Here is a 71,364-nt window from a genome sequence, read left to right on the forward strand (position 1 = left end):
GCCAGCTTTCACGCCTTTTTGGGAGGATTGACGTCGGTAAGCTTTGCAATCAGGGAGCCGACCGCTACAGAGCCTAAAATCCGCGTTCAAGCACTTTAGGAAGGCTGGCCAGCTCAAAGGGCTACTCTTACTCTTGCTGACAAAGGGATAGGAGGGACCCTCTTTTACGCTGGACGTTAACTTCTGGCACCTATTGGTCGCGCCGCCTAGAGCGGGTGCGTTCACTTTCCCACCTGGTGCCCGGAAACAATAGCCAGGCGGTCGGCGTGGCTTTGGAAGCCTGGCAGGATCCCACCGGGACTGCTAGTATTGGCTGAGGAAGGGCTGCCAAAGGCAACCTGAGCCCAACAGCCTCTTCACGGTGGGGCGTCGGCATCGGCGCCATTGGTCGGGTTTTTTCTCTTCCATGTCGGCGTGAGCTTGGGCCTTTTGGGACATTCGAGGAGAGACGTCAAGAGGAGGGCGATTTTTTTGAGACTGTCTCGCCGGCAGCAGGGGAGGCCAAGGAAGGAATTTGGGTCCCGGCCCTGGCCCTGTGGGTGAACTAGAGCCGACGGTGAAATTTCCCAATGGCTTTTGTAAGCCTGCGAGAGGAACAGTTTTAGACGCGTTAGGATGCTTGGGAAAAGCACAGCTTATGTTTTACTGGGAGAGGAGCCGGTCTGCCTCGTGCAAATGACGCCAGGGCGTAACGCCAGCTTTCACGCCTTTTTGGGAGGATTGACGTCGGTAAGCTTTGCAATCAGGGAGCCGACCGCTACAGAGCCTAAAATCCGCGTTAAGGCACTTTAGGAAGGCTGGCCAGCTCAAAGGGCTACTCTTACTCTTGCTGACAAAGGGATAGGAGGGACCCTCTTTTACGCAGGACGTTAACTTCTGGCACCTATTGGTCGCGCCGCCTAGAGCGGGTGCGTTCACTTTCCCACCTGGTGCCCGGAAACAATAGCCAGGCGGTCGGCGTGGCTTTGGAAGCCTGGCAGGATCCCACCGGGACTGCTAGTATTGGCTGAGGAAGGGCTGCCAAAGGCAACCTGAGCCCAACAGCCTCTTCACGGTGGGGCGTCGGCATCGGCGCCATTGGTCGGGTTTTTTCTCTTCCATGTCGGCGTGAGCTTGGGCCTTTTGGGACATTCGAGGAGAGACGTCAAGAGGAGGGCGATTTTTTTGAGACTGTCTCGCCGGCAGCAGGGGAGGCCAAGGAAGGAATTTGGGTCCCGGCCCTGGCCCTGTGGGTGAACTAGAGCCGACGGTGAAATTTCCCATTGGCTTTTGTAAGCCTGCGAGAGGAACAGTTTTAGACGCGTCAGGATGCTTGGGAAAAGCACAGCTTATGTTTTACTGGGAGAGGAGCCGGTCTGCCTCGTGCAAATGACGCCAGGGCGTAACGCCAGCTTTCAGGCCTTTTTGGGAGGAATGACGTCGGTAAGCTTTGCAATCAGGGAGCCGACCGCTACAGAGCCTAAAATCCGCGTTAAAGCACTTTAGGAAGGCTGGCCAGCTCAAAGGGCTACTCTTACTCTTGCTGACAAAGGGATAGGAGGGACCCTCTTTTACGCAGGACGTTAACTTCTGGCACCTATTGGTCGCGCCGCCTAGAGCGGGTGCGTTCACTTTCCCACCTGGTGCCCGGAAACAATAGCCAGGCGGTCGGCGTGGCTTTGGAAGCCTGGCAGGATCCCACCGGGACTGCTACTATTGGCTGAGGAAGGGCTGCCAAAGGCAACCTGAGCCCAACAGCCTCTTCACGGTGGGGCGTCGGCATCGGCGCCATTGGTCGGGTTTTTTCTCTTCCATGTCGGCGTGAGCTTGGGCCTTTTGGGACATTCGAGGAGAGACGTCAAGAGGAGGGCGATTTTTTGAGACTGTCTCGCCGGCAGCAGGGGAGGCCAAGGAAGGAATTTGGGTCCCGGCCCTGGCCCTGTGGGTGAACTAGAGCCGACGGTGAAATTTCCCAATGGCTTTTGTAAGCCTGCGAGAGGAACAGTTTTAGACGCGTTAGGATGCTTGGGAAAAGCACAGCTTATGTTTTACTGGGAGAGGAGCCGGTCTGCCTCGTGCAAATGACGCCAGGGCGTAACGCCAGCTTTCACGCCTTTTTGGGAGGATTGACGTCGGTAAGCTTTGCAATCAGGGAGCCGACCGCTACAGAGCCTAAAATCCGCGTTAAGGCACTTTAGGAAGGCTGGCCAGCTCAAAGGGCTACTCTTACTCTTGCTGACAAAGGGATAGGAGGGACCCTCTTTTACGCTGGACGTTAACTTCTGGCACCTATTGGTCGCGCCGCCTAGAGCGGGTGCGTTCACTTTCCCACCTGGTGCCCGGAAACAATAGCCAGGCGGTCGGCGTGGCTTTGGAAGCCTGGCAGGATCCCACCGGGACTGCTAGTATTGGCTGAGGAAGGGCTGCCAAAGGCAACCTGAGCCCAACAGCCTCTTCACGGTGGGGCGTCGGCATCGGCGCCATTGGTCGGGTTTTTTCTCTTCCATGTCGGCGTGAGCTTGGGCCTTTTGGGACATTCGAGGAGAGACGTCAAGAGGAGCGCGATTTTTTGAGACTGTCTCGCCGGCAGCAGGGGAGGCCAAGGAAGGAATTTGGGTCCCGGCCCTGGCCCTGTGGGTGAACTAGAGCCGACGGTGAAATTCCCCATTGGCTTTTGTAAGCCTGCGAGAGGAACATTTTTAGATGCGTTAGGATGCTTGGGAAAAGCACAGCTTATGTTTTACTGGGAGAGGAGCCGGTCTGCCTCGTGCAAATGACGCCAGGGCGTAACGCCAGCTTTCACGCCTTTTTGGGAGGAATGACGTCGGTAAGCTTTGCAATCAGGGAGCCGACCGCTACAGAGCCTAAAATCCGCGTTAAAGCACTTTAGGAAGGCTGGCCAGCTCAAAGGGCTACTCTTACTCTTGCTGACAAAGGGATAGGAGGGACCCTCTTTTACGCAGGACGTTAACTTCTGGCACCTATTGGTCGCACCGCCTAGAGCGGGTGCGTTCACTTTCCCACCTGGTGCCCGGAAACAATAGCCAGGCGGTCGGCGTGGCTTTGGAAGCCTGGCAGGATCCCACCGGGACTGCTACTATTGGCTGAGGAAGGGCTGCCAAAGGCAACCTGAGCCCAACAGCCTCTTCACGGTGGGGCGTCGGCATCGGCGCCATTGGTCGGGTTTTTTCTCTTCCATGTCGGCGTGAGCTTGGGCCTTTTGGGACATTCGAGGAGAGACGTCAAGAGGAGCGCGATTTTTTGAGACTGTCTCGCCGGCAGCAGGGGAGGCCAAGGAAGGAATTTGGGTCCCGGCCCTGGCCCTGTGGGTGAACTAGAGCCGACGGTGAAATTCCCCATTGGCTTTTGTAAGCCTGCGAGAGGAACAGTTTTAGACGCGTTAGGATGCTTGGGAAAAGCACAGCTTATGTTTTACTGGGAGAGGAGCCGGTCTGCCTCGTGCAAATGACGCCAGGGCGTAACGCCAGCTTTCACGCCTTTTTGGGAGGAATGACGTCGGTAAGCTTTGCAATCAGGGAGCCGACCGCTACAGAGCCTAAAATCCGCGTTAAGGCACTTTAGGAAGGCTGGCCAGCTCAAAGGGCTACTCTTACTCTTGCTGACAAAGGGATAGGAGGGACCCTCTTTTACGCAGGACGTTAACTTCTGGCACCTATTGGTCGCGCCGCCTAGAGCGGGTGCGTTCACTTTCCCACCTGGTGCCCGGAAACAATAGCCAGGCGGTCGGCGTGGCTTTGGAAGCCTGGCAGGATCCCACCGGGACTGCTAGTATTGGCTGAGGAAGGGCTGCCAAAGGCAACCTGAGCCCAACAGCCTCTTCACGGTGGGGCGTCGGCATCGGCGCCATTGGTCGGGTTTTTTCTCTTCCATGTCGGCGTGAGCTTGGGCCTTTTGGGACATTCGAGGAGAGACGTCAAGAGGAGCGCGATTTTTTGAGACTGTCTCGCCGGCAGCAGGGGAGGCCAAGGAAGGAATTTGGGTCCCGGCCCTGGCCCTGTGGGTGAACTAGAGCCGACGGTGAAATTTCCCATTGGCTTTTGTAAGCCTGCGAGAGGAACAGTTTTAGACGCGTTAGGATGCTTGGGAAAAGCACAGCTTATGTTTTACTGGGAGAGGAGCTGGTCTGCCTCGTGCAAATGACGCCAGGGCGTAACGCCAGCTTTCACGCCTTTTTGGGAGGATTGACGTCGGTAAGCTTTGCAATCAGGGAGCCGACCGCTACAGAGCCTAAAATCCGCGTTCAAGCACTTTAGGAAGGCTGGCCAGCTCAAAGGGCTACTCTTACTCTTGCTGACAAAGGGATAGGAGGGACCCTCTTTTACGCTGGACGTTAACTTCTGGCACCTATTGGTCGCGCCGCCTAGAGCGGGTGCGTTCACTTTCCCACCTGGTGCCCGGAAACAATAGCCAGGCGGTCGGCGTGGCTTTGGAAGCCTGGCAGGATCCCACCGGGACTGCTAGTATTGGCTGAGGAAGGGCTGCCAAAGGCAACCTGAGCCCAACAGCCTCTTCACGGTGGGGCGTCGGCATCGGCGCCATTGGTCGGGTTTTTTCTCTTCCATGTCGGCGTGAGCTTGGGCCTTTTGGGACATTCGAGGAGAGACGTCAAGAGGAGGGCGATTTTTTTGAGACTGTCTCGCCGGCAGCAGGGGAGGCCAAGGAAGGAATTTGGGTCCCGGCCCTGGCCCTGTGGGTGAACTAGAGCCGACGGTGAAATTTCCCAATGGCTTTTGTAAGCCTGCGAGAGGAACAGTTTTAGACGCGTTAGGATGCTTGGGAAAAGCACAGCTTATGTTTTACTGGGAGAGGAGCCGGTCTGCCTCGTGCAAATGACGCCAGGGCGTAACGCCAGCTTTCACGCCTTTTTGGGAGGATTGACGTCGGTAAGCTTTGCAATCAGGGAGCCGACCGCTACAGAGCCTAAAATCCGCGTTAAGGCACTTTAGGAAGGCTGGCCAGCTCAAAGGGCTACTCTTACTCTTGCTGACAAAGGGATAGGAGGGACCCTCTTTTACGCTGGACGTTAACTTCTGGCACCTATTGGTCGCGCCGCCTAGAGCGGGTGCGTTCACTTTCCCACCTGGTGCCCGGAAACAATAGCCAGGCGGTCGGCGTGGCTTTGGAAGCCTGGCAGGATCCCACCGGGACTGCTAGTATTGGCTGAGGAAGGGCTGCCAAAGGCAACCTGAGCCCAACAGCCTCTTCACGGTGGGGCGTCGGCATCGGCGCCATTGGTCGGGTTTTTTCTCTTCCATGTCGGCGTGAGCTTGGGCCTTTTGGGACATTCGAGGAGAGACGTCAAGAGGAGCGCGATTTTTTGAGACTGTCTCGCCGGCAGCAGGGGAGGCCAAGGAAGGAATTTGGGTCCCGGCCCTGGCCCTGTGGGTGAACTAGAGCCGACGGTGAAATTCCCCATTGGCTTTTGTAAGCCTGCGAGAGGAACATTTTTAGACGCGTTAGGATGCTTGGGAAAAGCACAGCTTATGTTTTACTGGGAGAGGAGCCGGTCTGCCTCGTGCAAATGACGCCAGGGCGTAACGCCAGCTTTCAGGCCTTTTTGGGAGGAATGACGTCGGTAAGCTTTGCAATCAGGGAGCCGACCGCTACAGAGCCTAAAATCCGCGTTAAAGCACTTTAGGAAGGCTGGCCAGCTCAAAGGGCTACTCTTACTCTTGCTGACAAAGGGATAGGAGGGACCCTCTTTTACGCAGGACGTTAACTTCTGGCACCTATTGGTCGCGCCGCCTAGAGCGGGTGCGTTCACTTTCCCACCTGGTGCCCGGAAACAATAGCCAGGCGGTCGGCGTGGCTTTGGAAGCCTGGCAGGATCCCACCGGGACTGCTAGTATTGGCTGAGGAAGGGCTGCCAAAGGCAACCTGAGCCCAACAGCCTCTTCACGGTGGGGCGTCGGCATCGGCGCCATTGGTCGGGTTTTTTCTCTTCCATGTCGGCGTGAGCTTGGGCCTTTTGGGACATTCGAGGAGAGACGTCAAGAGGAGGGCGATTTTTTTGAGACTGTCTCGCCGGCAGCAGGGGAGGCCAAGGAAGGAATTTGGGTCCCGGCCCTGGCCCTGTGGGTGAACTAGAGCCGACGGTGAAATTTCCCATTGGCTTTTGTAAGCCTGCGAGAGGAACAGTTTTAGACGCGTCAGGATGCTTGGGAAAAGCACAGCTTATGTTTTACTGGGAGAGGAGCCGGTCTGCCTCGTGCAAATGACGCCAGGGCGTAACGCCAGCTTTCAGGCCTTTTTGGGAGGAATGACGTCGGTAAGCTTTGCAATCAGGGAGCCGACCGCTACAGAGCCTAAAATCCGCGTTAAAGCACTTTAGGAAGGCTGGCCAGCTCAAAGGGCTACTCTTACTCTTGCTGACAAAGGGATAGGAGGGACCCTCTTTTACGCAGGACGTTAACTTCTGGCACCTATTGGTCGCGCCGCCTAGAGCGGGTGCGTTCACTTTCCCACCTGGTGCCCGGAAACAATAGCCAGGCGGTCGGCGTGGCTTTGGAAGCCTGGCAGGATCCCACCGGGACTGCTAGTATTGGCTGAGGAAGGGCTGCCAAAGGCAACCTGAGCCCAACAGCCTCTTCACGGTGGGGCGTCGGCATCGGCGCCATTGGTCGGGTTTTTTCTCTTCCATGTCGGCGTGAGCTTGGGCCTTTTGGGACATTCGAGGAGAGACATCAAGAGGAGGGCGATTTTTTTGAGACTGTCTCGCCGGCAGCAGGGGAGGCCAAGGAAGGAATTTGGGTCCCGGCCCTGGCCCTGTGGGTGAACTAGAGCCGACGGTGAAATTTCCCATTGGCTTTTATAAGCCTGCGAGAGGAACAGTTTTAGACGCGTCAGGATGCTTGGGAAAAGCACAGCTTATGTTTTACTGGGAGAGGAGCCGGTCTGCCTCGTGCAAATGACGCCAGGGCGTAACGCCAGCTTTCACGCCTTTTTGGGAGGAATGACGTCGGTAAGCTTTGCAATCAGGGAGCCGACCGCTACAGAGCCTAAAATCCGCGTTAAAGCACTTTAGGAAGGCTGGCCAGCTCAAAGGGCTACTCTTACTCTTGCTGACAAAGGGATAGGAGGGACCCTCTTTTACGCAGGACGTTAACTTCTGGCACCTATTGGTCGCGCCGCCTAGAGCGGGTGCGTTCACTTTCCCACCTGGTGCCCGGAAACAATAGCCAGGCGGTCGGCGTGGCTTTGGAAGCCTGGCAGGATCCCACCGGGACTGCTACTATTGGCTGAGGAAGGGCTGCCAAAGGCAACCTGAGCCCAACAGCCTCTTCACGGTGGGGCGTCGGCATCGGCGCCATTGGTCGGGTTTTTTCTCTTCCATGTCGGCGTGAGCTTGGGCCTTTTGGGACATTCGAGGAGAGACGTCAAGAGGAGGGCGATTTTTTGAGACTGTCTCGCCGGCAGCAGGGGAGGCCAAGGAAGGAATTTGGGTCCCGGCCCTGGCCCTGTGGGTGAACTAGAGCCGACGGTGAAATTTCCCAATGGCTTTTGTAAGCCTGCGAGAGGAACAGTTTTAGACGCGTTAGGATGCTTGGGAAAAGCACAGCTTATGTTTTACTGGGAGAGGAGCCGGTCTGCCTCGTGCAAATGACGCCAGGGCGTAACGCCAGCTTTCACGCCTTTTTGGGAGGATTGACGTCGGTAAGCTTTGCAATCAGGGAGCCGACCGCTACAGAGCCTAAAATCCGCGTTAAGGCACTTTAGGAAGGCTGGCCAGCTCAAAGGGCTACTCTTACTCTTGCTGACAAAGGGATAGGAGGGACCCTCTTTTACGCTGGACGTTAACTTCTGGCACCTATTGGTCGCGCCGCCTAGAGCGGGTGCGTTCACTTTCCCACCTGGTGCCCGGAAACAATAGCCAGGCGGTCGGCGTGGCTTTGGAAGCCTGGCAGGATCCCACCGGGACTGCTAGTATTGGCTGAGGAAGGGCTGCCAAAGGCAACCTGAGCCCAACAGCCTCTTCACGGTGGGGCGTCGGCATCGGCGCCATTGGTCGGGTTTTTTCTCTTCCATGTCGGCGTGAGCTTGGGCCTTTTGGGACATTCGAGGAGAGACGTCAAGAGGAGGGCGATTTTTTGAGACTGTCTCGCCGGCAGCAGGGGAGGCCAAGGAAGGAATTTGGGTCCCGGCCCTGGCCCTGTGGGTGAACTAGAGCCGACGGTGAAATTCCCCATTGGCTTTTGTAAGCCTGCGAGAGGAACATTTTTAGATGCGTTAGGATGCTTGGGAAAAGCACAGCTTATGTTTTACTGGGAGAGGAGCCGGTCTGCCTCGTGCAAATGACGCCAGGGCGTAACGCCAGCTTTCACGCCTTTTTGGGAGGAATGACGTCGGTAAGCTTTGCAATCAGGGAGCCGACCGCTACAGAGCCTAAAATCCGCGTTAAAGCACTTTAGGAAGGCTGGCCAGCTCAAAGGGCTACTCTTACTCTTGCTGACAAAGGGATAGGAGGGACCCTCTTTTACGCAGGACGTTAACTTCTGGCACCTATTGGTCGCACCGCCTAGAGCGGGTGCGTTCACTTTCCCACCTGGTGCCCGGAAACAATAGCCAGGCGGTCGGCGTGGCTTTGGAAGCCTGGCAGGATCCCACCGGGACTGCTACTATTGGCTGAGGAAGGGCTGCCAAAGGCAACCTGAGCCCAACAGCCTCTTCACGGTGGGGCGTCGGCATCGGCGCCATTGGTCGGGTTTTTTCTCTTCCATGTCGGCGTGAGCTTGGGCCTTTTGGGACATTCGAGGAGAGACGTCAAGAGGAGCGCGATTTTTTGAGACTGTCTCGCCGGCAGCAGGGGAGGCCAAGGAAGGAATTTGGGTCCCGGCCCTGGCCCTGTGGGTGAACTAGAGCCGACGGTGAAATTCCCCATTGGCTTTTGTAAGCCTGCGAGAGGAACAGTTTTAGACGCGTTAGGATGCTTGGGAAAAGCACAGCTTATGTTTTACTGGGAGAGGAGCTGGTCTGCCTCGTGCAAATGACGCCAGGGCGTAACGCCAGCTTTCACGCCTTTTTGGGAGGAATGACGTCGGTAAGCTTTGCAATCAGGGAGCCGACCGCTACAGAGCCTAAAATCCGCGTTAAGGCACTTTAGGAAGGCTGGCCAGCTCAAAGGGCTACTCTTACTCTTGCTGACAAAGGGATAGGAGGGACCCTCTTTTACGCTGGACGTTAACTTCTGGCACCTATTGGTCGCGCCGCCTAGAGCGGGTGCGTTCACTTTCCCACCTGGTGCCCGGAAACAATAGCCAGGCGGTCGGCGTGGCTTTGGAAGCCTGGCAGGATCCCACCGGGACTGCTAGTATTGGCTGAGGAAGGGCTGCCAAAGGCAACCTGAGCCCAACAGCCTCTTCACGGTGGGGCGTCGGCATCGGCGCCATTGGTCGGGTTTTTTCTCTTCCATGTCGGCGTGAGCTTGGGCCTTTTGGGACATTCGAGGAGAGACGTCAAGAGGAGGGCGATTTTTTTGAGACTGTCTCGCCGGCAGCAGGGGAGGCCAAGGAAGGAATTTGGGTCCCGGCCCTGGCCCTGTGGGTGAACTAGAGCCGACGGTGAAATTTCCCAATGGCTTTTGTAAGCCTGCGAGAGGAACAGTTTTAGACGCGTTAGGATGCTTGGGAAAAGCACAGCTTATGTTTTACTGGGAGAGGAGCCGGTCTGCCTCGTGCAAATGACGCCAGGGCGTAACGCCAGCTTTCACGCCTTTTTGGGAGGATTGACGTCGGTAAGCTTTGCAATCAGGGAGCCGACCGCTACAGAGCCTAAAATCCGCGTTAAGGCACTTTAGGAAGGCTGGCCAGCTCAAAGGGCTACTCTTACTCTTGCTGACAAAGGGATAGGAGGGACCCTCTTTTACGCTGGACGTTAACTTCTGGCACCTATTGGTCGCGCCGCCTAGAGCGGGTGCGTTCACTTTCCCACCTGGTGCCCGGAAACAATAGCCAGGCGGTCGGCGTGGCTTTGGAAGCCTGGCAGGATCCCACCGGGACTGCTAGTATTGGCTGAGGAAGGGCTGCCAAAGGCAACCTGAGCCCAACAGCCTCTTCACGGTGGGGCGTCGGCATCGGCGCCATTGGTCGGGTTTTTTCTCTTCCATGTCGGCGTGAGCTTGGGCCTTTTGGGACATTCGAGGAGAGACGTCAAGAGGAGCGCGATTTTTTGAGACTGTCTCGCCGGCAGCAGGGGAGGCCAAGGAAGGAATTTGGGTCCCGGCCCTGGCCCTGTGGGTGAACTAGAGCCGACGGTGAAATTCCCCATTGGCTTTTGTAAGCCTGCGAGAGGAACATTTTTAGACGCGTTAGGATGCTTGGGAAAAGCACAGCTTATGTTTTACTGGGAGAGGAGCCGGTCTGCCTCGTGCAAATGACGCCAGGGCGTAACGCCAGCTTTCAGGCCTTTTTGGGAGGAATGACGTCGGTAAGCTTTGCAATCAGGGAGCCGACCGCTACAGAGCCTAAAATCCGCGTTAAAGCACTTTAGGAAGGCTGGCCAGCTCAAAGGGCTACTCTTACTCTTGCTGACAAAGGGATAGGAGGGACCCTCTTTTACGCAGGACGTTAACTTCTGGCACCTATTGGTCGCGCCGCCTAGAGCGGGTGCGTTCACTTTCCCACCTGGTGCCCGGAAACAATAGCCAGGCGGTCGGCGTGGCTTTGGAAGCCTGGCAGGATCCCACCGGGACTGCTAGTATTGGCTGAGGAAGGGCTGCCAAAGGCAACCTGAGCCCAACAGCCTCTTCACGGTGGGGCGTCGGCATCGGCGCCATTGGTCGGGTTTTTTCTCTTCCATGTCGGCGTGAGCTTGGGCCTTTTGGGACATTCGAGGAGAGACGTCAAGAGGAGGGCGATTTTTTTGAGACTGTCTCGCCGGCAGCAGGGGAGGCCAAGGAAGGAATTTGGGTCCCGGCCCTGGCCCTGTGGGTGAACTAGAGCCGACGGTGAAATTTCCCATTGGCTTTTGTAAGCCTGCGAGAGGAACAGTTTTAGACGCGTCAGGATGCTTGGGAAAAGCACAGCTTATGTTTTACTGGGAGAGGAGCCGGTCTGCCTCGTGCAAATGACGCCAGGGCGTAACGCCAGCTTTCAGGCCTTTTTGGGAGGAATGACGTCGGTAAGCTTTGCAATCAGGGAGCCGACCGCTACAGAGCCTAAAATCCGCGTTAAAGCACTTTAGGAAGGCTGGCCAGCTCAAAGGGCTACTCTTACTCTTGCTGACAAAGGGATAGGAGGGACCCTCTTTTACGCAGGACGTTAACTTCTGGCACCTATTGGTCGCGCCGCCTAGAGCGGGTGCGTTCACTTTCCCACCTGGTGCCCGGAAACAATAGCCAGGCGGTCGGCGTGGCTTTGGAAGCCTGGCAGGATCCCACCGGGACTGCTAGTATTGGCTGAGGAAGGGCTGCCAAAGGCAACCTGAGCCCAACAGCCTCTTCACGGTGGGGCGTCGGCATCGGCGCCATTGGTCGGGTTTTTTCTCTTCCATGTCGGCGTGAGCTTGGGCCTTTTGGGACATTCGAGGAGAGACATCAAGAGGAGGGCGATTTTTTTGAGACTGTCTCGCCGGCAGCAGGGGAGGCCAAGGAAGGAATTTGGGTCCCGGCCCTGGCCCTGTGGGTGAACTAGAGCCGACGGTGAAATTTCCCATTGGCTTTTATAAGCCTGCGAGAGGAACAGTTTTAGACGCGTCAGGATGCTTGGGAAAAGCACAGCTTATGTTTTACTGGGAGAGGAGCGGTCTGCCTCGTGCAAATGACGCCAGGGCGTAACGCCAGCTTTCACGCCTTTTTGGGAGGAATGACGTCGGTAAGCTTTGCAATCAGGGAGCCGACCGCTACAGAGCCTAAAATCCGCGTTAAAGCACTTTAGGAAGGCTGGCCAGCTCAAAGGGCTACTCTTACTCTTGCTGACAAAGGGATAGGAGGGACCCTCTTTTACGCAGGACGTTAACTTCTGGCACCTATTGGTCGCGCCGCCTAGAGCGGGTGCGTTCACTTTCCCACCTGGTGCCCGGAAACAATAGCCAGGCGGTCGGCGTGGCTTTGGAAGCCTGGCAGGATCCCACCGGGACTGCTACTATTGGCTGAGGAAGGGCTGCCAAAGGCAACCTGAGCCCAACAGCCTCTTCACGGTGGGGCGTCGGCATCGGCGCCATTGGTCGGGTTTTTTCTCTTCCATGTCGGCGTGAGCTTGGGCCTTTTGGGACATTCGAGGAGAGACGTCAAGAGGAGGGCGATTTTTTGAGACTGTCTCGCCGGCAGCAGGGGAGGCCAAGGAAGGAATTTGGGTCCCGGCCCTGGCCCTGTGGGTGAACTAGAGCCGACGGTGAAATTTCCCAATGGCTTTTGTAAGCCTGCGAGAGGAACAGTTTTAGACGCGTTAGGATGCTTGGGAAAAGCACAGCTTATGTTTTACTGGGAGAGGAGCCGGTCTGCCTCGTGCAAATGACGCCAGGGCGTAACGCCAGCTTTCACGCCTTTTTGGGAGGATTGACGTCGGTAAGCTTTGCAATCAGGGAGCCGACCGCTACAGAGCCTAAAATCCGCGTTAAGGCACTTTAGGAAGGCTGGCCAGCTCAAAGGGCTACTCTTACTCTTGCTGACAAAGGGATAGGAGGGACCCTCTTTTACGCTGGACGTTAACTTCTGGCACCTATTGGTCGCGCCGCCTAGAGCGGGTGCGTTCACTTTCCCACCTGGTGCCCGGAAACAATAGCCAGGCGGTCGGCGTGGCTTTGGAAGCCTGGCAGGATCCCACCGGGACTGCTAGTATTGGCTGAGGAAGGGCTGCCAAAGGCAACCTGAGCCCAACAGCCTCTTCACGGTGGGGCGTCGGCATCGGCGCCATTGGTCGGGTTTTTTCTCTTCCATGTCGGCGTGAGCTTGGGCCTTTTGGGACATTCGAGGAGAGACGTCAAGAGGAGCGCGATTTTTTGAGACTGTCTCGCCGGCAGCAGGGGAGGCCAAGGAAGGAATTTGGGTCCCGGCCCTGGCCCTGTGGGTGAACTAGAGCCGACGGTGAAATTCCCCATTGGCTTTTGTAAGCCTGCGAGAGGAACATTTTTAGATGCGTTAGGATGCTTGGGAAAAGCACAGCTTATGTTTTACTGGGAGAGGAGCCGGTCTGCCTCGTGCAAATGACGCCAGGGCGTAACGCCAGCTTTCACGCCTTTTTGGGAGGAATGACGTCGGTAAGCTTTGCAATCAGGGAGCCGACCGCTACAGAGCCTAAAATCCGCGTTAAAGCACTTTAGGAAGGCTGGCCAGCTCAAAGGGCTACTCTTACTCTTGCTGACAAAGGGATAGGAGGGACCCTCTTTTACGCAGGACGTTAACTTCTGGCACCTATTGGTCGCACCGCCTAGAGCGGGTGCGTTCACTTTCCCACCTGGTGCCCGGAAACAATAGCCAGGCGGTCGGCGTGGCTTTGGAAGCCTGGCAGGATCCCACCGGGACTGCTACTATTGGCTGAGGAAGGGCTGCCAAAGGCAACCTGAGCCCAACAGCCTCTTCACGGTGGGGCGTCGGCATCGGCGCCATTGGTCGGGTTTTTTCTCTTCCATGTCGGCGTGAGCTTGGGCCTTTTGGGACATTCGAGGAGAGACGTCAAGAGGAGCGCGATTTTTTGAGACTGTCTCGCCGGCAGCAGGGGAGGCCAAGGAAGGAATTTGGGTCCCGGCCCTGGCCCTGTGGGTGAACTAGAGCCGACGGTGAAATTCCCCATTGGCTTTTGTAAGCCTGCGAGAGGAACAGTTTTAGACGCGTTAGGATGCTTGGGAAAAGCACAGCTTATGTTTTACTGGGAGAGGAGCTGGTCTGCCTCGTGCAAATGACGCCAGGGCGTAACGCCAGCTTTCACGCCTTTTTGGGAGGAATGACGTCGGTAAGCTTTGCAATCAGGGAGCCGACCGCTACAGAGCCTAAAATCCGCGTTAAGGCACTTTAGGAAGGCTGGCCAGCTCAAAGGGCTACTCTTACTCTTGCTGACAAAGGGATAGGAGGGACCCTCTTTTACGCTGGACGTTAACTTCTGGCACCTATTGGTCGCGCCGCCTAGAGCGGGTGCGTTCACTTTCCCACCTGGTGCCCGGAAACAATAGCCAGGCGGTCGGCGTGGCTTTGGAAGCCTGGCAGGATCCCACCGGGACTGCTAGTATTGGCTGAGGAAGGGCTGCCAAAGGCAACCTGAGCCCAACAGCCTCTTCACGGTGGGGCGTCGGCATCGGCGCCATTGGTCGGGTTTTTTCTCTTCCATGTCGGCGTGAGCTTGGGCCTTTTGGGACATTCGAGGAGAGACGTCAAGAGGAGGGCGATTTTTTTGAGACTGTCTCGCCGGCAGCAGGGGAGGCCAAGGAAGGAATTTGGGTCCCGGCCCTGGCCCTGTGGGTGAACTAGAGCCGACGGTGAAATTTCCCAATGGCTTTTGTAAGCCTGCGAGAGGAACAGTTTTAGACGCGTTAGGATGCTTGGGAAAAGCACAGCTTATGTTTTACTGGGAGAGGAGCCGGTCTGCCTCGTGCAAATGACGCCAGGGCGTAACGCCAGCTTTCACGCCTTTTTGGGAGGATTGACGTCGGTAAGCTTTGCAATCAGGGAGCCGACCGCTACAGAGCCTAAAATCCGCGTTAAGGCACTTTAGGAAGGCTGGCCAGCTCAAAGGGCTACTCTTACTCTTGCTGACAAAGGGATAGGAGGGACCCTCTTTTACGCTGGACGTTAACTTCTGGCACCTATTGGTCGCGCCGCCTAGAGCGGGTGCGTTCACTTTCCCACCTGGTGCCCGGAAACAATAGCCAGGCGGTCGGCGTGGCTTTGGAAGCCTGGCAGGATCCCACCGGGACTGCTAGTATTGGCTGAGGAAGGGCTGCCAAAGGCAACCTGAGCCCAACAGCCTCTTCACGGTGGGGCGTCGGCATCGGCGCCATTGGTCGGGTTTTTTCTCTTCCATGTCGGCGTGAGCTTGGGCCTTTTGGGACATTCGAGGAGAGACGTCAAGAGGAGCGCGATTTTTTGAGACTGTCTCGCCGGCAGCAGGGGAGGCCAAGGAAGGAATTTGGGTCCCGGCCCTGGCCCTGTGGGTGAACTAGAGCCGACGGTGAAATTCCCCATTGGCTTTTGTAAGCCTGCGAGAGGAACATTTTTAGACGCGTTAGGATGCTTGGGAAAAGCACAGCTTATGTTTTACTGGGAGAGGAGCCGGTCTGCCTCGTGCAAATGACGCCAGGGCGTAACGCCAGCTTTCAGGCCTTTTTGGGAGGAATGACGTCGGTAAGCTTTGCAATCAGGGAGCCGACCGCTACAGAGCCTAAAATCCGCGTTAAGGCACTTTAGGAAGGCTGGCCAGCTCAAAGGGCTACTCTTACTCTTGCTGACAAAGGGATAGGAGGGACCCTCTTTTACGCAGGACGTTAACTTCTGGCACCTATTGGTCGCGCCGCCTAGAGCGGGTGCGTTCACTTTCCCACCTGGTGCCCGGAAACAATAGCCAGGCGGTCGGCGTGGCTTTGGAAGCCTGGCAGGATCCCACCGGGACTGCTAGTATTGGCTGAGGAAGGGCTGCCAAAGGCAACCTGAGCCCAACAGCCTCTTCACGGTGGGGCGTCGGCATCGGCGCCATTGGTCGGGTTTTTTCTCTTCCATGTCGGCGTGAGCTTGGGCCTTTTGGGACATTCGAGGAGAGACGTCAAGAGGAGGGCGATTTTTTTGAGACTGTCTCGCCGGCAGCAGGGGAGGCCAAGGAAGGAATTTGGGTCCCGGCCCTGGCCCTGTGGGTGAACTAGAGCCGACGGTGAAATTTCCCATTGGCTTTTGTAAGCCTGCGAGAGGAACAGTTTTAGACGCGTCAGGATGCTTGGGAAAAGCACAGCTTATGTTTTACTGGGAGAGGAGCCGGTCTGCCTCGTGCAAATGACGCCAGGGCGTAACGCCAGCTTTCAGGCCTTTTTGGGAGGAATGACGTCGGTAAGCTTTGCAATCAGGGAGCCGACCGCTACAGAGCCTAAAATCCGCGTTAAAGCACTTTAGGAAGGCTGGCCAGCTCAAAGGGCTACTCTTACTCTTGCTGACAAAGGGATAGGAGGGACCCTCTTTTACGCAGGACGTTAACTTCTGGCACCTATTGGTCGCGCCGCCTAGAGCGGGTGCGTTCACTTTCCCACCTGGTGCCCGGAAACAATAGCCAGGCGGTCGGCGTGGCTTTGGAAGCCTGGCAGGATCCCACCGGGACTGCTAGTATTGGCTGAGGAAGGGCTGCCAAAGGCAACCTGAGCCCAACAGCCTCTTCACGGTGGGGCGTCGGCATCGGCGCCATTGGTCGGGTTTTTCTCTTCCATGTCGGCGTGAGCTTGGGCCTTTTGGGACATTCGAGGAGAGACGTCAAGAGGAGGGCGATTTTTTGAGACTGTCTCGCCGGCAGCAGGGGAGGCCAAGGAAGGAATTTGGGTCCCGGCCCTGGCCCTGTGGGTGAACTAGAGCCGACGGTGAAATTTCCCATTGGCTTTTATAAGCCTGCGAGAGGAACAGTTTTAGACGCGTCAGGATGCTTGGGAAAAGCACAGCTTATGTTTTACTGGGAGAGGAGCCGGTCTGCCTCGTGCAAATGACGCCAGGGCGTAACGCCAGCTTTCAGGCCTTTTTGGGAGGAATGACGTCGGTAAGCTTTGCAATCAGGGAGCCGACCGCTACAGAGCCTAAAATCCGCGTTAAAGCACTTTAGGAAGGCTGGCCAGCTCAAAGGGCTACTCTTACTCTTGCTGACAAAGGGATAGGAGGGACCCTCTTTTACGCAGGACGTTAACTTCTGGCACCTATTGGTCGCGCCGCCTAGAGCGGGTGCGTTCACTTTCCCACCTGGTGCCCGGAAACAATAGCCAGGCGGTCGGCGTGGCTTTGGAAGCCTGGCAGGATCCCACCGGGACTGCTACTATTGGCTGAGGAAGGGCTGCCAAAGGCAACCTGAGCCCAACAGCCTCTTCACGGTGGGGCGTCGGCATCGGCGCCATTGGTCGGGTTTTTTCTCTTCCATGTCGGCGTGAGCTTGGGCCTTTTGGGACATTCGAGGAGAGACGTCAAGAGGAGGGCGATTTTTTGAGACTGTCTCGCCGGCAGCAGGGGAGGCCAAGGAAGGAATTTGGGTCCCGGCCCTGGCCCTGTGGGTGAACTAGAGCCGACGGTGAAATTTCCCAATGGCTTTTGTAAGCCTGCGAGAGGAACAGTTTTAGACGCGTTAGGATGCTTGGGAAAAGCACAGCTTATGTTTTACTGGGAGAGGAGCCGGTCTGCCTCGTGCAAATGACGCCAGGGCGTAACGCCAGCTTTCACGCCTTTTTGGGAGGATTGACGTCGGTAAGCTTTGCAATCAGGGAGCCGACCGCTACAGAGCCTAAAATCCGCGTTAAGGCACTTTAGGAAGGCTGGCCAGCTCAAAGGGCTACTCTTACTCTTGCTGACAAAGGGATAGGAGGGACCCTCTTTTACGCTGGACGTTAACTTCTGGCACCTATTGGTCGCGCCGCCTAGAGCGGGTGCGTTCACTTTCCCACCTGGTGCCCGGAAACAATAGCCAGGCGGTCGGCGTGGCTTTGGAAGCCTGGCAGGATCCCACCGGGACTGCTAGTATTGGCTGAGGAAGGGCTGCCAAAGGCAACCTGAGCCCAACAGCCTCTTCACGGTGGGGCGTCGGCATCGGCGCCATTGGTCGGGTTTTTTCTCTTCCATGTCGGCGTGAGCTTGGGCCTTTTGGGACATTCGAGGAGAGACGTCAAGAGGAGGGCGATTTTTTGAGACTGTCTCGCCGGCAGCAGGGGAGGCCAAGGAAGGAATTTGGGTCCCGGCCCTGGCCCTGTGGGTGAACTAGAGCCGACGGTGAAATTCCCCATTGGCTTTTGTAAGCCTGCGAGAGGAACATTTTTAGACGCGTTAGGATGCTTGGGAAAAGCACAGCTTATGTTTTACTGGGAGAGGAGCCGGTCTGCCTCGTGCAAATGACGCCAGGGCGTAACGCCAGCTTTCACGCCTTTTTGGGAGGAATGACGTCGGTAAGCTTTGCAATCAGGGAGCCGACCGCTACAGAGCCTAAAATCCGCGTTAAAGCACTTTAGGAAGGCTGGCCAGCTCAAAGGGCTACTCTTACTCTTGCTGACAAAGGGATAGGAGGGACCCTCTTTTACGCAGGACGTTAACTTCTGGCACCTATTGGTCGCGCCGCCTAGAGCGGGTGCGTTCACTTTCCCACCTGGTGCCCGGAAACAATAGCCAGGCGGTCGGCGTGGCTTTGGAAGCCTGGCCGGATCCCACCGGGACTGCTAGTATTGGCTGAGGAAGGGCTGCCAAAGGCAACCTGAGCCCAACAGCCTCTTCACGGTGGGGCGTCGGCATCGGCGCCATTGGTCGGGTTTTTTCTCTTCCATGTCGGCGTGAGCTTGGGCCTTTTGGGACATTCGAGGAGAGACGTCAAGAGGAGCGCGATTTTTTGAGACTGTCTCGCCGGCAGCAGGGGAGGCCAAGGAAGGAATTTGGGTCCCGGCCCTGGCCCTGTGGGTGAACTAGAGCCGACGGTGAAATTTCCCATTGGCTTTTATAAGCCTGCGAGAGGAACAGTTTTAGACGCGTTAGGATGCTTGGGAAAAGCACAGCTTATGTTTTACTGGGAGAGGAGCTGGTCTGCCTCGTGCAAATGACGCCAGGGCGTAACGCCAGCTTTCACGCTTTTTTGGGAGGAATGACGTCGGTAAGCTTTGCAATCAGGGAGCCGACCGCTACAGAGCCTAAAATCCGCGTTAAGGCACTTTAGGAAGGCTGGCCAGCTCAAAGGGCTGCTCTTACTCTTGCTGACAAAGGGATAGGAGGGACCCTCTTTTACGCAGGACGTTAACTTCTGGCACCTATTGGTCGCGCCGCCTAGAGCGGGTGCGTTCACTTTCCCACCTGGTGCCCGGAAACAATAGCCAGGTGGTCGGCGTGGGTTTGGAAGCCTGGCAGGATCCCACCGGGACTGCTAGTATTGGCTGAGGAAGGGCTGCCAAAGGCAACCTGAGCCCAACAGCCTCTTCACGGTGGGGCGTCGGCATCGGCGCCATTGGTCGGGTTTTTTCTCTTCCATGTCGGCGTGAGCTTGGGCCTTTTGGGACATTCGAGGAGAGACGTCAAGAGGAGGGCGATTTTTTGAGACTGTCTCGCCGGCAGCAGGGGAGGCCAAGGAAGGAATTTGGGTCCCGGCCCTGGCCCTGTGGGTGAACTAGAGCCGACGGTGAAATTTCCCATTGGCTTTTATAAGCCTGCGAGAGGAACAGTTTTAGACGCGTTAGGATGCTTGGGAAAAGCACAGCTTATGTTTTACTGGGAGAGGAGCTGGTCTGCCTCGTGCAAATGACGCCAGGGCGTAACGCCAGCTTTCACGCCTTTTTGGGAGGATTGACGTCGGTAAGCTTTGCAATCAGGGAGCCGACCGCTACAGAGCCTAAAATCCGCGTTAAGGCACTTTAGGAAGGCTGGCCAGCTCAAAGGGCTACTCTTACTCTTGCTGACAAAGGGATAGGAGGGACCCTCTTTTACGCTGGACGTTAACTTCTGGCACCTATTGGTCGCGCCGCCTAGAGCGGGTGCGTTCACTTTCCCACCTGGTGCCCGGAAACAATAGCCAGGCGGTCGGCGTGGCTTTGGAAGCCTGGCAGGATCCCACCGGGACTGCTAGTATTGGCTGAGGAAGGGCTGCCAAAGGCAACCTGAGCCCAACAGCCTCTTCACGGTGGGGCGTCGGCATCGGCGCCATTGGTCGGGTTTTTTCTCTTCCATGTCGGCGTGAGCTTGGGCCTTTTGGGACATTCGAGGAGAGACGTCAAGAGGAGCGCGATTTTTTGAGACTGTCTCGCCGGCAGCAGGGGAGGCCAAGGAAGGCATTTGGGTCCCGGCCCTGGCCCTGTGGGTGAACTAGAGCCGACGGTGAAATTCCCCATTGGCTTTTGTAAGCCTGCGAGAGGAACATTTTTAGACGCGTTAGGATGCTTGGGAAAAGCACAGCTTATGTTTTACTGGGAGAGGAGCCGGTCTGCCTCGTGCAAATGACGCCAGGGCGTAACGCCAGCTTTCAGGCCTTTTTGGGAGGAATGACGTCGGTAAGCTTTGCAATCAGGGAGCCGACCGCTACAGAGCCTAAAATCCGCGTTAAAGCACTTTAGGAAGGCTGGCCAGCTCAAAGGGCTACTCTTACTCTTGCTGACAAAGGGATAGGAGGGACCCTCTTTTACGCAGGACGTTAACTTCTGGCACCTATTGGTCGCGCCGCCTAGAGCGGGTGCGTTCACTTTCCCACCTGGTGCCCGGAAACAATAGCCAGGCGGTCGGCGTGGCTTTGGAAGCCTGGCAGGATCCCACCGGGACTGCTAGTATTGGCTGAGGAAGGGCTGCCAAAGGCAACCTGAGCCCAACAGCCTCTTCACGGTGGGGCGTCGGCATCGGCGCCATTGGTCGGGTTTTTTCTCTTCCATGTCGGCGTGAGCTTGGGCCTTTTGGGACATTCGAGGAGAGACGTCAAGAGGAGCGCGATTTTTTGAGACTGTCTCGCCGGCAGCAGGGGAGGCCAAGGAAGGAATTTGGGTCCCGGCCCTGGCCCTGTGGGTGAACTAGAGCCGTCGGTGAAATTCCCCATTGGCTTTTGTAAGCCTGCGAGAGGAACAGTTTTAGACGCGTTAGGATGCTTGGGAAAAGCACAGCTTATGTTTTACTGGGAGAGGAGCCGGTCTGCCTCGTGCAAATGACGCCAGGGCGTAACGCCAGCTTTCACGCCTTTTTGGGAGGAATGACGTCGGTAAGCTTTGCAATCAGGGAGCCGACCGCTACAGAGCCTAAAATCCGCGTTAAGGCACTTTAGGAAGGCTGGCCAGCTCAAAGGGCTGCTCTTACTCTTGCTGACAAAGGGATAGGAGGGACCCTCTTTTACGCAGGACGTTAACTTCTGGCACCTATTGGTCGCGCCGCCTAGAGCGGGTGCGTTCACTTTCCCACCTGGTGCCCGGAAACAATAGCCAGGCGGTCGGCGTGGCTTTGGAAGCCTGGCAGGATCCCACCGGGACTGCTAGTATTGGCTGAGGAAGGGCTGCCAAAGGCAACCTGAGCCCAACAGCCTCTTCACGGTGGGGCGTCGGCATCGGCGCCATTGGTCGGGTTTTTTCTCTTCCATGTCGGCGTGAGCTTGGGCCTTTTGGGACATTCGAGGAGAGACGTCAAGAGGAGGGCGATTTTTTGAGACTGTCTCGCCGGCAGCAGGGGAGGCCAAGGAAGGAATTTGGGTCCCGGCCCTGGCCCTGTGGGTGAACTAGAGCCGACGGTGAAATTCCCCATTGGCTTTTATAAGCCTGCGAGAGGAACAGTTTTAGACGCGTTAGGATGCTTGGGAAAAGCACAGCTTATGTTTTACTGGGAGAGGAGCTGGTCTGCCTCGTGCAAATGACGCCAGGGCGTAACGCCAGCTTTCACGCCTTTTTGGGAGGATTGACGTCGGTAAGCTTTGCAATCAGGGAGCCGACCGCTACAGAGCCTAAAATCCGCGTTAAAGCACTTTAGGAAGGCTGGCCAGCTCAAAGGGCTACTCTTACTCTTGCTGACAAAGGGATAGGAGGGACCCTCTTTTACGCTGGACGTTAACTTCTGGCACCTATTGGTCGCGCCGCCTAGAGCGGGTGCGTTCACTTTCCCACCTGGTGCCCGGAAACAATAGCCAGGCGGTCGGCGTGGCTTTGGAAGCCTGGCAGGATCCCACCGGGACTGCTAGTATTGGCTGAGGAAGGGCTGCCAAAGGCAACCTGAGCCCAACAGCCTCTTCACGGTGGGGCGTCGGCATCGGCGCCATTGGTCGGGTTTTTTCTCTTCCATGTCGGCGTGAGCTTGGGCCTTTTGGGACATTCGAGGAGAGACGTCAAGAGGAGCGCGATTTTTTGAGACTGTCTCGCCGGCAGCAGGGGAGGCCAAGGAAGGAATTTGGGTCCCGGCCCTGGCCCTGTGGGTGAACTAGAGCCGACGGTGAAATTCCCCATTGGCTTTTGTAAGCCTGCGAGAGGAACAGTTTTAGACGCGTTAGGATGCTTGGGAAAAGCACAGCTTATGTTTTACTGGGAGAGGAGCCGGTCTGCCTCGTGCAAATGACGCCAGGGCGTAACGCCAGCTTTCACGCCTTTTTGGGAGGAATGACGTCGGTAAGCTTTGCAATCAGGGAGCCGACCGCTACAGAGCCTAAAATCCGCGTTAAGGCACTTTAGGAAGGCTGGCCAGCTCAAAGGGCTACTCTTACTCTTGCTGACAAAGGGATAGGAGGGACCCTCTTTTACGCAGGACGTTAACTTCTGGCACCTATTGGTCGCGCCGCCTAGAGCGGGTGCGTTCACTTTCCCACCTGGTGCCCGGAAACAATAGCCAGGCGGTCGGCGTGGCTTTGGAAGCCTGGCAGGATCCCACCGGGACTGCTAGTATTGGCTGAGGAAGGGCTGCCAAAGGCAACCTGAGCCCAACAGCCTTTTCACACACTGTGTAACCAAAAGAGCTCTTGGGTGGTCATAGCCCCCTTGCTGCCCACCCCCTACTTTGGATAACTGAACAGCTTGCAGCACTGGCTGATCTTTTCCTTGGTAAAACATTTTTATTCCACAGGCACTGAGATGCAAGGCTGATGAGTAATTGCTTTATTTTTCCTTAAGTACTGAGAAAATCTGAAGCTGGAAGGCACAGGGCTGGATTTTTCATAGTGTCACAGGATTTGGAGGGGGGTTTAACAGATCTCTGATTCTGCTCACATCTTTGATATCATTGGTGAGCTTGAACAAGATTAGTAAGCAACTATATACAGGCATATTTTTCCAAATTTCTGCGGAGCCACTCAGAGAGTAAGTAGAGATGGATGTGCTGAAGCATCAGGCTTTAGCCTGGGTCACACCTGTCACAGTTTAACTGGAATAAGGCAGCACTGATTTACCAGGGTGGAGTTGGGAAATCGGAGATTTTCATTGCAGTTACATGGCTGTTGTGTTGCATATGGAGACTGTACTCACACAACCTCTTGAGGGGGGCTTCACTTTAGTCTCTCTTCCTGTGCACTGACTGGGCTATCTCAGGCCATGACAGGCTGAACATGGGTAACTACTCTCAGGATTTGCACAAAGTTGTCAATGAACACTATGCCATGTCCCCAGAAGCTTTACAGAAAGTTTGAGTTCCCAAAACCTGTCAAGATTCTTGTATGCTCCTACTAGCTCTTAACCATGATCTCTTATCTGTCATTAAATGAAGAAACACCAAGATACAGAAGCAGCATGTGACAATTGCGATGACAGGCAGCAATTAGAGCCTGCATTGGCCCTTTCCTGAGAAATCTGCACGGGCTGGAAGACAGTACAAACTTTACTGCTGTGTGAAAGGAACACAGGGTGTGACACTGGGTTTTCTTCCTAGTGCAATACTATCTCTGGAGTGTAGAAAGCCTCTTACATTGCACCTTCTGGTAATTATCTCTCTTCTGTGTGTCTCCTCAGGAAAGGATGCCACAGACACCTCCCTTTGCAGCTATGTTTGACAGCAGCGGCTACAACAGGAACCTGTATCAGTCAAAAGAGGGCAACTATGGAGGGCTGTATTACCATGACAACAACCTCCTTTCACGGTCTCTGGAAGCTCTGATTCAGCACTTAGTACCCAATGTAGATTACTGTCCTGATGTAAGTCTATACACCCAGCTAACTATATGACTAAGCCTGATGCATCTCTTAAGAGGGAACTTCCACATGTGCAGTAAAAGCAGAATGTGTCACATCAAATTGTTAAGGAAGGGGTTCGAGTGACTGATCAGCACTCATAGGATAAGCATGCTTTGTGTGAGTGCAGCATGCAGTAACTCACCTGACTTCGGAAGTCTAATTATTACTCCTATTGTGAGGTATGCAACCCCGGTGACTCATTTATAAAGCAAGTACCAGCGTGGCTTACTGTTTGATGGATTGTGTGTACCATTAACCCTTAAAAAATCTGTCAGGCAAGTTGAGCAGAAACACATGACCACTGGTATGACAGGATTAATATATTTAGTTTGAAAAACAAACAGGTTTTAATGCATATTTCCAAATGCTTATCTGAGGTCCACATGTATCTTGTAATTAGCAACTGAACTGTTGAAGTAGTACTACACCGTTGGGAATCAGCAGAGGCTGGACAAGAGAACAGGACATTTGTCATCTGAGAATTTTTGGCCTGTCTAGATGCATCCATAGACTGAGACATTTTATGTAATTCTTCAAAAAGAAGAATGATACCAAAAAGTTGGAGGGAACAGTTGGGGATGATGAAAGCACATGTCTGCTTGTTGAAAGGCTCCTGCTGAAGATATAAGTCCACTTATGTTCAGCTTCTGTTATTATCATAGATCTATTCATGTTTCCAAGACAGGATCTTTTTTAATTTGGGTCAGAGTTAACAGCAGCACAGGACCATGCTTAAGCTAGTGCTTATCCATTAATGATTAATGTAAAATTTAAACATATAGCAATTTAGACGCCAACTGGTCAAACAGGATAACTATTCCCAGTCCCTAGAACAGGAACATTGTAGAATCTATCTTGTGGGTGCCATAAATACTTAATTACTGGCAATGTGGGGACTAGAGTGGATATTTTGAACATCCATCTCACAATGAGTTTATATCATGATATATGAAAAATTAAAGCAAAATAAGGAGCCTCCTCTTCTAACGTCAGAATGAGTTACTAATTTTTATTCTGTAAAATTAAGGTAGGTATTTCCCTCCACTTTCACCCAGGAAACAAGCAATACTATGAAAAATGAACAGTATTTGGGTATTCTTAATGGAAGAACGAGGTCATAGTGTGTAGATTACTGAGGTCAGACAGGCAAATACAATGGTGTATGTGGCGTAATTGAGTCAGCTCAACAATTTGGTCAACTGGCATCTTTTTTTTTCTTTTTGTGAAGACTATTTATTTTCACTAGCAATGTGGAAGCAGACAAGATTTCCCTGTTGGTATTCTAGTAGACTTCAGCAATTCAAGTAGCTTGGATTTGCAGCATAAATTTAATTCTATTGTTGGGCTAGAAAGATTTATGTAATCTGGTAATGGCTCTTGCAAAGGTTTACTGTACAGCAAGGGAAGATGAGTTGAAATTTTATTCTGAATAATTTCAGGTACTGAGCTTGTAATAAGGCTGTGTGCAATAGGAGAGCTAAACCAGCCCTGCCCTGCCTTGTTTTGGTTAAATATTGCATACCTGGGCTCAAGCACAAATTTGTAACACCGATTCTGGAGCAATGACAAGTGTTAAATTAAATGCTTACTACTGTAGTAATAGCTCTTGGCACAGTCAAATGCAAAGCTTTCTTCTGCAGATAATAAAGTATTAGGAACTGATTTCAGGAATGCATTTTGAGAAAATGTATAACTGGTAGTAGTTTATCCCTTTCCCGTCTTCCTCTTGTTAGCAGAGGACATACATCTTCACCTTCCTTCTAAGTTCACGCCTGTTCATGCATCCATATGAGCTCATGGCCAAAGTCTGCTATCTGTGCACTGAGCAGCAGAGACTAAGTGAGCCTGGCCTGGACAAGGTATGATCCCTCACTCTTATGTACTCCTGTTAATTCCAGCCAAATGTCTCTACCCTACCCACAGTAAAATGTTCCTATTCAAGAGAGTCCTGAGCAGGATTAAACAGATTGAAAACCTCATATAAGCAACTAGAATTTGACCTTTATATACTGACATTAATGGGAAATTTCCACACTGCTCAGCCTGTCATCTGTGAAGACTATTGGTGCTGCTGCATGGTTTGTTTTACTAATACATGGGCCAGAAGCAAAAGTACTTGCTGTTAATGATGTATCCTGCACTGACCCTGCAGTTGTTGTTTCAGGGTTCCAAACATCTTGACGTATAATGCCAAAACGTTGGAAAGACATAAGAATGAATTAAGCACACCAGTGAGAATTACACTGACCTGTCTCCCATGCTTAAGCTGCACTCTTGCTACAGTCTTTGCAGAGTGGCTTAGACTGCTGGCCCCTTTGCATGGGAATGTGTGTTTTTTTCTGTGTCATGTCTAGAGTTGAAAGGGAGTAGGATTTGGACATTTGGACAGAACCTCCACCTCAGCAGAAAATGATACAAATCAAATTAATATACTTGAATAATTCCACTGCTTTCTCACTATAAGGTATATTTCGTGCATAAGTCTTGGCAGAACTGGAGCTTATCAATTTCATTGTTGATAGTTAGCCATATGTTATAGAAACACTAATAAATGTCTTGCACTGAGACACTCCTGATGATAAGGGGAATTTTTCTAAGAGTTCCACCTACCTGGGGCCTAATTTCCGGGTCAGTTAAGCCAATTAAAGTGACTTCATTGGCTTCAATGGGTATTGGCTCTGGCCTGTAATCCAATGCTGAATTAAATTAAGGTTAAAAATTTAACTGACCTTCATACCCTTATGCTCCACAGTATCCTACAGAAGGGAATTCTCTTTCCTTTGGGTTAGGTATGTGCTGTATCACTGTTACATGTAACATTCCTCCTCCTCCTCTTTTCAAATAGAACCAGGTACAAAAAATTGCACCCAAAACGCTGCAGTTGTTGACTGAATGGACAAAGACATTTCCTTATGCTTTCCGAGATGAATGCATGATGAGGAACTTAAAGGAGTTGGCACAAAGAATAGCCAGTGGTGATAAGGTAAGATTTCTGCGCACAAAAAGGCATTCCTTTAATGCTTTGATAGTGCAAGTCTGTTCTTAATAGCATCGTATGACTCTGCATGGCTAAGCTAACTTATGAAGGTGCTGGTAGGCAAAAACTTCCGTCTGGTACCTAGGCCTAGGAAGAAACCACAAAGCATAAGCAGATCATTTTCAGAGCACAGGCAAGGTTCACTGCATCACTAAACCCATGATATAATTGCATATTGTGCAGACAGACACAACTTAGTGGGTGTTAGTTTTTTTTAGTGATTCTGCTTGGAAGAAACTAGATGAGTTACTGGGAAGCCTTGACATCCCTACTGATATTGATAATTTCTTTGATTTTTGTAAGATGTGTTGGAATTGGGCCTCTGACTTGTAGGTCAATGGAAGAGTTATAGCAGGTTTGGAAAAAAGTTTCTAAAAGAAAAATGGGCCCGAAAGAATTGTCTGGAGTTTAAAGCAGCAGATATAAACTCAGAAGCTGTCTCTCATATTCCTTCCTCCGGGTAGAGCACACAAGGAAATCACTTGACCTTTTTCTAAGTCCCAGTTCTCAGATGGAAGTAAAGTTTCACGGAAGTATTATGAAATATTTTGATGCTTCACTGATGCTTGTCTTCTAGGTACTGAAATAGAAATAAACTCAGCCAAAAGCCATGGCTTATTCACTTAGTGGAAAGGCAATTAACAAGGTTTCAACAAGCAGATCATGTGTAGCTGGCGTAATACTAAGATTATAAAAGACACTGGAGTGGCGTTTGAAAGAACTATAAATGCAAAGAGGTATTGCTAAATGACTGTGCTGGTTTTGGCTGAGAAGGGGTTAATTCTCCTCACTGTGGGGGGTCGGCTACCTTTTCTAGCTTCCCGCGCTCTGCCGCGTGGTGGGGGGGGGGCTGGGAGGGGCGGGGCCACGGCGGGGGCAGCTGACCCCGACTGGCCAATGGCATGTTCATTCCATACCATGTGACTCCATGACCAGTATATTGAGGGGGGGCAGGTTGCGGCTCAGAAGCGGCGCGGCGTCGGGTTGGCGGGCGGCTGCGTCGCGTGCAGTTTGTTTCGGCGGTTCGTTCCCCCTCTCCCTTCCCCTCCCCCAGGGCTTTGCGCCTCTCGTTGTTCTCCTTCACATTGCATTTCTATTGTTGTTTCTTTTAATTTTAATTATTAAACTGTTCTTATCCCAACCGACGAGCGTTACCCTTCTGATTCTCTCCCCCATCTACCGGTGGGGGAGTGAGAGAGCGACTGTGTGGGGCTGAGCTGCCGGCTAAACCACGACAATGACGCTGTGTTTCTAATGTTCCTTAGGGGCTGGTATTCCTTATGTAAGCTTTTGAATAATGATATGAACAAGGCAGCAAAAGGCACATTAACAAGCACATAGGTGAGCTTTACTGGGAGTAGTTGTGAGTGCTGCCAAACGCCTGGAAAGATCTTGACAGACTCTAAACAAAGATGGAAGAGAACAAACCTAAACTGAATTTGGAAGCTGAAATACATATTGATGTGTGAAAGTGGGGAGGGACAAAAGAACATGGGACAAGAGAGTGCGTTGCGGTATGGAAAACAATGAAAAAGATACCAAATTTGATGGGCAAGCTTAGAGTTCCTGCAAGATAGCTACAGGAGCCTCTGGACTGTGGAGAGACAATAGGGGTTTGCCTTCATTGTGGGTGTGCCAGGCAGCACTTTTCCCTGTACAGTGCTCCTACACTGTTGCTTTGTTTCTGGGTACTCTTAATAGGAAGATAGGGAACTTCAGTTCAAGAAAAGTACTAAGACTGAGGACTCACACTGACTTGGAAAATACCCACTGGCACAAAAAGAGAGAAGGGTGTTCAGCCTGGTGGTGGATGGGTTGGTGGATGCAAGAGTGAAATGGCAACAGGGAAGGGTTGTCTACAGTGTTTTTGGCAATACAGGCAGTTTAAACAGCGAAATAATCTACTGAGGGGAAAGGCAGGTCTACTGAGTGCTAGAAAATGAGCACTAGGGAGCAATCTTACTCTGGCAGTGAGCTATATATCTTTTCTAGCTCTAGCTTTGAGCTTTTTTTTACTTAAAGGTTTCCTTTAGAAAGACAAAGGGAAAGCAAACACTGCAGTAAATTGACTTGCGTATTGTGAACTGCTTGGAACAGTAAATGGCAAATTCCTTGACCTTGCTTTTCTACGGAGTGCTTGGATTTGTGCGAGTCATTACCTTGAAGGATACAAAAGAAGCAGTGTTTCCTATTCCTGTTCACTACAGCTTTTCTACTTGTAGCTTCTTATTCCACTTCCCAAATTATTGTGCTCTGGTACTGTTAAGAGCTATCAGTAAGGGTCTAATTAAAACTGTTCACCACACTAACATACTGCTGCATCAAAAATAGTCTTTGGAAAAACTTTGCTGATTCTGTTTTTATCCCTTCTTCTCCCTCAATTCAATTCGATTCCTTCGATTTTTTTCTTCTCTGTGTCCTGAGAGGTCATCATGCTCATGAGATATTTCTAAATTGTTCTGGTACCTTTTACCATTTAACTGCCCTTAGTTTCAAGGTATATCTTTTGAAACCTTTCCCATCAGCCATTGCCTTCCATTTCCTGATCAGTTCCATATAAACATCTATCTGTGGCTTTTTCTATGAAACATTTGATGAGTATCCAATCACACCAAAGCTACATCCTGTATCATGATGTCTTTTCATGTGCAGCCCAATATTGCACTGTCCTTTCTTCCTGCCGCTCCCTGCTCCACTCCATGATATCATATAGTGAGATTGACTGTGGAAACTCATTTAACATATGATATTCCATATCTAGCAGGTAGTAATGGTTCTTCCAGACACAAAGGGCTGACCTTGAGGTGACGTCTCCCATCACTTTCTCATGTGCTAGCCAATCCTCAGAGGTTTTTAAATATAAATATCAGCATTGTCAGTGTGAATATAGAATCAGAAATGAGACTATGGGACAAAATAAGTGGAAAGGAGAAACCTAATATAGAAGATGACCATATGTTTAATATCTCATTGTTAAAAGACATATTCTGCAAGTTCATTGGTGTTTTGTTAAATATATATATGATATTCAAAAATGCATGAGATTAAGTAATGGCCCAGCAGCAAAGACCTGTTGTGGGTAGAAAACACAGTACATCTTTATCCTTGCACAGAATGCCTCAAGGTCACTGCCTCTTTGCTCAAGAGCAGACTGAGGCTCAAAAGAGCAGAGGGGTGTTGGTTTTGTGGGCTGAGGTACATCTGTGAGGTGTGAGAGGAAACTGGCATTTCCTTCTGCCGTTGTGCCAGGAGGATTTTACCTCATCCCTGGACAGAGGGATGTTCGTTATATTGAACTGCTGTTAGATCAGATGTGGGCTAATTACCCTGATTTCTTGTTCTGGTTTGGAGGGTATCTGTGCCGGTTTGCCTTTTCTCTGTGGTTTTCCATCTAGAGAAGCAGACTGAACAGAATTAGGTGGTTCAGCTTTGTATCTTCACCCATTTTCTCCCTGATTTTGTTGACAGTTCTGGGTTGACATGAACCACAAATCCAGGCAACATTTATTTTTTTGCTTTGAAGCTTAACTCACTGATTATTAAGTGATTTCCATCAGTAGCCAGAATTCATCCTAGGTATTTTAGATTATTTTTTCCATTCTCAGTTGATTAACAGCCAGGCAAGAAAATCCTTCATAAAGTTCTCTCACATGAAATTTGTCTAGAAAATCAAAACACATCTAAGCAGAAAGCAATTATTTACCATGTAACAAGACAAGTTCAGCCTTGGTTGAACACAACTGACTTCAAGAATGAATCTCACCCAAGACAGTGCTGTTGTATTTGAGTAAATTTGGAAATCCATATAAATAGCAGCTTTGGAGGGCATGACGAATTAATTAGAATACAGGAAACATTCCTGCCTTGGACTGATCATACCATACTGTGCTGCAGCCAATAGATTTTGGATGCTCTTTTTTTCAGCCACTTAGGTTTTGCTTTCATGGCTTTAGGATGGTATCTGGAAATGGGAAGACTAACCACCTTGCGGTCAGTTACACAGATCTATCTACTTCAGAGTCAAGTCCTGCTTCTACTTAAATTTGTCACTCCTGTTAACTTAAACCCCCACATGGAAAGGCCTGCAAGGTTTAAGAAAAGAGGTGGTTTTATTATTTTCTCCTTTTCTCAGATTTACCAGAAGTTTTAACTCTGACTTCAGTGAAACTAGTCTTGGTTTATTCCAGCGAGAAGCAGGCCCTTTCTTCATCATTGAATGACCTTATATTACAGAATCATAGAATGGTAGGGGTTGGAAGGGACCTCTGGAGATCATCTTGTCTAACCCCCCTGATTGAACAGGGAGGACAGGACTGCATCCAGGTGGGTTGTGAATATTGTCAGGGAAGGAGACTTCACAACCTCTCTGGACATCCTGTCCCACTGCTCTGTCACCCTCACAGTAAAGTTTTTTCTCATATTTAAGTGGAACTTCCTGTGTTCCAGCTTGTGCCCATTGTCCCTTGTCCTGTCATTGGGCACCACTGAAAAGAGCCCATCCCCATCCTCCTGACACCCACCCTTGACACCCATCCTCTTGACACTCATATTGTTTTCTCCTGTGGTCTTAAGCAGGAGAAGATGGAGTATTTTCATTTCTTGTATTTTGACCGGTGATTGGTGGTACTTTTCATGCAGTAGATTATGCATGACTTTTCTGCTGTTCCTTGAGCTAACTGGATCACTGTTGAATCTGGGGGACAATCAGTGTTTAAATCCTCAGCTGGATTCCTTTTGGTCTGATGAAATACCAGTAATAGAAACTCTCATAGTAGAGCATCTCTTAAAGTTAACAACAAATACAGGTATTAGCATCAATCTGGTTTGGTGTCATGCAGACTTTAATACTATCTTCTCACATTTTGAAAACATCTCCCAGTTGTTTCATGTCATGACAGATGTATGGAAAGAATGTACAGCAGCTCCTCCAGAACCTGATTCAGAAGCTCGCCACTGCTAGCCCGTATGAGGAAGTACTTGCAAAAATTAATGCCACGTTCACAGATCGCCTCATGGTTCTAAAGACCAAGCCCCAGTCCATCCAGAGGGACATAATCACAGTCTGCAATGATCCTTACGCATTAGCTCAGCAGCTGACACACATAGAGCTTGTGAGTTGTTGTACTTCCAAGTCCGATTTCATCCTTTCCTTCTTTTCGAAATGCACCTTAACATAGGATATGACTTGGCTGCTTATGTGCTTTATTTAGGAGAGACTTAATTATATTGGACCAGAAGAATTTGTCCAGGCATTTGTGCAAAAGGATCCTTTGGACAATGACAAGGTAATTGGAGCAGATCTGGAGCAGCTCTGAAATGCAGCAGTTAACATCCTGGAGCTCAGGTGCCCCACGAGCTGGAAGTGAGGTCCAGCAATAAATAAGGACCAGCAGAAATGAGCTTTATAGTATTCCTCTTGAATTTGTTGATGCTTTTTCTTTCTGGAGAACAACTCCTGACGCTCCAGAATTCAGCCAACAAATTGAATTAAATTAAGATATTTGCTGTTTTTTTCTGATTTAAGCTAAGGGAGAACTTAATCCAGTGAATGTTTTCTCAAGGCCACCTATGTGGTCTAAAACTGGAAAAAGACTGAGTTTAACTTTGGCTTTTGTGTTACTTATTTTCAACATATGTTCTTCCTTTTAGTAAACTGAACTCTATGCAGCAAACTGGCAGATAGCGCAATATACATAACAAAAAGGGGGCAGTGAGCTCTAGACCCATATGAGATGAAGGGCAAAGATGTAATGTTTTTAGCTATCCACAGTAGAGTTGTATGTCCTTGAATGCTACTTTCAAGATGACTCATGCTCTGTAAATAAACTCTGCCAAAGTCAGGCAGTTAAAACTTGAATTACTGTCCTCCCTAAAAATGACAGAGTGAATGACTCAAGTTTACAATTTGATGTTCAGTAAGACAGTCTCTGAAAATTATTTTGTAGGTAGAGATCACTAAAACGCCTGTCTACCCCTTTTTAGCCAACCCTGAGACGTGGCGTGGGAATTGTTCCAAGACACCACAGAACAAATAGCACTGGTTAGGAAAGGAAGAATCCAATCAAATGGTAGAGCTGATCTCCCAAAGTTAGGATACAGTATGTTAATTTGGTGTCAACAACTTAACACAATATGCCAGTGGAGTGGGATGGACTCTCTTTTCCTTTTGCACTTGCAGAGGACATAATGTTGACGCTAGTATATGAATGGGACAGGAGTGAGGACTGAAACAGTGCTCATATCCAAGGAAGCTTTAAGCAGATACATAGCTTGGGTTGTTTGCATAAATTTATCCTAAGTCCTGGCATCCAGTAGGACTTACAGCAGGTGATGGATTCTACATGCCTGCTTTACTGAGCCAACAGCTCAGGAAGAAGTTATAAATACTCAAAACTATCACTGCTGCTTTCGCTCTAATCTTCTTGTCACTTTTGTTAATAGAGTTACTCCTGATTACTTGACAGCATTTGAGGACAGGAAGCAGAAGGGCAAAAGGTTTCTTTCAGGGAAACAATGAAGATTGCACCAAAGGTTGCTATTTTTCTTCTGTCTGCAGAGCTGCTATGGAGATCGAAAAAAGACCCAGAATCTGGAAGCCTATGTGGAATGGTTTAACAGGCTCAGTTACTTCGTTGCAACAGAAATCTGTACAATAAGCAAGGACTTTTTCTGCTAAAAGGTTTTGTTTAGTCTAGTTGTCCAAAACAATGTTAAGTCTTTTCAGGTTTGGTGCCCCTTCAGTGTGCCCTTGGACTTTGCATTTGCTCGGCTCTGTATATTTTCACATAAAGTCAGCACAGGGCTGAAGAAGAAATAAGTTCTGTGTTTTCAGCATCATACTTGTGCCTCAGCCTTGTTTGTGTGACACAGTGGTGATGTTAAGCTGGGTTAGGCCTTCTTGGCACAGGCATGTGCCTGGCCTGCCCTTCTCTCCTGCAAATTCCCCTTGTGAATGGAGCCATCTTTTCTCTCCTCTGTGCTGACCACCTTCTCTAGTCTTCTTCATACCCTTCTTCTTGGCTGTGCTGGTTTTGGCTGAGAAGGGGTTAATTCTCCTCACTGTGGGGGGTCGGCTACCTTTCCAGCTTCCGTGCCGGGGGGGGGGGGGCGGGGGTGGAGCTGGGAGGGGCAGGGCCATGGTGGGGGCGGCTGACGCCGACTGGCCAATGGCATGTTCATTCCATACCATGTGACTCCATGACCAGTATATTGGGGGGGCAGGTTGCGGCTCAGAAGCGGCGCGGCGTCGGGTTGGCGGGTGGTTCGTTTCGGCGGTTCGTTCCCCTTTCCCTTCCCCTCCCCCGGGGTTTTGCGCCTCTCGTTGTTCTCCTTTACATTGCATTTTCTTTTAGTTTTAATTATTAAACTGTTCTTATCCCAGCCCACGAGCGTTACCCTTCTGATTCTCTCCCCCATCTACCGGTGGGGGAGTGAGCGAGCTACTGTGTGGGGCTGAGCTGCCGGCTAAACCACGACATTGGCAGAGACTCTTTACCTGTTTTCCTTACTCTCTACCTGCCTGGTACCTGGGTTGTCTTTGTTGTCCTGATGGCTTTTGAACACAATAGCGTGGTTTCCTCTACATGTAAAGCATAGTGTGAAGCTGTGGTACATGTGGAAAACAGTCTGTTAACAGGTGTGTTGCTTCTTTTGGGGATGGGTCAAAGTGCTCTGTTTACTGCTGAACGTAACGATCCAATGGCATCTCTTGCAGCCTGTGAAGAAGCAGCACAGAGCAAGAGTGATAGAATATTTCATCAGTGTGGCACGGGAATGTTTTAACATTGGCAACCTTAACTCCTTAATGGCTATTATTTGTAAGTATGTGTCCTGAGACATTTTGTCCCTGTTTGAATCCAGATAAAGGAAGCTCAGTGCTTTATACAAAAGTCTGCTGCTTAGCATGTTCAGCGGTGTGAAGTTGGGAGGGGAAGTAGTGGAAAATTGCTCAACATTGTTGTAATGTTATGTGTGTAAGAAATTGTTTACTGCTTTGTGTAAGTTACAGAAAAAATTTTAATTGCAACTGTTCAGAGATCTGAAACCCACTTTAGTGCTAAATTGGAATGGAAACTTTTCTTGTAATATGGAGGATTGATGTCTTCCATCGTTTCTATCACACCATATATATCCTAGTGGTTTAAAAATTCCACACCTTTTTTATATTGGGAATATTTTTCTAATTTGAAATGTGAAAACTTCATAGGTATGTGTAATTTTCAATGACACATGTAAGAGAGACTGGTGAGAAAACTCGCACTTTTCTACTGTATATTCATGTTTTATCAAAACCTTATTACATGATGTCATAGCATTTTTTTAGAGCTCTCATTCTGTAAGGGGTGTTCATTTTGTTTCCAAAGTTGTTTTTAGCATTGGAATTTCAAGAAAACTAGTCTGATTTCTGAGTAACTCTGTTGAAAATATTTGTTACTGTTAATAGCTCCTGTGCTTTAGAAATACTTATTAGCCTTAGCTACTTGAAAGATTTTTTTTATTAATGCTTCACAATTTACCCCTCTTACATCAAGCTGGCATGAACATGAGCCCTGTGTCTCGGTTAAAGAAAAACTGGACAAAAGTGAAGACAGCAAAGTTTGGTATTCTAGAGGTAAGTTTGGCCAACATTTGGACACTGGGCTATTAATAGCATTTTACTTTTAACTTATCTAAAATATGAGTTTGACTTCATTATGACATGTATAATTTAGTATGCTTGTGCTCTTAATGGAAATTCTAGAAGATGTAATAAGAATCTTTCAGCCAACTTGTGCTCTTTTGATTTGGAAGAAGGAAATTGAAGTAAAATTTTTTTTATTATTCCCAAACCCATGTCCTAAGAATTATTTTTAAAAAAAAAAGTAGGTAATCTCTTGAAAGGGAGATGTATTTGAGAGGGGTGGTGTGGATTGACCTAATGCAGTTCTGCCTTTGAAAATCAAGTTGAGCTGTAAGGTGTCTGCCTTGCCCTTTAAGAAAAATTTGTCTTGAACTCACTGATCGCCAGTTACCTTCAGGTAGTAGAGACTTTTGTCAAAGATCATGTAGGTGCAGCAGTGTATGAGTTTGTGATTTACCCAACAGATTATTTACCAAAAAGTTACTTATCCTGTGATGTAAATGGCAATTGGTTAATACAGGCTATTTATTAATAAGAAAGAAAACGTAATGTTTTGTACTTGATGCAAGCATGAAATGTTTATTTGATATAATCAGCAGATTTAACTTGTTCTATGATAACAGGCTAAAACTGGATGTCTGTAGCCACCTCACACTTCCCTCCCCCACCCTTAGGTGGGAAATAGCCTTCTTTGTGTCAAGGGTGGCTGCACAGCTCAGGAAGCTGCTGTTAAGATTATAGCGCTGTTACATTTGACCTTATTATGCAGTCTGGACATTGCTGGTTATGGACGTGCTTTGTGAGCCATGCAGTCATCATAGTCATTGAGATGCAGCAGTCAGTCTTGGAGCAATGAGGTGGGGGCACTAACAGCTTTAAGTGTCTGATCTTACTTTGCCATTGCAACTGAATCAGCTCTGAGAAACCTGCATACTATGAAAAGCAGAATATTAGTGCCAAGACCCATTGTTGTCTTATTTTCATGATTTTTGGCTTTTGAATTAAAGCTAAGCTACCTTCCTTGTGGAGAGAGAAAGAAGGTCTATGAATCCTGCCTTTGCTTTCCTGCCCCTGACTTGTATTGGATCCCTTGTTGTGCTCAGTGAACATTTTTTAGAACAAGGTTCTCTTCTGATCAAATGAACAGGTAAAGAGGTACTGCAGTCCTCTAAAAGGCCATATTTGTGGTGCTGTTCAGCAGACTTCCTTTTTGAAATAGTTGTTCAAGTGAAAAAGAATTGTGTGTGGTGACGACACTGGCTCATTATTTACATTTTTTCATCCCTTGTAGCATCAGATGGACCCTTCTAGCAATTTTTATAATTACCAAACTGGTCTGCGTGGAGCCACTCAAAGGTCCTTGACAGCTCATAGGAACAGAGAGAAGGTATGTTTACAAATGACTTGGCAATGGACAAAAATTAAATGTGCTTGTTAAGTTGCATGGTAAGCTTTTGTCTTGGGATTCTGATTCTTAGTGACTGTACCCCTAGTGGCCTTTTAAATAGAATAAGAAGCCTAAAAATGGAATCCCTTTTTACTGGTAATGTCTAAATATTACCTGTAAGCTACCAAGAAAGTAAATGGAATATTTGAGGAAACCTCATGGCTCAATGAAAGTGACTATCTTAGGACGGCCAGTTCAGCTTTGTGCTGACTGAAAGTTGCAAGCATTAAATGATTGCTTTGATTTTTTAAAAAATAAAATAAGTACATTGCATCAGCTTATTTCTTTTTTGACAGAGAACTTTATCTTAGAAACCAGTAATACAGATGGAAATGCTAAGGACTGAAATGAGGTTGCTGGTAATTTGTTCTTACAGATGCTACTGGTGCTCAGTGGTTTATGGTTTAGGGTGGAAAAGCTTTAAAATTTACTCAGAAAAGGTATTCTAAAACTCAAATCTAGACAGAGCTTCTGTCTAGATTCTGTGGAGTCCTCTTCCTGTGTATGGTCTTTAGATGAACTTTAAACGTACTCTGGAGTTTTTTAGAGGAAATAGTGAGATGAATCAAGTGTTTGTATAACGCAGTGGGTTAATATCCACCTTCCAGATTCAGAAGTGGCTGTGAACTATGCATTAATAGATGTGGCATCTTTCTTTGCCATTTAAAATAAATTAGCTTTTGAGAAATAAACTGGATTTGGTCACACGTTAATGCCAAATCTCAGCTGTAGTTCTTGTGGAAAGGAGCCAAATAGCTTCCTAGCTGCTCCCCACTTAGAACCAGTTGCTCATCAACTGCTTATAGTATTAGGACTTCATGCTGTGTTTAATAAACCTGATCTTGGTGCTCACAGAATAAACTACCAGGCAGGATGAAGCAAATTTATGTGCAGTCTGCTGCTCTATATTGTTTTTATACACATGCAAATAAAAAGAGGGATTCTTTGCAGAGTCCTAAGGTTCTGTTCACATATTGTTCAAAGTACCAGAAGTTTAAATGTAAGATGTTTACTTCTTTTCAGCAAAAAGTGAGTTTTGGGACCTCAGAGAAAGAACTTGCAGATATTGAAATGGTGCAGCAAAGTCTTCCATGGAAATAGTGATAAGTGATATCTGTTGCATCCCCAGTTGCAACAAGGATGTGAAGCTGTGAAAATTTTTGTAGGATGCAAATTAAAATACAATAATTTTAAGAATGTAAGAATGTTACAGCATTCTCCAGAGAAAATTCCTTTGATTTGTTCAGTTGGCAGGAAATACTTCATTTTGAGCAGGTCAGTGCCAAGGTTCAATTTCCTGCATGAGCTCAGGGAATTGTAGTTTGAAAGCCATTTGTGCTGCTAGCCCCAAATTTTCCATGCTGTGCTTTAATGTGCATCTCCCTTCATTTACCAAGCAAGTTCCTGTCAAGAGGGAGAACTGCACTAAGAGATACCCTGCAGGAATTGCATGTAAGAAGTAGGTACCCCTGAGCTCTTATGTTCTGGAATTTGCAAGGAAGAATAAGAAAGTGAAAACAAGAGACATGACATAGAAATGAAATTTGTTAGTCATATTGTTATTCTAAACATGCCTCGTAGCCACAGATGACAAGCAGTGGAGTGCCAACAGGTACTTTAATTGTGACCTTGAGGGAGCTACATGCCAAGAAGAGTTAAAGGTAGTGGAAGCAGCTTGGCACAAAGCTGGAAATAAAACTACTAGGATTAGCTTGCAATCCAAGAGACAACTTCCTTTGTAGAGAAACGTAATGTATTTTAAAATGCAGTGAATGCAATATTTTTGTGTGGTGAAAGAGAGAGATACACAGATCTTAGTCCTTCGGTATTTTGCTTAACTTTTGTACGACCTGAGTTCCTTTTATTTTTCTCTGTAGAACATTGTTTTGATTCAGGACCAGACTGAGAATAATGTTCTTTCCTTAGATCATAATACCTTTCTTCAGCCTCTTGATCAAAGATGTTTACTTCTTCAGTGAAGGTTGTGCCAATCATCTTCCAAATGGCCATGTCAATTTTGAATTAAGTAGAGCACTGAGTGGGGGTATTAACACAGGGTCAACCCCTGTAACACAAAACTGAAGCAGATCACGGTACAACTTCCACTGGAGAGATTCTGGGAAAACAAAATTAGACTGGAATTTGAGTGTATCTGTTACTTTTCCCAGGAGCTGGGAGGTAGTCAGGAAAAGCAATTTTTTTTTTGAAGATGGAATGTCTACAGAAACCCTTTCAATATTCACAATTTTTTAGTGGGGAAAAAAGTCAGAACTTTTTCCATGTGCTCAAATTCTTCTGAACGTTTCGACTTAGAGGTACAGTATGCTTAACAACAAAATAATTCAAATTAGTATTTTAGAGCTTCTTTGTAAATTCCACATGTAAAAGGTGAGTTCATCCTTTGTCAAGATATATACACAGTATTTTCATACATATAAGTCACAGATTGTCTGTGAAGAAACATGTGACAGAGCAGCTGTGAAGGGGTTTTGAGTCCCTTGTCTTTCAGTAGTTCTTCTCCCTCCGATTTGCTTGTTATCTGACAGTGTGGCTTATGCCATGATTTGTTATCTGGTACTTTCATCCTTCAAGAAGCCTTGGGTCACTTGCAAAAAGTTACAGTACACTTAGCCTGGTTCTAAAGCTAGACTTTGTGATGATCTGCAATGTCCTTTTACTAAAGGGATCTATGTGCACTTGAGTGAGGCGTGTTAAACTTTAATTGAAAGAGTTTATCAATTAATTACATCAACACACTACATGGGAAGTGTTTACTTTTGGCATAAATTTTGAGCAAGAAAATTGAGCATTTCAGATTAACTAAAGCGGAGCATCTGGATTTCAAAATGTCAGTATTGAGCATCTGGAGACTTTTGATGTGAAAAGTACTAAATATTTCACTGCAAAACAAGCAAGCATGAGCATCATCAAAGTGAAAATTTGGGTATAAGAAGTATTATCAGCTCCTTGAAAAGAAACTGAGTGCAGTTCCTTATCTACTGTTTATATTCATAAATAACAACAGTTTTACCAGGGTGGAGGAGTGGGAAGTAATCTTAGTTTGAAACAGAAATGCAAAAGTTAGAAGCTGATTTGTTGAGTCAGATCACATTCAATCCTAGCTTAAAACCTGGGGAGAATCAAAGCCTTGAACTTAAAACAAAGATATCTCTCTGTCTTTTTAAAACATGTTCAGGGTAAATAGTACTGTACAATATATAGCACCTCTTCTATTTTCTTTTCTGACAGAAATTTTGGGGATTGGCAAAACAAAGTCAGTGAACTTATGACATGGAAGCAAGTAGAGTGTCCTTTTGAAAGGGATCGGAAGATTCTGCAGTACTTGCTCACTGTCCCAGCCTTTACTGATGATGGTAAGGAGTTCTGGACTTCCTGCAGGTCTGGTGTCACTGGGCACTGCTTAGCCTGCCTCCATGTTAAGTTGTTGCTTCCTCACAGTAAAGGAAGACTTTGTCCTGAGACATCTCTGTCTGGCAAATAAAAAACGCTTCTCCCTTACAAATGTGAGGGAAAATAAGATCTTTTTATGCGCACATGGTCTGTGAGAATTGCTATTGTCCTTTTCTCTGAAATTGAATGAAAAAATTTGGTGCAATATGTGATCCCTGTAAATATCATCTGAAGTGTATTTATATGGACTTTAGGATGCTTTACACTAAAGGACGCTGCTTGAGAAAGAAAATGGGGACTTCACGGGTTGCTTACAAAGCACCATGTCCCTGGGCTCAGTTTTTCTTCTGAGTGTTTTCTTCCTCTCTTGTGCTTTTGAGTTTTTTTTCCCCTGGGGGTAGTCTTTGTTCTCATGCACTCTTTGCTAGTATTGTCTGGATGTAATTATAAGCAATGCTATTCTTCCTAATGGGATTCTGGGGCCCTAATCTGAGGGATGGATAATACAAGCCTTCATTTAACTTCAGTCCACTTTCCAGGGAAGGCAAATTTTAAAATGACTGTAGCCTCATCAACTCTTTCATTTTACTAGTTGTGAAAGATACACGAACCATTATGGCAGTGTTTTAACTTGTGCTTTGCCAATCAACTTTTTTTTTTAAAGTTGAATTTGTGGCAGCAGAGAAAACTAATCAGGTGCGTAGATGAAGACACAGAAATAAGCAGGTGTATGAATAGTCTGTGTTTTCACCCTGAAGCCATACCTCCACTTGAGTCTTAAAACTACAGATATCCCAAGGAACTGACCATTAATCAGGTATGATTGTCACTGTTACAGGCAGCTGGTACATTAACACCTAGAGGTACCCATTGCTATAATATCCCAACTCTTCTGATCCACTCTGTAGCACCACAGAGACACAACCATACACCACAACTCTAAGGATTCTCCTCAGGCCCTGTTGGTTTATCCTGGGATATCACAAATGGATGTAACAATTCCATCTGATTAATCCCAGTTATTTCGGGGAGAGGACAGAAAGGGAGACTTACATCAGTGCACAGACACTCTGTGTTATACAGGGTGGCAAGATGGACAGACAAAGACTATGAGCTTGAAAATCTGTGATAACACAAACCTCAGTTTCACAGGACCCTTATCTGAGGTATTCTGAAGCTGCCTGGGAAGATTTACATCATTCTAACCATTGCCTTTACTTATTTACATTTCCCTCTTCCTTTCAGGTCAGCACTTTGGGGCAGAGTCTAGTGCACAAGATGGCTGCTGTTGCTACGTTACGTGGATTACCAAGGGGCATGGCTTGATTTGTTTTTCTGTACACCAAATGGCGTTCAAAGTGGTGAAAAATATGCAGTCAGTTGCGATATTGTGTCAGCAAAGATGAAACAAGTTACGAACAAACAGATAGCTTCTCACATCTGACAGATGAGATAAAATCTCAAGTGATTCAGGCTTAAGTATTGATTGAGGACAGCGCTGACAGAACCTTTTGAAGAGCTCAGGTGCCACCTATGAATCATTTCACACCTGGATGGAATATTTTTCCCCTTTCTTTTGCTGCAGCTTGCTGCTACAGGGACTCTGCAGAGTTCATAATAGATTACAGAGAGGAAAAAAATCACCATTCCTCCTGGTGAAACCCAAGTCTGCATTGAGGAACTTCCATTCCTAATAAGCTGAATATAGCCAGGAATTTTGCCTTATCAGGATTGCTAAGAAGGGAAGGGACTGGACACAACAAATTGGCTGCTGGGGAAAGTTTCTCCCCACCACTGTAATGGTGGCTGTGTTTTTTGCTTTATCCGTTATGTGTTTGAGTTGGCTGCTGATAGGCAAACTCATTATTTTTCTAAGTTATTTTAAAAATATAAAGTAATAAAAATCAAGGGTGTCATAGAAACCCCACCTGCCACAAAAACTATAATAGCTATGTATCTTGGGCTATTTCACAAATTCTAGGGAGGTTTTTTCCTTTCTTTCGGTTGTGCACAACTAACCACTACATGCTACAGACATTCTTATTTTTACTATGTGGTTTTGTTACTCTAATTTTCCATACTTGTCCCTTATTCTTACATTTGGTTGACCAAGCTGACTTTTCTAGAATAGTCCTTGAGAACTGGCATACAAACTGTGTTGAAAAATGAAATTATGTTTTTATTAAATCATTTTCATAATTGCTTTTTTTGGAAGGGTAACAATGAGAACACAATCCACTTCAACTGAAATAGCAAGATGCCAAAAAGATGAGGCTTCTTCTCAACTATAGCTGTGAACAAAACAGTCTCCCTGGGTGTTTGCTTTACGGATTATGTTTATGACTGTGAAGTAGTTCACTGTGTTACGCACCTAATAAGTTTGTAGTAGCTGTGAATACTTAGCCACTCTATTTATCCTAGGAAGATCCCAACAGAAAAAAAAAACCTGTAGCTGTAGGTCACCCTGGATGCAACTGTCATGTCTAAAAGAGCAAGCAAGAACCTATACCTCTACATCATTATTTTGGGGTTGCAGTTTTTTGTCTAGTCTTTCTATACAGCCTGTTCTTGACAGAGCTGAAACTGGTACTTGATCTATGACTAAAAAGAACTTTTTGGATAGTAATAATTTTCTAAGCAATGGACATAGAGTCAAGAAAAGCTATTGAATGTTCAGTGTTGTCTAAAGTTGGCACCCCAGGAGTGTATTTTAGATGCCTACAAGCAGAGCAGGAGTTCATGTGCCCGGGGTATCAGATATTCTTCACCCACAACTGCCAGGCTTGGCTCAGGAGCTAGGGGAGACCCAGATCCTTCCAGAGAAACTGCAGGGAAGGGCTGAGAGAAACCTTCAGCATGTCTGAGATGGTACTAGAGGACTAAGGGGGCCTAGATGGCAAAGTCGCCTACTTCACTGCCTGTGGGCCATTACAGGCACAGACTTGTGGCAAATAGAATATTTCAGGCACAATTCTCACAGAAGCCTGGGACTTTATTGGCAGGGAAGAAATCCAAGAAACTGACAGCCAAAATGATGCTCTTTGCATAAGCTGTCAAAATAGTTTTAAATTGCTTTGGCAGTTGGGTTGCTTGGAGGTCCAAAAAGTTAACAGTGAAGAAAAAAAAGGAAGTTGCATTTCTGTTAGCTTCAGCATGACTTGAGAGAGCATTTTCAGTGCAGAGTGTTATATAGTTGCTTTGTTTAAATGCCTTATTTTTAGTCTGCTACTTCTGCATGCAGCTTTACAAATTGCAGTAGTCCTCTTCTTCATACAGGGATCACACAGAGGAGAGTGAATATTTATCACTCCCGGCCAAGGAAAGGTCATTGTCACGGCAGGTGCCACTGGCTGATCCCTGGTGGCTCTTCTTTCAGTGTCCCTCTCCCTTTAATTCCATTTTAGTCCAAGGACTTTCTCCTGTTTTCAGCTTTTGCCCATCAAGCTGCAGATGGGAAACTTAATGTAATCAGGTGAAGGGTGCCCTCTTGTGATATAAATTAAACAAATCCAGAGGTACAGGTGGGACAGGATGACAAAATAAGAATGAAGGTCCACTGGAAAAAAATGTGTTTAGATTGTGCCCATACCCAGCAGCCAGAAGGTGATTTATTTTACATGTTCTTCAACTTCTGCAGACACGTTTTAACTTAGTCCATATTGCAGGTAAGTTCACTGAAGGGGCAGGGGACTGGCACACCACAGGAGTTTCTGGGTGTCTTCCATAGGATAGAGGGGTCCTCAGCTAGGTATGGACAGAGTGAGAGCTGGAACAACTCGGCCGTCATGTAATGATTTTCCATGGGGAAGTCCCCTCGGTCTGGGGGCCGAGAGGGAAGCTATGGAGCAAGCAGGAGAACCCTGCCATGCAATAGTTTTCCTGGCAGGTAGAAAGGCTAACGGAAGGAAAATTGAATGACATAGCATTAAAAGATGGATAGTCATTCCCAGTTAACAGGATTTTGTTTCCTGGGATGGCCATATGAGGCATTCTGTGAGAAAATGCAGCTTTTCTTTATGATGCGGCGAGAACCGCAGCAGGATGCGATTACCAGCTCAGGCGCCACGAGGACTGCTGGCAGGGAGTGCCAGGGGCGGCCACTGTGGCCATTGGGCACATGGAGCACTCGCGCATGGCCGTTAAAACCAGCACCAGACTGTTGGCAGCTGCCTCCTCAGCAGTGATGACGGTGGGAGTCATCATTCTCAGTACTCAGGGATGCCATGAGGCCTTGCCATGCTCCAGCTTCGCCTATCACAGCAACCTCAGAGGGCAGCATCAACGCAGTCCTAGCCTGAGTCTGCCCATGGGTGAGTGCTGACCCTGAAGTGATGGGGCCAAGATCAGGGTGTAGCTTCTGCACCCATTATGTGAGGCTGCCCCTCATCTCACACAAAGAATATCTGTGTTTGGGAGGGCATAATTTTGTTCCTGTGGAGGGTGATGGGGAGAGGTTGGGAGAACAGACTGATTTCAGCCTGTGGAATTTGGAGCTCACAGTGGGAGATGTATTTCATCAGAGTCCTGCTGAACACATGGCATTTTGGCCAGCTGGCTGTTCTGGAGAGCTGCTTGGCAGAGCACTGTGATACACAGACTGGCACAGGTGGTCTGTGGTCCCATCAGAGAAACTCTGATCAGGAATCATTCACTTTCCCAAACAGCTGACAAATCCCTGTCTCTCCCTGATCATTTTCTGTTTCAGGCTACTTGAAAACCTTCTGGACAGGTTCATTTCATGTGGAGAGATGGCAGATCTGTAATCCAAAAGATCATGAGTGTAAAAAAACTCTGCCTGCCTCATGTGTCACACCATATTACCATGTGGTACTTGACTATGGTGAATGGCTCAGTCCAGCATTTTCTGGTACATAATTTTTCAGAGAGTATAGGAACGGAGAGGTTTGTGCAGGGTTATAAAGCCCCTTTTGCCTTAGTATTACTGAAGGGCAACGAAGTTGGTGAAGGGTCTGCAGAACAAGTCTTCTGAGGAGCGGCTGAGGGAGCTGGGGTTGTTTAGGGTGGAGGAGGCTGAGGGGAGACCTTATGGCTCTCTACAACTACCTGAAAGGAGGTTGTAGCGAGGCAGGAGTCAGTCTCTTCTCCCTAGTAACAAGCAATAGGATGAGAGGAAATGGTGTCAAGCTGTACCAGGGGAAGTTTAGGTTGGATATTAGGAAAAACTTCTTCACCGAGAGGGTTGTCAAGCATTGGAATAGGGTGCCCGGGGAGGTGGTTGAGTCTCCATCCCTGGAGGTAGACGTGGTGCTTGAGGATATGGTTTAGTGGTGGACTTGGCAGTGATAGGTTAGCGGTTGGACTTGATGATCTTAAGGGTCTTTTCCAACTTTAACGATTCTATGGTTCTATGATTGCATGAATATCTTTTCTAGGTCTTCTGTGTTTGAAAGCCTTTGCTTAGCACATGGTTGTGTCTCTATAACCAGTGCTTTAGCTCCTCATATGTTCTACCTGCACTGTGAATTTCTTCATAGGTTGTATGACTGTTTCTGTTTGCCCATCTAAGTCTAGCCTGTTACCTTCCGCACTATAGTGAAGCAGAACAAATGTGGAGTGAATAGGGCTTCGGAATTAGATGAGGGCAAAGGGAAAGCAAAGTACTGGAGCAGTGTGAGGGAGCACTTTTACCCCCAGGGCTGTAAGGCTGGTCTGCACAGAACAGCAGCTCCACTAGGACAGAGAAGATGCTGCACATCTCAGAACAGTCTGACTGAAGAGAGGTGAGGTTCATTGTTAGCCATCCAGTGTTTGGACCATTCTGGGTCAGGACTGAGCAGCCAGGCCATGAGGCTTTGGCAATGCTGTTTGTGCCCTTCTCCATACTGTCCACAGCTACTCCACATAAGAAAATAAATCACCAGGGAGCCTGGCATACAACCTTGGTCTGGTTGCAGTGCTCTCTTTTACATGGGGTGAAAGAAGCATCAAGCGATGCTTCAGGCTTCATCTTAGACACAAACTGCAAAGTGAGAGAAAGTATGATCTATGTGAGACCCTTTGATGTGTCAGAGCTAGTGTATGCCCAGTGTCCAGTTCAGAGTTGTTCCTTCATGTGCATCATCAGCACTGCCTATAATAAATAGCACCTTTCTTTTCCCTGTCAGACAAAGCTGATTTAAAGCCTTATTTACATCTTCTGTTACACTTCTTAGTCATCCATGAAAGAAGTCAAATTAGCTATGAAAGATCTTTCAGTGGCTCTGAAAACTCAGTGGTACATTGTATTATACTATCTCCTTTGCTAATAGATTGAATTTAGCTAGGACTTACACTGTTTGATTTATATAAAATAAACTGCTTCCTGAGATGTTTGAAGAGCTGCACAGTTTAGTCCTAATAGCAGGCTGGGAATATTTACCTTGCTAGCAAGTCAGTTTGAATGATAATAGAAAACTTCATAATGAAGACTAATTTCAGATGTTTTCCCCTCTCTGTAATACAGTGGGCCTTTCATAGGAGGATGTTCATGTGCCTTGTAAGGTAGATCTTTTCCAGGAAACTGAGGCTGTGGTGTGAAGCCAATGAGAACAAAAAATCGTAATAAACTCTATCAGGGCATATTTCCTGGACAGTCTCATTTGTCTAAGCTTTCCCCTTGAAATAGGTACCTTGTAATTGGCATAATGCAAAAATCAAGGAGCAATTCAGGTAGGACACTACAGCCTGTTTTGCACCAACTGGAAAGTTGGCTTCTTTGGAGTAAAGGAAATGAGATTCTGCATATGACAGATGATATCTTGCTTAAGGCCCCACTGAAAAGCGCTCAGATATTCTTGAGAAAGAGACAAAGTAAAATGCAAAATTTGTAATCCCCCTTCTTCCTCCAGCTGGAGAAGGAAAGGTGGCCTTCAAAAACCCCAAAGGGAGCTCTAACTTTGTGTGGGGAAAAAACCAACAAGCCTGCAATCACCCAGGTATTTAATTTTTGGAAACAAATACTCAAATACTTGGGGAATGAACCCAATGAGCATATAAAAATGTTTTTAGATAAATTTGTTCTCACTTTCTCCCCTCCCCATGCACTGTTTCCCAGAATTGGTCAAAATGCAAAAATGTTTTCTAAGTGGTCTTTCCTACCATGTTGCTTCAAATCACATTCTTGCTACTTTCATCAATCCATTTGTTTACTTAGCACGAATCTAAACTCCTTTTTGATCAAGCATTGCTTATGTAACATTTTTTACTGTTTTAATATTTAACCTAAGCTTAAAGACAGGATATCTTGGCCATCAGCATTATCCATTTAATCAAGGACAAACGTTCCTTTTGGAAGAAAATAAAGGACAGTTGGCAAGATAAAATAGCCTTGAGTTGTCTTTGGGTGACACGCGACCATATATGGATAAAAAGGGTTAGGGTACTTCATCCGTGAAGACCACCAGAGACCAGGAAGGACCCCCAAAGAGAGGAAGACATACACAGAAGGATCCAAAGTGGAGCCAAGAGGAGTGACTTAATGCCATTATGCAACCTATATAGATTAGAATGAGTATATATTGGATATGTGGAATATGTATTAATTTATTGTATAAATATAACAAAAGAGCTGACTTCAGTGTGCTTGATTTATGGAAAGCCACTGAGCACCCAAGCTTGTGCAACCCTGAAATAAATAAGCAATGACTCTCCTGAGCATGTAATTATTGACTCATTGCACACCGGATGATGAATCTGCTTTTCTGACGCACATTCATGTATCAGTTTGATATCAGATAGCTTCCACAAACTCCTGGAAGCAGGTAAATCATCTAACTTAAAATTTGGAATTTACTTGGTTATAGAGCAAATTATATGATGTAAGGAAGCTCATGGCAACAGGCTGGCCAACTCTGCTCCTGCTTTTCCAGGTACAAACACCTGGAAATAAAATGGCATTAAAAAAGTAGTCTGAAGTTGAGGAAATTACTTGTCTTGGAAACACTAAGGGTTTTTAGCAGAAAGCAGCTAGAGATTTGGATTATCATCTTGTTCTTGAGATTAGTCTTTCATGCTAAATTATATTTGTGTTTGGTTCTTCAGGCAAAAGAGCCTTGTAACGTGAGAGATTCATCTGATGTCACACTTACAAGCCAGCATGTTGCACATGTAGTTTAAGACACTGGAAAGAACCAGGCACCTCCAGAACTTGATTCATCTTAAGTGAAGTGAAAGGCATCTCACTCTTTGCTGCACTTCCCAGAAAAGGTAATAGGGTTGATGCCACCTTTAGCAGATGGCATATGGAGTAGTCCTTGACCATATACATTTCTCTCTGTTTATAGAGTACTGCTGATTTCAGTGGGAGAGCTTGAAGACCCTTCCAGATGCATTGTCCATTGGAGGATCTGTCTTGCATAAGCAGTTCTTCAGCATGTACCAAAACAAAGTGAAGTGTCTTTTCTCCTCTTGCTAGAAATAATGGACTCTACTTTGCAGAAGAATTCCACTTTCCAGATTGCACTGCACAGCAAAGCAAGGTTGGTAGAGCTATAAATGCTACAGATAACTAGTGGATATTGTGAACACATTATTTCCCCCCATTCTCATTTATACTATAATCATTGCACTCACTGAGGTTTTTTCTGTTCTTCTGTGGACGTCTTCAGAATGTCTCATTTCCTGGCAATATTTTACTTCTCTTAAATACTCTTCCATCTGTACTGCTGTAAGAAATGCTGTCAAGTCTGATGAATTAAAGAAGCAGACAATTCTCTCACACTTTGCCACTTAGAAATTTCCAGTTAAAACATGTTTTTTTCTGTGTGTGCTGTCTCTGCTTATGTGACCTTCTGTAGGACACAGATAGCCAGCTGTGTATCCCCATGGGTCAAACAAGACACTTTTAGCTTATATTCCTCTCACTTTTTACTATTGGGTTTTTTTTCCTTTTAGGCTAACAGGGCTATCTCACCACAGATGAAGAAGAACAATGCATGGTCATAAGCAAGAGCCAGTTTTGCTAGATCAAAAGAAATGAGCTGGGCAGCAGCGAAGAAAGCTGGTAAGGTGAGTACACAATCATATAAAGAAGCCATAGGAGGAACTATACATGTGCAAGACCAACCTCCAGTTCTTGCTCCCTTTCTTTTTGTCCCTATAATTAAATTTTATCTTTCCACAGTGTCTTATTAGACTTGGGGTTTTTTTCTTTTCTTTAAGAAAAGAGCACTGCCGTCCTGCAGTGCTCTGGTCCCATTAACCACATATGGGCACCAAGCTACATGTGTGAGATTGTATGCCGAGTTCAGAGCACCATGTGTTTGATGACCTTGCTGGATCAAGAGAGCTCAGCTGCCACTCACAGAGCTCAGCTCTCTCCCACTTTTTTTTCATTTTAGCATATTCTTCAACTTTCTTTATGAATCTCAGGAATGGTCCTCTCACAACATGGAAATAAAACTAGTGTTCTTGAGACACTGTGTGTTGCTTACTGTTGCGTATAAATGCCTCAGGGCAGGGAAGGTATGGTGTATTATCTCTCTCCTCTGTACTGAGCCACCTGATTACATGTAGTTTGTCTCCATTTATTTTCTTAGAAACTTTAACACAAAAGAGACTGTGTGCCACTCAAGGGAGTGTGGAAAAGCTGAATGAAGGATTTGAACTGGAAAGGGTGTACTGTAGAATATTTTCTGAGATAGAGAAGTGATAGTCATTTTGTACTTAATGAAGAGAAAAAAGAAGTAGTTGTTCCTAAGGTCTTTATAAGGTATTAATGTGAAAATAGTGTGGAGCATACAGCTTCTATAGTAGTGCGTGGTGTAGTTTCTGGCTCTGTTCTTGTTTGGAGCCTCAGTGAGACAGTTCTGCTTAAAATTATGTACAGCCTGAAGTATCTCACTGATTCGGACCCTAGGAAACCTCATAACCATGGTCACACGATTCAGAAATCGAGTAGCCAGTTGTCCCTATATCCACCTCAGTGCAACTTTGCTGTATTATATCAATCTGATTTTGCTTAGAGGGTTCAGCAGAATCAAGATATGTTCTCTGCCACAGCAAATGGTCATGAATAGTGATGTCCCATGTTACAAAACTAATAGCTAAATAGTTGCCTTGAACACGTTCTTGTAGCATTTTATATTAGATTGCTATTGTTATGTAGGTCATGCAGTACATTTTTTAAAGCCTGGAGTTGTATTATTCTAAACATGTATCTTCCAGGTTGCTTATAGGAGAAATGGCACAGGTGTTTGTAACTGGGTCTATGTTAAAGAGTTTCTGGTGTAGTAGTTTGATCAAAATTTATAATATGTCTATAACTGAAAAACATTAGCAAGATACAACCTTCCTCAGAAGCTTTGACTTAGACTGTAAGTGCTGCGTCAGATCTTGACCTTGTTGAAGTCATCAGGACAATACTTTTTCCATTAATCTTCTGTTTAAATTCTGTTTAAATTATCATTTTGTTTTTACTTCCAGTGCCAAATACAATACAGTTTAGAAGTATCATAAAACCCATTTTAAAAATTGCTATATTTAAATTTTTATTTTAAAAGGCTGGCCAGGGATAGAAACTAGTAAATTTTGCCTCTGAAGAACATTAAGACATAGAAAATGCCATCTCTCCATAGCACCGCAGGAGAATTTTTATTTCAGTGTCCCAGCTGATAGACATTTAACAGGAACCTAAAACTTGCCTAGTGAGCTAAACAGTGCAGGGCAGTAGCACCATGGGCTATGCTAACACTCCTGATCCCAGCTGGATGACCAGCTTGCCTATGCAGCTAGGAGAGCTTGGAGCCCTTCTTCAGCTTGCCTTAACATTGCACAGGAAGTTGAGGTGCATGGCTCTTTTGTTGTTTTTGTTACTTTTGAACTTAGCCATTTGTCTCAAATGCATGACTTGACAGAAAGTCCCACGTGAGAACTTGGTTTGATGTAAAATGAGACCCTGAGTCAAAACTTGAAAAGGTATGCATGCAATAAGTAACAACAAAATCATGATGCTTTGGAATGTGACAGCTGAACTAGGAAAAAAATGTGTGCCTTATCATGTGTGCTAAATCTTGATTGTATCCTAATACTGCAGTACAATAGCTACTCTATGTCTTTTAACTAAAAGCCTTTTGAGTTTGCCTGACTCTTGCTGCCATGAATATACACAACTTGTATAACTTTTTGCTTTTGAGTTCTTCTTCATCTGTGGTGGGAGAGGACTGCAGGGGGGAACTGGTCTAGACTCAGTATGTAGAAGGCCAGCTCAAAGGGCTCTATACATATATACATATAAATGGTTCAGCTCGAAGTGGGTGATGCTGTTCCTGACAACTAATAGCACTATTTTCAGGCTGAATGATTGCATATGGCCCAGACAGAAGGTCTTTTAACATACCAGCACAGGTCCTTTAGGTACCTTCTATTGCTTTGTGCAGGCTGCCCACATTCACAGTCCATACCTGAGACGGTAGCAGCTGATTTTGGGCTGATGCTCGATGTCCCATGAAGATGGGCAAGGAGCAGTTCAGGAGTTTAGTGCTGGCTGTCAATGTAATGAAAAAAGCAGAAGAGCCAGCAAAGGTGGCAAAATGGTCTGTGTTGGGTGGAGCTCTCTTGCAGTTCACTTCTGTCCTGGATCTTGTGCTGCCCCAGCTTGCAGTACTCATCCCACGTTAGTCAAGCTGAGAGAATGGTGAAACCTAAGGATTTGGGGCAAGACTTTTCCTGTGCAGAAATCCTGTCAAACTGCTGCCAGAGGTGCCTTTGCTGTGCTTTCACTTCCAAGGGCTAGAGGAAGTTATGGCCAAGCAGAAGGTAGCCTGATGAGTGAACTGACACTGAATAAGGCAGTGTTCAAATGCTTATTTATTATTTTGGAAAAAGATAGCAAATAAATATCCATTATTTCATGTAATCAAATGAAAGGTTTTTGTTTGGGGATTAAGAAGCAATGCCATTTTCCTTGAACAGTCCCTCTTCCATAACTTTATGGAAGTTATGGAAGTTTATGCCATAAACTTTATTATCATATCCATAGAAGGAGACTGCTCAAGATACGCTAGCATTATTCCATTGGTGACTAATTATAGGAGAGGTGGTAAAACATGGTGAACTTTGCCCAGTGATCTTTTTAGGGGGGTGAGAAGCTGCCTTTCCTACAAGGTAGTAGAGGAGGATTTTTCTGGCAAATGGTGACAGAAAGAAAAGCAGGATCTCTCTCTCAGTACTTGGTGTGCTCTGAACTGCTGCCATGAGCCCAGCCTCAAGCCAGGACTGCAGCACCATCTCTTGCCAAGGAGAGGGGTGGGACATTGCATGTGCAGTGGTGGGACCATGACAGGGGCCTGTCAGGCTGTGGGTGCTACACCTGGACTGTCAGCTGATCTTCTGGATGGCCATGGCCAAAGGATACTATTTTTCTGCCCTTCCCTTTGTCCCCACGAGCGCTGTCCTGGTTGCATAGACTGCAGGGTCCTTGGGCATCTTTCTTGAATTTTTGTACACAGGTAAAACTTCGGGCATATTTACAAAGCTCTGAGCAGAACTGAGGCTATAAATGCTCTAGAGCTTGTGGGAGGCCATTATAAGACAGATTAATAAGTAGCGTCAATTGCCTTTTCAGGACTCCAGCCCTGCCTATGTCTTCCAGAGTAGAGTGATCCCTGTAACAGAATTAATGTATTTTTTTGCCCCACTTGGCTGAGTTTGGCTGAGGATCTTTGGCTGACATGGCTGGAGTGGAGAAAGCACCCATGCGTTAGGTTGTCTCCCTTCCACTTGCTTTCTTGCTGTTCTTTGTGCAGCTCCCCCTTTCAGTCCATGGGTTTTGGTGGAGCAGCTGCAGTATGATCAGGCCCTCTGAGTACAGCACACACTCTGGGGAGCCCAGCAGCCTGAGGGCTCTCAAGTATGTGGGGGATGGTGTCTTGGAGTATATCTGTAGTGATAAATCACTGGTGCTGAGTGGTGTCTGCTTGTAGAAACCTTACTGAAAGTCAGCACTGGGACTTCTAAATAAAAACTTCAAATTTTTATTTACTACAAATCTTGCCATTGCCTATTTGGGCTATTTGCTGTTTTCAAAAGCATAGAGATGAACAAGAGAGATTAAAGTATATCCTGAAGCTGCTGGTAATTAGTGTGGCTGCACTCCCTATTCACATGTCAGGTACCAGACCTTTTATTATTTCAAACATGGGGGACATTATTTTTCTTTGCCATTATTTCTAGCTGTGCTGTCTGTGATCCAGATCTCAGGTCTCTGACAAGTAGTTCTGTTTCTAAAGCAAATTTTGACAAAGAGCAAACAAGAAGAAAATGGACTTTGGGTATGGTATGACCTTAGGAAAGCTTAAACTTCATTTGACTGTTTCACTTGACAAAGTTTTTATACTTAAGGAAATGAGGCAGATCGTTAAAGCCAGAGAGCCCCTGAAATCAGTGATGATGCAATACATACAAGTTTAATCCTTAACAATATTTTCTTTCTTTTTTCCCTTGACAGCAGTAGAGCTTAGATGATTTATGTGCTTTAGGTTTCAAGCAATGTGGGATTTTGTTTGTTTATTTTTTAATTATGGGTCTGCTCTAAAGATGGTTAGTGTTCTGAGGTGCTAGATGAGACAAAATCACTAAAAAACTCCCACAAAAAACCTTGGGGGGGGGTGGCAAAAAAGGGAGAAAACCCAAACAAAACATTCTTTCTGGGATTACAGTGGGCAGGTAAGAGTGTGTCATGTTTCAGGTAGAAATGCATCTTCTAGATTACTGATTCAACAGGCTATCCAAAAACTTAAGAGCAAATTTCTTCAGATACAGAAACATTTTCAGAAGAATGAAAGCAGCAGAAGCATTGTTATTTTGTTGTAGATAGGAATCAAACAGGTATGGATTACAACACAAAATACATTTAGTACCATCAATTTTGTTGTGCTTCAGAACATGAACTCCACAGCAGCAAGGCACAATCTAAGGCCCCATCTTTTCAAGTGCCTGCTCCTCAATACTTCATGGCAATAAATATCTTGTGCCTTTCTTGTTAAGGGACAGAAATATAAATGGAAAGGACTAACAACAGACACTCCTGTTGTGCTTTGTAGGCTTATTGCTGCCCCTGCAGTTTGCAGATAGGACTGGGGGAATTACGGACCACAGGGTTTGAGTAATATGATACAGTACATGCTGTCCAGGAAAGGATAAAATATGAGAGCTGAGTTGCTTCAGAGTAGTGTCAGCTCCTTCTCCCTTTTGTTGTGAGGAGTCATAGTAATGCTTCTTGCCTCTGCTGGTGCATCCCTCCTGCACCTTCTGCTTCTCCAGGCTGTCTGCTGGCACATCCCTCTACAGAAGCTTCAAGGGTGCTCGGTCAGGTTAGAGGAGCGTTATGAATGACCAGAGCAGCCAGGAACAGTGGAGGGTACATGTTCTCAGAGTCCTCTCTTCAGGTGCTCTGTGAGGCTGCTAGATCACTACCTGCTTCATTACAAAGACCCACTGACACCTGTGGGTCTAGCTGAAATTGCTTTTTCCTGTTACCCCCATGCACACACTCTTCCCATGGTGGCCATTCCTTCAGCCGCCTCAGCTTCCTTCACCAGGTCTCCCAGCTGATTCCTGTGAATCACTGATGTCACAGTTAGCCAGGAGCCCCTTTGGGTAGAGTGCAGCCCACTGCCTGATTTCTGCCTTGCCTTTTAAGAAATTGCAGCCTCTTAAGTCAGACATAAGACATTTATTTGGACCCAGGATGAGCTCTCTTATGCACTGCAGGTTGTACAGCTGTTCATTCAGTGGGCACATCAAAATTGAAGACAATATATAATGCTGTAGTACATCTAAATTAGTGAGGTTGCTTGGCATTCCTGTACAGAAGGGAAAGAAACAGCTCTGTTAGGCAAAATATTCTTTCTTCATTCTCTGTGAAAACATCTTTAAGCCATGAACACAGTTATAGTTTTCTGAAAGGACCTGTTTCTTATTAAATCAGCTTCCACTATTATCTGCAAAAGCCTCCATTCAGTTTCTGCAGCTTCATGCTGGCCCAAAACCTCATTATGACTTCTGAACCCAACAGCCTGAGGTGCTGATTTCGAGCTCCAGCTTTTTCATAAGTTTCCATCTCTTCTGACATAGAAAGCTGTGTGTTACTTGGTGAGTTTCAGTGGAGGCAAGTCACCTATAAACAGGTCATGCGACAGTACAACATCTAACCACAAATTCTGGGCTGTAGTGCACTCATACCAACCTGCACAAAGGGAAGAAAAAAAAACCCAACACAAAACAATCCACAATAAAAACAAGTACCAAGTTTTTAAGCTAGCTGCTATCAAATGAAATCCTATTTCATTTGATTGACCAAAGCATCCCTAAATGTAACCCAGACATAACACTACCCCAAAACAAGTTCTGAGAAAAAAGTGTATGGAATACAATTAAGGAACTTTTAGAATAGGGCAGCTTGGGATTTCTCGGAGCATTACTGGTTCTGTGATCTTTGAAGTATTTCTTTACCAGATTAGTTCTCTGAACCTCCCATCCCCCCATCTTTGGCTTCCTAATATCTTTTTATCTTACAGGTTCTCAGACTGGTACTAAGCTCCTTCCAACAGTACATGGAAATAGTGGACAACTTTGCAAAATTGCTCTTAGAAAAATGATTCCTGGCTTCTACAGGTGACTGAAGTTATGCTTAACACAGAGGACTGTAGCATAATGTAGCCTGATGTGCTAGTGAACAGCAAAAGAAAGGCTGTTAAAGAAAGGTGAACCAGAAGGGTGAAAGGGCACAGAAATCACACAGCTAGCAAAGCAAGGGCCTTGCTGACCAGGGCCTACTCCCACAGTACCTGAGAGAGATAGCAGAGCCAGAGATCATGGCCAGTCCAATCAAGAGTCAAGATTGTAAAGCACCATGATGGTCATAAGGCAGTTCCAAGGTCAAGCCAGGAGCTCAGCCCGCAGGTTAAGATCAAGTCCAGTGTTGCCAGGCATGTTTCTACTCACTTTTAAAAATCTTAGTGCACGGCTGTTTCTTTGTGCATTTGAGATGAAAGCAGAGGATAGAGTGCTGAGTATTACATCGTTCCATTGTTTTTTCCACAAAATCTCAGTTTAACTCTTTCAGTCGTACTTTGTTATCCAGGTTTTCCTTACCAAAAATTTTAGTTGGTAGCATCCTTAATGTGTGAACTGTTTGCATCTTTTAAGTTCCAGACTGCTGTTGAAATCCATGGTAGTATCTCCAAAGGTTGTTTTTTTTTAAATGGAACAGTTTTCTAACAGTGTAATGGCATGCCATGAACAGTACCAAAAAATCTGTAACAAGTTAAATGAAAATTTACCCTTTGACTTCAGTTGAAATGGGACTTGTCCTTAAACCTGTATCAACAGTAGCTCAGTTGTAATGCTTATTATCCAGGCATTTAAATGAAAGGATATATCCACTGTAGCTGTATACTTTCTAATTATCAGGCTCCTGGTGAGAAAATAATTTTTGAAGGCTCCTGGTAGGCAAACTGGGGGTACCCATTACCTTTTTCACTTTACTAACAAAGAGCAAGACCCCGTACAGCCCTTGTGCACCATAATTAGGGAGCAGTCTCCAGACTCCTGACTGCATTTCTTATGGACTTTTGCAACAGGAAAAGACTGTGCTGACAAACTGCCTCATGCCTCAGGGAACCCAACTGAATTGCTGCTTCCCAGAACAGCTCACTTTCAGAGCATAAGCAGTTGCTGGGACATGTTTTTTTTATCACATGCTTCTCTGATCACTATAACATTTGGGTTTTGAGGTACTGAGAAGTCAGTGAAATATATGTGGACAACATTTATTTATAATTTTGTCTTTTGTAACTGAGAACTCCATTGTAAGAAAAAGAATGAGCAGGCCTCCTCAGGCTGGTCCCATTAATTTATGTGAGCTGCTTCATCCCACCCATGGGCAGCAATTCTGGAAGCCACACTGAACACTGAGGTCCACTGAAGCCAAAGGAGGATTTTATAGGTAAGCAAACTGATGACGGTGCATGTGATGGAGTTGCCTGAAGTATTTCATAGATATGCATTTGTAGAGATTTTTCACAAGTGGGGCTGCCAGGAATTGCACATAGGAGGGATACCGGCAAAGAATTCAGACACTGCCTTTGATATTTCTTCTCTAGTGCTGGCACTTTTGATCAGCAATTTTAAGTTTGTGAGTGGGACAAGAAAGAATTTGGGGTGAATGTAAAGACGGTCTCAAAAGGTAAGTGGAGTGGATTTTGTAGAGGGGAAAATTGGAGGGCAATGACCCAGAGGTGGTTGGGGTTAGACCATCTGTGCCTGACAGCATCAGTAGGAGAGTTGTGCATCCAGCTTTTTGGCTGTTGTGAAATCCTTTCACTCATGGTTTGGCAGGCTGTTTGGGTTTAACAACCCTTGACTTGAAGACAGCTGTTTTGACTCACCAAAAAAGATATGTGCCAGGAGAGAACAGCCCTTGTGAATCCTGTGCTTTACCAACAGTCAGTGTTGAACACAGAGGCAATGCTCCATTCTGGGGCAAGCCATGGTGCTCCAGCCTGACTGAGGACAGACCCTGGGACATGAAAAGGTGCTATGCAGGAAGGCTGTGCAGTGGTGCATGCTTGGGGGTCGGTTTCAGAGAACAAGGGCTGCAGGCTCTCTCCTGCAACTCAACTCCGCGCCGGATAGTCGCGCCAGGACCTCAACAAAGGGCAGGGGAAAGCAAGCAGGACAAACGCCAGTCAGTGTAGCCCGAGCTGGGCCGTGCATTTACTTCTCTACCAAGTGGAATGGGCTGAGGAACCCGGCTTTTCCCTGCGGTTCCTGACCCTGCCCGCCTGGGACAGGGCATCCGCCTCCCTAACGAGCCCGGATACCGCGCCGGAGGCTCCCCGCGCCCTGCAAGCCCCTGCCTCTCCCTGGGCTGGGGACAGCCCAGCCCCCCCCTCAGCCTCTGCACCGCTGCGGCCTCTCCCCTTCCCGCCCTCGCCGCACCTCCCGGCCGTCCGTGACGGCAGCGAGCGAGGCAGGCAGAAATCAGTCTGTGAGGGCAGCCCTGTAGGACCGGGATCGAGGAGGAGGTGCGTGCGGGGACCTGGGGAGGCTGGGAGCGCGCCGCGGCTACCGAGGAGCTGCGGCCTCCCGGAGTTGATGCCGGGCACCGGCGGGGCGGGGAACTCGGTGGTGGTGGTGCTGGCGGTGCTAGCCCGGCAGCACTGGCACCCTGCGGCCCTGGGGTGGACCAGGTTTCTGAGGAGCACGGCCTGGCACTCGGCGCCGACTTGCGCTGAATCCCTTGAGCAGCCCGCGCCAGGTGAACAGGCGCGCAGAGGCATCCTCTTCTTCCTGGGTGAGTTCTGCGTCTGCCTGGTTACTGGCCGCATCTCTGCCAGTGGCAGGCCCCTCGACAGAGCATGTAGTAAACATAGCACATGCTCTGTTTTAGCTTTTTACCTCATTACTTATGGGTAAAGATTGGTCAAACCTTGGAGGCGTAAAGTTTTACGTTTTCTGTTAGAATGAACTACTGCAGTGCTGAATTACCTGTCGGTCTTTTCTTGATTCCTGCTATATACTTGGCCATGAGTGTCCTGTACTAGTAGCCAATAAAGGGCACCATATGGAAACCAGGACTGTCAGATCCGACTGTTTATTCCATTGTACACTGGTGATTAAATGTGCATGTACAATAGGAAGACAGAAGTTCCTAATGTTTTCACTCTAGTGCAGTTGTTATATTATGAACTTTAATCATAATTTCCTTATACAGTAAATCTGTTATGTTTCTGGATACAATCTAAATAGCAGGTTTTTCTGTGCCCTAGGGCAGCCATGCTATCCTTTTGTAAAGGTAATTTTTAAATGTCTGTGATATCCTTTTTTGAAATTGAGTGACTGCCACTGCATTTAGTAGCAGAGGCTGCTACTGTGTTATGTGTCATGACGTATTTCCTGTAATCTCAGTTTTTACTCTATATATCGTAACATTTAGTTTAGGTTGGTTGTTTTGTTTTTTTAAATATTGTTGCATGTTGAGATAAGATCTTTGCTTAAGCCATATGCAATGATACATAAGTCCCTCTTCAGAGTTATATGATTTGGTACCTTGAACTGCAATTTGTTTAAATTCTCCTGTGCAGTACAGATTTACCTTTATTTCTGGCATACTACCCTGTTATAGAGCTGAAGCATCAGCTGTCAAAATGCATCCAGGGAATTGGGGCAAAAGAAATATATTATGCAAAGTCACAATAAGCAAGACAGAATTGAAAAAGACTGTATTGTGAGCTACCTTGTCAAGTATTTCAATTCTAACCCATTGAAGGCTGCAAACTGGTACAGAATTTTGCATCTGTTAAAAGTATAGTTATACTAGACAGTAAAAGCAAATTGCTGAAGTTTCCCTATTTATTTCTTGTTGTCTGACCAGTGTACCTTGTCAGGGGCATGTTCATACCCAGTTATAATGAGGTGGTAAAAGAGATTAGCTTAAGTCACATCACTTGGGGTTCAACCTGAAAAAATTATACTTCATTCAGGAGGCACACCAATAGCTTCTTTGGGCTTACTGATGACTAATCACTATAGCAATACGATTGCCTGGTTAGTGCACCAGTACTTTTATAAAACTTATTAAAAAGGCTGTTGATGAGTCCAAGGAAACAATTTTCTGTTTCATCTAAAGCAGGTATTTCCTGTGCTGTGTTCTTCTGCAATAGTTACAATTGAACAGGACTCATCAAGAGCCTGAGCAGGGGTTTTGGGGAAAAAAAGCTCTATGTGGTGCTAAGGCCTGGACAATACAGCTCTAAGCTCGTTCCTTCTCTCCTAGTGGAGGTCTCCTTAGGATTGCACTAAATGAAACTGTAAATTGGCAGTGTTGTGGCCCACAGATGGGATTTATAGGCAGGCATTGCTCCTCAAGACTAGTTCTGGGGTACAGTGAGTTAGTGATTGTTGAACACTGGACTCCCACAAGCAACATGTTAGTTTCCCCATCTCACCTTGTGCATTTAATACAGTCTGACCTGAGCAGCAGGCACTTCTTCCTTGCTCCTCTTAAAATGCTACAATAAAATATGCCAAAGATAGTATCTGGGGAAGAAGGTGGGTCACTCACTGCAAATCTACAGAAGGCTGCTAGTTGCAGCAAGTGTGTGGAGCATAGGTGTTTTGACAGGAGTCCAACCTCTTTTTTTTTTTTTTTTTTTTTTTTTTCTGGTCACTCTTCATGAGTAGGCAATGGAAAGGGGTAATTCCCCATAAAATGTAATTATTCCTTGACAGTGGTAGCTTCTGCTACAGTAACAAATGTGAGCTAGTTTTAAATGATTAAGAGAGCTGCAGAAGCAGTGCCAGCTGCCTGCTCTGGATAGGAGTAAGTTAGGTCTAACTCTGTGCTGTTCTGAATTTGTCATCAGCAAAAGACAGCAAGGTTGTTCAAACTTTTGGAGTGATTTCTGTATGAGGAAAGACTGACTAAGCTAGGACTTGTCATTCTGGGAAAGAATTCAGGCATACATTCCTGCAGAGAGGTAGGACAGAAGTTTACAAAATAGCATAGAAATGTTAGTAGAGATAAGTCTTTCTGAAGCTGGCTTTTCCTAACTTTGATATCGCTGTGTTTGTACTGGAAGAAACAAATAAAAGGAAGTAGTTCTTCATGCAAGAAGCAGCCCTCTGCAACTCCTCGCTAGGGTGCTGCCAGCCTCTGCAGATACGAAGTTTACAGGGGTTAGAAGGGAAATAAGACAAATAGTAGGAATAGAGATCCACTGAGGATTAAATAAAGCATATCAGGCTCGGGAAATCTGAAATTTCAGATGGTATTTCCGTCAAGCAGTCTATATCCTCATCCTTTCCTGGGTATCTCCGTATGGCTATGGTTGAAGACAGTTTACAAGCTAGTCAGACCCCGTTCTGATCAGTATGACTGTTCTTTTATGGTCATAACCCTTTAAGTTTTTTTTTTTTTATTATTAATATATATGCTTAATAATCACATCCTTTATGCCAGGCAGTTATGCACCCACTGGTTAAATTAGTCCGTGTACTGAATAATTATTCCTCAGTGGGGAAGTGACCCAACTTTTTTCTTTGCTTCTAAGAATTTTCTTGCTTCAGCAGTAGAATCATAGAATGGTTTGGGTTGGAAGGGACTTTTAGAGGTCATCTAGTCCAACCCCATGCAGTGAGCAAGGACATCTTCAACTAGATCAGGTTGCTCAGAGCCCCATCCAACCTGACCTTGAATGTTTCTAGGGATGGGGCCTCCACAACCTCTCCGGGCAACCTGTTACAGCACTTCACCATCCTCATTGTAGAAAATTTCTTCATTATATCCCATCTGAATCTACACTCCATTAGTTTAAAACCATTACCCCTTGTCCTGTCACAACAGGCCTTGCTAAAGAGACCGCCCCCATCTTTCCTCTAGTCCCCCTTTAAGTACTAAAAGGCCACAATAAGGTCTCTCCGTAGCCTTCTCTTCTTCAGGCTGAACAACCCCAACTCTCTCAGCCTGTCCTTGTAGGAGAAGTGCTCCAGCCCTCAGATCATTTTTGTGGCCCTCCTGTGGACCCACTCCAACAGCTCCATGTCCTCATGCTGAGGACCCCAGAGCTGGACACAATACTCCAGGTGGGGTCTCACCAGAGCGGAGGAGAGGGACAGAATCACCTCTCTTGACCTGCTGGCCACACTTCTTTTGATGCAGCCCAGAGTACAGTTGCACAAGCTAGAGTGCAAGCTTTTCTCATTCATGCTGTTTGTTTTGCCTCATTAGGCTGATAAGAGCTTCTTCAACTCACAGAAAAGTAGTGGTATCAATCAAATATTTTGCTTTGTATCCACCAGTCTACCTACCTATTCTCTTTGCCTTTTACTCCTCTGACTTTCAGGACTGGAAAGGATGAAAGCAATCGACTGTATTTACTATAGTTGTATATCTCAAAATCAGCTGCCAGTTAAATACTAAATTCATTATTTACTCCTCCATATTTTTTTCTTCTTCTTGGGGAATGAAATAAAACCGCAAATTTATTTTCTCACCTAGGTCTCTGGACAAAATGGGGAATGGATCAGTGAAACCCAAGCATCTGAGGCAGCTGGATAGACATGTAGCAAACCCCCCTAATGGCTGCGCTGGCAACCATAAGTGTTTGAAGGACCCAGGTCTAGGTATCAATGTGATCAATGGCAAGCTGATGTTCTTTGTGGCAGGGTGCCTGTAATGGAAAAGGAGCTGAAGAGAAAAGATCAAGAGTTGCAAGAGGGTCAAAATCATGTTGCTGAGCTTCAGGAACAGTTGGTTATGCAGACTAAGGTCATAGCAGAACTCACTAAGGAACTTCAGAGCAAGTGTATACAGTTGAACAAGCTACAGGATGTTGTTAGCACTCAAGGAGAGCACTTTCTTCAGCCTTCTCCATTTAAAGTGACTTCAAGGATTCAAATCTCTGCTGATAGGAAGAGAGGAGCCAAGGAAGGTGTATCTGCTGAGCCAACAACACGGCTGTATGATTTGAACAGGCAAGCTGTGTTTTCCTTAGAAACAGGAAGAGTCCAAAAGGATTCCAGGTGAGCACATTTCAGGAGGATTATATGCTTGTGTCACAAGGATATTACGTTTATCACAATGATATCCACTCCTCATGATAAATCAAGATTAAAGTATCTTTTTTGTATAGGCTTTGTCACTGTGGTAGTTAAATGCTGATTGTGTTTGTGTGTAACTTTAACCAAGAATCATCTGTGCCCCACAGACTTCAGCTGAAGAGTGGTGGGTAGCCTCTGTATTTAGTTGAGAAGACTCTTATAGTCTTTGGGATTTATCTTTACTGCCAGCTAAGCAGAACCTAAGCCTCTTCTCGGGTCTAGGTTTGCCTAGTGCTTGCAGCTTAAGCTATACTCTGGAGCAGTGATGAGCAGAAGGCTGGATGCCTTCACATGGGTTCAGGTGCTTATTCCTATAGCACAGGTGGCTTGGAAAGGAGCAAGTGGCCTCAGCTCTCCCAAATGCATTATGAACACTTGATTCTGAGCTACGTACAAAGTTTGTCAGCCCACTTTGAACTCAGTCTGATGCGAAATATAATGAAATGTTTTGTATGGTGTGATTATCCTCTTAGCAGCTTCCTCCTGCCCTCCAGCTTCTGATAGTCGTGGTGTAGGAACCTAATTTTACTTCTTCCTCTTTGAATCCAATTATACTTCTAGCCTCTGCAAGACCCAGAAATGTCACAGCTGACCTTGTGGACCGAGGTATCAGGCTGGTATCCTTAACCATACCTTAGACCCTCTTTTACCTTGGAGTGTAGACATAACCTGACTATCTGTTTTAACATGATGGTAGTCAGAATCTATCTGGACTTCAGCCAGCAGCTTAGGCGCCTCAGATTTGTGGGGACCTTTATTATTCTGTTAAGAATTCATGGCACATGTGAGTCTATACTGTAGGAGACCTGAGAGTTACCAGGCTTGATTTCTTGTCCATCATGTCCAGCATTGCACATTAAAGGCTGTCTTGTGAACAAGAAAGTCTGCCTGAGTCACAATAAGGAGCTGAAATCTTTGGCTAAAAGTACTTTTCCAGAGTAAGGGAACTGTATTGACATTTTATCACAAGTACCTGTGCAGTTTAAATAATTGTTTGTTTTAGGAATGTTCTTTTTGTAATTACCTGTCTTCTCCTTGGCATGATCCTTGTACTGCAGTCCACCAGATGGTTTTCTAGGGTGCTTTCAGACACAGAATTGTGGCAGCATTGAGGAGTTCTGAAAAGATAAGAGCCAGCTGATTAGCTAAGTGCAGCACAGATTTTGCTGTTCAGAACAAATCCAAATATTGCAGTTTAAGTAATCTAAGTGTAATGCTGATCATGTGACAGAAACAGAGCTAGAAATTTTCCATCTTGATTCAGTGGCTCAGCACTTCTAAAAACTTTTTTTTTCTTGTATTTCATCTTATTTTCTTGTCTTTCTAAAAGATTTAGCATTACATAATAGCATTAAGGTGCAGTTCTCTTCTTTTTCCCTCATTTCACCTCTTACAATCTGGTTCAGAGATTGTCATTGTTATTGCTAAGGCTCCCATAGATTCATAACAATTTAGAACATACCATTCCTAAATTTATTCTGATATCTACTTCTCTGGAAACAACTGACTGCATAAGTATGCACAGCATTGGCAGTAAGAGCACACCATCCTCCCCTCTCCTCCCCACCATTCCCAGCTTTTCTATGATTCTATTTGTACCTTTGTTTTCTTCTCTTCAGTACTTGCACATTCTTGAATTTTCATTTAAATTCTTGTCTTTCATGATGGCTATTAAACTTGGATTTCTCTGCTAATTATTGTCTTTAGAGTAAGTAATCTGAAAGTGGAACTCATCATTTGATTATCTAGTGCTAGGAAGTGTACCAACTTGGGCAGAGCAATTAGCATTAGAGAGTTTGCCATGTGTTTTATACAAAAAAAAAAAAGTTGCTCCTCAAGCTTCAGTGCAAAACTAAAAATTATTTTGGACATGCAATCAAATCTTCAACTTTTAGTACTAAAATATTAATTTAACCTAAATGTAAATGTATGAGTTTTAACTGACTAAAGAGCTCCATTCCCCCCATCCTTTCTTCCGTCATCTTACAAATGATGTCTTGAATAGTAAATCATCAGAAGGGCTAGAATTCTTAATTCTAGAAAAAGTGATTTCTAGAGTATCCTAAGTATTCAATAGATCATTCCAGACATTAAAAATTTATCTTAGAATATTAAACTTACCTTCAACTTCATATTTTACCCAGTGTTTTTAGACTTAATTTTCTGCAATTAACCATTTTCCAGCTTTACCTCTTGGTAGGAAATAAAGTGGCAGTCTTCCTGTGTTTTACATATAGGGCCAAGAACATGGTCCAGTAGTCAGGTAGACAATTAAATAGTGGAATATGGTCTTGTATTATTGGCATTACAGCAGGTGGAGTTTTAAAATGTTGTCTTTGGAATTTTTTAGTGATGCTTTGTATTAATGTTCTTTTTAGCCTAAGTAGTCACATAAAAGACAGGTCAGACTAATTTTGGTTTTATATAGAGTTTAAACCATCTCCAAGAGTTCATGTCTTTGAACCTTTGAGTAAGGTTCTGAAACTTAAATCTGTCTTATTAATGGGTACTTGTCATCTGCTTTGCAGTGACTTTGTTCAAATGTCTTAAGCTTTGAAAGACTAGACATCTTGGACTACAGTACAGAAGGTATGGGTGACTTGAGTTAATACATATGCAAGACACTAATGAAACCTCAATTCCTGTGGCATAATCCGTTTTAAAAAATCTTGAAGATCATAGACGAGGTATTTGTCATTTGCAAGTTAACATTTTTTTTCCTGTCACAGCCGGCTTAACACTAGACGTTGCTCTGTGACAACTCTTAGACCTGGACAGAATGATTTTCTAAATTATCCTTGCAGAAAATGTATTTTATAAACCAGCATACATTATAGTCACAGAGGGAAGAATTTATTCTTTCTCCAACAAATCAAGTAATAGTAAAAGATCCTGCTCAGACTTCTGGTGTGGGGGCAGATATATCTTTTGATGTGATAGTGGCCAAAGTATCATTTGATCTTCCAAATACTTTGGAAGCAAACAGGTGCAAAAAACCCCACCACTAAACTGCTTCAGGCATAGCACTATTATGCCTCTCACTTAGATAAGCCTGTGATACACATGCACTTGTTTATGCCACCATCACCTTGCTATTGAGACAACCAAATACTGGAAGGTGCAAACGTTTGTTTTCCTTATCTGGGCTGTAAATACTGTAGTAGGTCAAAATCAGACAGTTGGCATACATGTAAGGACAAAGTCTAACGTTCACTGTCTACTGAATTCTGTATACTGTAATTAAAAAATACTGATCCTTTAGCCTAACAGTGTCTATAGAAGTGTTTAGAGTTTCTGATATAAGTAGCTGCCTCCCCTTTACAGAGAAAGGACATAATGCAACCCCACTTTTGCATAAGACAATTGCACAGTGTTGCTACAGAGTTGTGAAAGGAGCTATTTCAGAAGGAAGAGAAGCTCCATGCTACATTCTTGAATTTGCATTGAGTCCAGAGTATTACCATTCCATTTTAGAAATATTTGTAAAACAAATGGGACAATTTTATGCTGTTCATTTAGCAGGGTTTTAAGTGCAATACTTGTTTGGAGTATCTCAGCATGAATGATTTTAATGAAAGTTTTAGAAGCTTTCAATAGTTCTTGATCTGTCCTGTATGAGTGGATGTTTTCTCATGTATATATTTCATCTCTTGAGCTAGTTGGATAAATCCATCTCAGCTTCCAAAAATATGAGTTTTTCCTTAACGGAAGTTTAAGCATTGAAAATTTAACTAAAGCCTGAAGATTTTAGAGTTTGAACACAGTATATAAAAGCAGGTCTCTCAAAAAAGTCTTTCAAGTGAAGAATTTTTTAATCTCTTATCCTTTGCCTTGTTAAGAATCTAGGTGTGTCAATACCTGTAGGACTTGGTTCTCCATTTTTCTGTGTCCTTCCAGAGCATGCTATCACCATCAGCAGCATTTAAGCTGCCTATATGAAGTCCCTTCCCAATAATGGGCTCAGGATCATGACGCAGTTCTGTTATCAGCCATTATTGGCTGGGGAAGAACTGTCTTGACATTGATGTGTTTTACCAGTCAATGCCAGCAGATAACCAAAAATCTCTCATTAGTAGCAGAAAGGTATATTAAAAGAAAGCATTTCTCTGCAAAGTATATGTTGTAGCCTTGTACTTGTGAGATGATATCTATCTTATGATGGGAATAAATTCCCAATCCTGTTTCCAAAAAGCCCTTCTTAGAGTGTCAAGTGCTATTTATAGCACTTGACTGGGAATGTACTGAAAGGGACAGAGGGAACATTTCCACAAAAGCTGACAGCAGGGAGGAGAACAAAGGCTGGAGAAGTATGCTATGGCAAAGCTGGCTCCAGGCAGTGAAGAAAAGTCCTACTAGCAGCATGACCAAGAAATACCTTAACACCGGAAGAGTTGTGTGGAGCTGTGCACCCCCTTTCAGTAGTATTCATCAGGACAGTGACTGGCATGAGTATGGGATTAAATGTCTTCTGTCCTTTCAGGACACCTAGTTATTTCCAGCAGCAGTTCTCAGAAGTGGGGCAGGTATAAGAGAAGCTGAGGAAAACAAGGGAGAGAAAACTGTTGGATAGGTACTGTGCTGGATGCCCATGAAACGAGCAAGCAACTGTTACGAGAGCCTGAGCCGTGTTTATGATACTCGTGTCCTTTGCTCAGTGGCCACCTGTGCTTTCTGAAAACAGCATAGCCTCCTATTCTGTAGTTCTGGAAGCTTTAGTGCTTATTTTAAGTATCAGTTTATGACCCATGACTGTATTTTATTGCAATATTGCATGCATGATGCAGGCCAGGGTCAATTAAATAAGCAAGGTGGGTTTTTTTACCAGAAAACTAAGTTAGAGCTTATATTCTAATAACCCTGTTGCTTTCAGCAGCAGCTAAGTTATAATCTCTACTTCTAGACACAATCCTCACCATAGCTACTTGATTTTATTTTTCTTGCCTCGTCTCACTACCATTACTTATTTTCAGTCATTATATGGCTAATAACACTGTAAGTCTACTTACTTGCCTTAACTGATTGTTCATTCCTGGACTTTCCTCAGGAGATTGGCCTACATAACCTAGTTTTGATGATAACCTTGCATCATTTTATGAATACAAGCAAGAGTGGGCCTTAAATGCCTCGGAAAGCTGTTAGGGTGCTTATTTTGTCATGCCGCTTCCTTACACATGCACATTAGGAACATGGGGACTTAAAGGTAGAATTTATCTTTTACTTCAGCAGTAAAGGAAAACTACTCAGTAGGTCCATAAAAGCATCATCAGTGCAGCAGTTGTTTAATTGCATTCATTTCTGGCATGCATTCAAGGCACTGCTTTACAGTAAGCCCTTGACCCAGAACATAGGCAAGTCAACCAGACCTCATAGATTGCCCAGTATGTAGATATAGCCAGCTTTGTCTCTGTTGGTTAGTCATTATTAGTGGATTCATCTACTGTTGATTTTTCCATGTTTCCTTCTTCCTAAAATCCAACCACTGGGCTCTTCCACCAGCAGCTCAAATAGATTGTTCTTGTGTTTACCACTCACCCATTTATATATATTTACTACTGCAGGAAATGATGCAGAGGCTCTGCCTCAGGGAGCAGCGAGAATAGGGTTGCTTCACAAGAGTAGGTGACTACCATACAGACAATGCCCTGACTAACGAGGGTACCATCCCACAAGGTCTGGACAGGGTAGGCAGAGCTGGGTAGTGATAAGTGTTGTCTGAAAAACTGATTCATCTCCCAGTGTACAATGAGTCAATATAATCACACAGTCAAGGGGGACATTGCTTATTTATTTCAGGGTTGCACAAGCTTGGGTGCTATGTGGTTTCCCACAAACCAAGCACACCGGATCAAAATTGCAGTAGGTATTTATACAGTTAAATGTGTTAGTAATACACCCCGCAGCTAGTCATTGGTTAGTTTCTTTCTCACTTCATCTTAAAGTACAGCTCCTCTTAAATTTACTGTGCATGCTCAGAGAGTAAGAGGCTTATTTAAGGAGGGGGATTTCTGGCCTGTGGGTGTGATTTTTAGTATTATAATGACGATAGTTCACCCAAAGGACACTTAGTTCTTACCAAGCTGGCATCATACATAAAATATTAGTTGTTCTCTTTAAGGTCTAATTGCCCCACAGTGTCCTTGGTTAAAGGATACTGACTTTGTCTGAGGCAAGAGTTTTCCCTTTTATCAGTTTCTCAGTCCTTCTCCAAGGGTACTGAATGTCTGTTCTTCTAATTAAAGATGGTTTAGTGTCCTTTAGTTTTAATATATGCAAAGAACATCTTTACCTAATACAACGTTAGCTAAGTTTTTTCAACAACAGGGTTCACCAGGAGAACACAGAAGAAGAGATCAATCACATTCAACCTCTAACCAAGAGGCAGAAACAAAATACTTACAATATTGGGCCAATACCCATCCAGAAGACAAAACCAAAATCCAGTTATTTCTATAACATAGCTCAGGCAAGAACTGAATGCCCAGACTTAAATAGAGTATGCAGGCCAATGGGCAGAGGATGCATGGGTGGTGGTCCCAAGTGATGCTGATCAGGGTAGTGTTGTGTTATATTTTTCTTCTGATCATAACCTAAAAATTCCTAAATCAGTAAAGGAAAGGACCTGCTTTGGGAAGATTCTCTCATGTCTGGCATTCTTAAGGAGATAGAGTGTATTTGGCATCCCACATGAGCAGGGTTTTTATTCAGGTAAGAGCACTTATGCTGTTTGTTGTCATCTGTGCAAAGGAAGTGGGCACAGCAGAGGTAGGAGGAGTTTTGCAGGGAGGTCAAAGGTCAGTGCAGGAGGGATCAACACTAACCCTCCACCTCCACACACACCTCTCCTGGACCCTGGACTTATTTTGTGAACTTTGGGATAATGATCACTAGGTACTTTGCAAGCCTACCTTGAGATCATGCCCTGATGATAAATTTGCTTAGTAGCTATGAACAGGGAATGCTACAGGATCAATGTTGTTTTGCAGGTGCAAGGGAAGTTCTCTCTAGTAATTTTTTTAAATCACATTCATTTACAGCTTGCTTTGTTTTTCCCTACACTTCTAACATTCTCGTAAGAAACAGAAACATCTGTTAAACATGTTTTGGTATACTTTTCTTTCTTGCGTCTTTCCTTACCACAAAGGAGAAACCCTGATGAGGTCTTAGTACCATCAATGTTGACTTTAACATTATTACTATTATCAGTGTTATGTTTTTGCTGGATATTAGAAAAAAAATGTATTAGAATGTTAGAAGAGTGGACCTGATTTTATAACAAGTTGCCATTCCTGTACAGCCAGTTGTATGTGAAGGCATACCTTTCCCATTTCTTTCCTTCAGATAGACACAGCAATATACCTTAGTCATGCAATGGGGAAAGAATATGGTGAGAAACAGTGCAACACTTTCTGGGGAGCGTGTCTTCTACTGGGAGCCTTTTGACATCTAACCTGATGCTTTCTGCAAGCAGGGTCACACAGGAGGAGAAAGGCCATAGTGTGGCACAGCTAGCAGCATGCACATTAATTGCAAGGATTGTAACACACACCAGTGGTACTGGTCATGTAAGGGTTAGAAATGAGACAAAACATCTTAAAGGGAATGAACACCTGGTGAATAATATACCCCAAGCATGCTGGATCTTTTAAACTTTGGGTTTTTGTTTGAAACCAGTGAGAAGAATTTTATTACAGATGCCCTGAAGAAAAATCAGTTCTTGAAGAGACTGGAGCCTCACCAGATCCGAGATATGGTGGAATGTATGTATGAAAGGACTTTCCAGCAAGGGAGCTATATCATCAGACAGGGAGAGCCGGGCAATCACATTTTTGTGCTCAAAGGTGAATACTGCTTACTCATACAACAAACCCAAGTGCAAGAGACAGGAAAGTAATTTAGAAGTCTTTGCAGGAAACCACAGTGATGCAGTTTGTGCTCTTAAATCATTTATGCTGGCACTGCTGAGGACAACAAAAATTTTATCTGTGACTTTTATGAAACAGAGTGAGAGCAACAAAAAGCACCTTAGAAACTTCAATCTTGATTTAATGCTGTTTTGTGACCTCTTTCATTTCTGAAAGCCTAGAGACCATAAAATCCTTTCTGTTGTAGGTACAGTCAACCCTTTCTTCTCCATAGGAAGAGCAGGTATAATTTAAAATACAGAAAACTGCTCAGTGGTGAAGCCTTTTCTGAAATAAACTTATTTTTCAACATTTTTGTGAGCTTAAACCAGTTTTCTGTGTTTGGGAAACTGAGAGATGAGGTCTGAGCTACTGTTCTCAAAGCTTATAGTTGTTTTGGTCTTATTTTTAAAAAAAAACCAGCTGCTTGTTTTTTCTGGGGAAAAAAACCCATCAAAACAAAAAATAAGCTTTAGGATAAGAAGACCTTCCTAAAATAATACCAGCAGGTCTGAAGTAATCTCACTGCAGTCGTCTGTGCTGACTGTGACCATGCTTACACTCAAATCTCAAATTACAGATCAGCCATAGTAGAGCCCAGTTGTAA

The 71,364-nt window shown here is 46.2% G+C and overlaps 2 protein-coding genes across 2 annotated transcripts in view; both read left to right on the forward strand.

Moving 5' to 3' along the window:
- The first annotated feature begins 23,523 nt into the window (after positions 1-23,523).
- RASGEF1B (RasGEF domain family member 1B) lies at positions 23,524-41,115 on the forward strand. The gene is given in 14 exon segments (XM_075092402.1): positions 23,524-23,700; positions 25,476-25,598; positions 26,585-26,722; positions 31,675-31,887; positions 31,987-32,061; positions 33,333-33,423; positions 33,501-33,505; positions 34,491-34,593; positions 35,308-35,387; positions 36,688-36,783; positions 38,770-38,874; positions 40,093-40,116; positions 40,118-40,217; positions 41,093-41,115. Coding segments are annotated over 14 exon segments (1,353 nt in total).
- A 21,152-nt stretch (positions 41,116-62,267) lies between these two features.
- The window catches only part of PRKG2 (protein kinase cGMP-dependent 2), a 13,074-nt gene continuing 3,977 nt past the window's right edge, over positions 62,268-71,364 (forward strand). The window contains 4 exon segments of the mRNA XM_075092403.1: positions 62,268-62,396; positions 62,399-62,778; positions 70,528-70,691; positions 70,738-70,857. Of these exon segments, the coding sequence (XP_074948504.1) occupies positions 62,268-62,396; positions 62,399-62,778; positions 70,528-70,691; positions 70,738-70,857 (793 nt within the window).

Source organism: Phalacrocorax aristotelis, chromosome 4 (genome assembly GCF_949628215.1).
Source record: "Phalacrocorax aristotelis chromosome 4, bGulAri2.1, whole genome shotgun sequence".
Taxonomy (NCBI): domain Eukaryota; kingdom Metazoa; phylum Chordata; class Aves; order Suliformes; family Phalacrocoracidae; genus Phalacrocorax; species Phalacrocorax aristotelis.